This window comes from Myodes glareolus, chromosome 25, assembly GCF_982192425.1.
Source record: "Myodes glareolus chromosome 25, mMyoGla1.1, whole genome shotgun sequence".
NCBI classification, from domain to species: domain Eukaryota; kingdom Metazoa; phylum Chordata; class Mammalia; order Rodentia; family Cricetidae; genus Myodes; species Myodes glareolus.
The window spans coordinates 46495741-46567829 of NC_142050.1; the positions used below are offsets into that span (position 1 = coordinate 46495741).

General features: G+C 40.3%; 1 protein-coding gene and 1 long non-coding RNA gene across 2 annotated transcripts; both read left to right on the forward strand.

The window, feature by feature from the left end:
* Window positions 1–2006: 2006 nt before the first annotated feature.
* LOC148117920 (uncharacterized) lies at window positions 2007–11289 on the forward strand. The gene is made up of 5 exons (XR_015736643.1): window positions 2007–2349; window positions 6956–6989; window positions 7083–7135; window positions 8928–9172; window positions 9593–11289. It is a non-coding gene; the product is annotated as an uncharacterized LOC148117920 (long non-coding RNA).
* A 3155-nt stretch (window positions 11290–14444) lies between these two features.
* On the forward strand, window positions 14445–35985 carry LOC148117921 (uncharacterized). The gene is made up of 4 exons (XM_087901688.1): window positions 14445–14541; window positions 30712–30838; window positions 31035–31095; window positions 32202–35985. The coding sequence occupies exons 1-4, from the start codon at window positions 14539–14541 to the stop codon at window positions 33841–33843; spliced, it is 1833 nt and encodes a 610-aa protein (XP_087757814.1). The 5' UTR covers window positions 14445–14538; the 3' UTR covers window positions 33844–35985.
* The last annotated feature ends 36104 nt before the right edge of the window (window positions 35986–72089 follow it).

The following is a 72089-nucleotide window of genomic DNA, read 5'->3' on the forward strand; positions in this document are numbered from 1 at the left end:
TAATACAGATGAAGGAAATCACCTTGAGTCAAATCAGAAGGTAAAATGCGGTGTGAATGTCAGAATGCTCATGGTTTGATCATGTGTCAGGCTGTGAACACGTCATTTGTGCCCTTTCTCTAAATGTCTGCCATCGACTTTTCTCTTTTTGCTTCAAGACATAAGAGGATTTTCTTCAGCTGATGATGAACACTCAGGACTTCAAAGGCAAAGAATTCCTGAAAGGTAACCCAGGGTGCTTCATGGTGTATGGATCAAGAAGCCCAGAGAACCACCACAACAGGTGGTTGAACAGTGGCCGTCCTCCCTGGACTCCATACATCTCCTGACAGGGCTGCAGCAGCATGTGGGAAGAGTTCAGCTGTGAAACCAGACAAGGACATTAAGAAAGAAAAGAAAGGCCTGCTGAAGCTCATCTCTGGTGCCTCCACCAAATGTGTGCCCCCCTGCCAGCCTCACCTAGTCTGGACTTGAAGCTGGGTGCAGGTCAGGTGTCCTGCAGGGAGCACTGAGTCCTGAGTTGCTGCTAGTGTGCAATCACGGCTGGGCAGGCTCCTGCCCCACAGATGGAGATGGCCCCGTGGTCTCAGGCCCAGTGGTCTCAGTGGCCTCAGCCCAAGATACTTTCATAGCAAGGCAAGTTCCCTGGACTCTTCAGTGCCCACTGCTCCAGGACCTCAGCAGGACTGCTCCTCCCTGGCTCCTGTCATGAATTAGGCCAGACCTGTTATCTGTGAAAGGCGCAGAGTGGTGTTTTCCTACCCTCCTCAGAGTGAGGCAGAGCTTGAACTTGAAGAAGATACTGAGTTCTTTCATAAAAATGAGAGTATAGTGGTTCAAAGGCACATTACAAAGAATTGGAAAGATTGGCCTTTTGGGGGGAGCATTGTAAAAATATATGAGAAGATTCCATGTCAAGAAATGGTAACATCACATCACAGAGTAAGGTCATAGAAAGAGTACAGATGTGGAATTCCAGCTCTCCAGGAGCTGAGCAGAGGTGGGCACCTGACTCCAGAACCCGAGCCTGGCTACCCCTGTGGGCAGAGTGAAGGAGGTACCTTGTGTGGTTTCTGTCCCTCTGGATTCTGATTTGTGAAGAATGCCTTGTACTGTCTAATGAATAATACAGAGAAATGCCTATATTTTGAAGATGTTTAACTAAAGCAGACAATTGTTTACAAGGCTTAACTGATTTATTTGCCTTTTTTAAAACTTAAACTTCCTTATAATAGCAAATTCTTTGAATTACGATTTTTAAAAATTACTAATTTATGAAATAATTGCTAAGAAGAAGTTAGATTTTCTTCTGTTGAGGTGAAGAGATTCTTTTGGGAATCAACTGCTCCTTCTCCTCTTCTCGCTGCCCTCCTCCTCTGGTTTAATTTGCTTCTTTTAGGCAAAAATTCAAGTTTCCCAAACAGACAACTGAATCGGTACCAACAAGGATCTAGGGCAGGGAGACAGTGGCTCCTGGAGAGAGGGGTCAGTGGCCCCACCATTCTGTTTTTATCAGAAATCCACCCAAAGACTCAATCTTCAATTTCATATTGTGGATTTTTCATTTTCCTAAAATGAAGTGGGTAAAGTAAGAAGAAAAATTAAGCACAACCGTTGACTAAAAATATGTCTTTGCTAACATAAGCATCTCAGTGCGTTGGTAGGGAAGGAAGAGAAATTGAAGTTGTAGCTGCTGTGTGTGAATGACTTTTAAACGCAATTCCCATTTTACCCTCAAGTGATCTGCATGCTCACAACACAGTAAAAATTGGAGAGACAATGGGGGTAAGAATTGCAGTTGTGTTGAAGTCAAAGGCTGTAAGGAACAAGGGGAAGTTCCCATTCATCCACTCTAAGACCCCTGCTATCTTGCATGTGTTACTAGATTTACACAGTGATGTGTCTTGTGCACAGTGTATACATCCCATTGCCATTATTACTCAGAATTGATCGATACTTGAGGTTTAAAAACAAATATTCTCTTCTCTACTCCAGCACCATTACTGACCAAGATATCCTGAGTGTGCTTGCTCTGTCTCTGAAGTTGAACATTAGCCAGCACACCAGTGGTTAGTTAAAAGGCAGACTGATGTGCTGGGTGAGTTTATCCAGGAGACCACTGGCTCCTGTGACTGTGGTGAAGCTCTGCAGGCCTTGCTGGGAGTGGCTGTACCCACACCTTGCAATTGCTGGAGGGTCTAACCAAGTCCATCTCTTTGTAGAAATCCTGTGACATCTGGTGGTGTTTTCTTCAGGTTTCATCTCAGCCAAGGGTCTGGGTAGTCCTAAGAACAGCTGGAGGAAAGACAGACTGGGAGTGAATGAGACTGTTCCAAGGTTCGCCTGTGGGTAAGTTAAGTAAGGAAATCAACATACCTTTTCCTTTTCTGGAAAATAGTCCCATGAATTAAAGAATCAAGTAAAGGCCAGAGATTCTATTGTCTTAAATGGATCTGTAATGTGATTGGAAGAGGAATCATTCCTACTAACCATTTTAATATAAAATCACCATTAAATTACAACATTACAACAGAAAGTTACATTACTTTCTGTTGAATTGAAAGATACTTTAGTAGGATTTCCAGATAACATAATAAGGTTTGGAGACATGGACTTTAGTTAGAAAAACAGCTGACATCAGCTTTCATCTGTGTGAGTTGACACCAACATGTCATTATATTCTTTACTTTTACAAATTGGTGCATTTTATAGAAATTTTAAAAGAGGAAAAAGACTACTACCAGCTAATTTTTTTTTTACCTGTCCTTTCTCCATATTTTTAGCTATGTGATTGACATATCCCTGGTAACAGTTTTCTGGTATAAATTTGCCTAAAATTTCATCTGCTGGTAGTTAATTAGATGACAAAACATCTATTGGATATTTTGGAGACAATAGATGGGTGTTGTAAAAAGGGCTTTTTACACAGTGGTGGTAATAATGAAGCTAGAATTTATCATTTCTTTTATGTTAATTTTGAGGACTGATTGAAAGGTTTCATTATTAAAAATCAATTTTCAACCATAAAAGAGTCCAGAAGAAGGGATTGTCAGGAGATATGTATGGGGTAGGTTTATAGGATGGAAGCACTTCTGCCAAATTCCAGAAAGATGTGCACATGGATATATCTTTGGTGTCCACTGGAGCTTTCTAGATGTCCACTGGTGTAAATGGATCAGAGCTTCTAGAACAGTCACAGAGACAATTTCATGCTCAGAGTCTTCAGTGGTGTTAGATCATCTGTCTGATTCTCAGTCCCTTCCAATCCCACTGATTCTGTGTTTCTACCTGGGAATTTGCATTTGGGCTTCAAACAGGAAAAGCACTCTCCAGCAGTGGGGGTGATCTCTGGGAGTGAGTGGTTGAACTGTGATTAACAGTTTAGTCTGCAATTTATTCTGCTCTGTGTAAACAGCATCTGGGAAACTATATGCCCTGCTCTTCTTTATTCTTCAGGCCCCTGGTTTTATAAAATCATCCGTTCTAGGTCTGTGACACATTATTATTAGTATTATAACTACAGAAGGATTTTAAAATTCTCATATTTATTCCATATTTCTAGTTATTATCTAGTATGGGAAAGTTTTTCAAGCCTTACTTATTTGCTTCTTTAATAAAGTGACATTTTAAAACAGTCATTTAAAAATATATTCATTCATTTTTAGTGGTGTGGGTCTCCCCACATCAGGTAATATAATCCCACATGGTAATGTCCAGTCTTGACTGCTAGGCCATCCTAGATCCTGTCAAGTTGTCAGTCAGTATTTACCACTGCATTTCTTTATGTTTATAAGTATGTATGAGGCAGGGTGTGGTGGGCAGAGCTACACATTTGTGATGGTTGAGTCTGATCTAACAGGACAGATGGGCCACAGGTGGGCACCAGAGTGGAATTCAGTCCCAGTGACTCTGGATCTCCTTCCTCTCTTCTTCCCTAGACAGCTGAGAGTACCATTTGAATTTCTTCTCATCTCCACTGGGATGTTCTGCTTTGAACTTCATTATCTAAAATGTTCTTTTCTTTTGATCTCAATCTGATATTGAGACCACAGCCCAATCAGTTTTTTGTATTTTCCCTGGCTGTAAGCCCACCGGAATGTCTATTTCCTTTATTATGTTACGCTGGCAACCCACCACGATGTGCAGAAGAAACTTCACGATGAGATTGACAGAGCTCTGCCCAGTATTGTCAGTGGATGGCACCCAGAGAAGGCACTCATAGGAAAAGAAATAGCAAGAACATGACTCATCAGTCTCAATAAGAATTTTACAGCAGGCCATGCATTGGTTCTTCCACCCAACAAGAGTCTAAGAGAAACAGGGGAGGGACATAGGAGATGAACGCAACCCATAGAAACACACAATCTTTAATACAGTCCTGGCTCTGATGTATCTTTTTCTGTTATTACAATAATACTAAGCAAGAGACACACAGAAAACCTGGGTGACCCTTGAAAATAAGCAGCTGAACCCCAGGAGTCTGGATAGTTATCTCTGCTGATGTCCTCAGGGTGCTGTCCCCACTATATGGTGGTTCGCTGCCTGTCACTTGTCTTGGCAGGCTGGCCTGACACTCCTCTCAATGGCTCCTCTGTGCAGTCCATTTTGCATGGCATTTGTGTATGTGGGTTTGTGAGTCAACTAGGAATTCTTTTCTTCCTGTGGTTTTGATGGTGTATTAGACTCCTTCCTGTCTAACTAGCATGACTTTCTGAAGTTCTTTGAGTGTCAGTGCCCTCTGCTGACCATAGCATGCATTACAGTCAGTGAGCTGGACAGATTCTCTCAGGAAGTATCCAGGTAAACCCTGTGAGGTGGCTAATGTTCCAGCTTCAGCTGTTTTGGAAAGCACCTAGATATGCACTAGAGGGGTGCCTGCCTTTGTGCTTTCATGAATTCCTAAGTATTGGTCACCTGCTGGTGGGATGCAGCCGTGGGTCCAGTTGTGCTGTGGGGAGCATCTCATGGCTGAAGTGCAGGGAAAGGAGAGCTCGGCAAGTTCCCACATCCTTGTCATCCTGTCTAGGGAGGGGATTGTTTGGTGGTGAATAGAACTTTAGAAAAAGAGAAGGCCAAACAGTTGGGGTACTTTAAGAGCTCACTGAGCTCTGGCCAACAACCTAAAGAAGAAGATGGGAGTAGAAGACAGCTGTGCCTTACATAGTCAACACTCAGAAAGGCAGCACACCCAGCAGAACCTCATGGTGACAGGCTGGCTTGTAGGGATTATACTGGGTAAGGATAGAGGTGTGGAGGTGGCTAGTGGCCTCCTGAAAGAGAAAAGTGCATGATCAGCAGGTGAACCTGCATTTCTACAGGCAATCTCCTAGCTGACCCCCTGACCTGCCACCCTGGAGCAATCCTTAAGGGCAGAAATAGGGAAGTCTCCACCCAGATGGAGAGTCCTTGCTTAACCTTGAAGTTGTCTTTAAAATTTCTTTATTATTTCATATGTGTGGGTTTGTGGAGGCTAATCTTGATTGTCATTTCCACTACATCTCTAATGTATGCATTCAGGCACTGGTGAGGGATTTTATTGATTGTGTAACTTGAGGTGTCAAGACTCACCCTAAATCTTGCACACACCTTCTGGAGTCAGCCCACAGAAAAGAACATGGAAGAGGGAAGCTTCTGTATTTTTGTCTATTTGTCCTCACTCTCTTCAAATCCATCTCTCCTGAGGCATTCCTTCACTGGTGTTAGACCCTGCTTTGGGATTTCAATGCACACTGAATTCCAGCAGCTCTCTGGGACTCACTTGGGAGTCCTGCAACTGACAAGGACTGCTGAGACATTCAGGTTCCTAGGCTGAAGATCTGCCATGTGCTTGTCCTTTCCATCTGGAGACCACATGTGTAGGACTAGTTGAACCTCTGCTTGTGAACGACTAATATAAACAGCCCTAAGTATATATGTTTCTGCATTTGTGGATGTAGGCTATGTATATGCATGCATGTTGTGTTTGTGTCTGTATGTGTGTCTGTGTCTGTATGCATGCGTATTATTTCCAGTAGCTCTGTCCTTGGTGAGCACTGACTAAAATTGGCTGTTTTGTCTGCTCTTAGTTTTCAATGAACCACATTCTGTTACTGAACAGCTCACCAATTGGGAAAACTGTCTGACCAGTGAACTCTCGTGCCCTGCTGTCTTGTCAGGTGTCTTTGCCTGCATTCTACTTGCTGTGATAGAATACTGACTTCAGAAAAGCAGACATTTCTTTTCAATTGCAGATAAATGTCTACCATAAAGGGAAGCCAGGACAGAAACTCAGAAAGAAACCTGGAGGCAGGAACAGAAACAGAGGTCATGGAGGAACACTGCATACTGGATTGCTCCTCATGGCTTTCCCAGCTTACTTACATATATCACCCAAAATGACCATTACAGGTCGGCACCACCCACAGAGGGCTGTCCTTTCCAAACCAAGCACTGATCAAGAAAACACGCCACATATTTCCCTTCAGGCCACTCTGATGGAGACATTTTCTCAACTATGGTTTCCTCTTCCCAACTGATCTTTGTATTGAGCTGAAGACAATGAAAGAAAGAGAGAAAGAAAAAAAGAATGAAAAGAATAGAGGGAGGAAGAAAGAAAGATAGAAACTTCTAGCATATAGGGTAACAGATGCATTCAACTGTGCCATTTTTTAAAAATATGAATGCGGGGTTTCCATTTTAGGTCCCCATGCTTTCTCAGCAGGCAGCACATGGACGGCCATCTCCCGATCTTTGATCTGTACTCTTTTCAGGGTCCATCAAACCTTCATAGGGACAGTGACATGAGCATTCCCACTGCTGCCCATAGCAATAAAATGGATGTGATGATTGAGTCCTGTGTGGACAATTTCAAAAGTCTGGTCCTTTATCCACAAACCTGCCATTTCTACATCAACTCACTTTCCTTGTCATTTTAGCTACATGTTATGATTTCTGCTATCTGTCTTACCTATTGCAGATGTTTCCTTAAAATTCTCTGGAGAAAAGATAAGGTACACTGTGGAGAGCAGGGACAAGGCATGTAACAGAATGATGACTGTTTGAATGGCTGTATCTGCATATTTTCCTGTTGATGTGCTTTTTAGTTTATGCTCTCATCTGGATTCCTCCCTGTGCATGGCTGGTGTGCAGCTGTATGGTGAGTTCCTTCTATGTGACCTGTGTTGGCCTGTTTTGTGATTTTGTTGAATTACCAGCTCTAAAAACATTCTGCCAATTTCTCAAAATTCTTCCAGACATATTAATTGGTCATTATGGTGGTTTGATAGAAATTGACACCCACAGGGTGTGGCACTATTAGGATGTGCCAAAAAACCCAGCATATCTAAGCAGACCAGTCAAGTTGTAGCCTCACCCTTTAATGGTTCCAGCAAGAGTTCAAGACAGCATCAAGTGGTGGTGACCTTGAATCTTACTAGTCTGAGTCTAACTCCTACTGGGTGCCCTCAGGGGACAGGTTTGGAGCTTAGGGCCCAGGGAACAGATGATCTAAAAACTCAAAACAGCAAACAATCAAACACAAACCAAGTAGGAAGAAATGTCTTTGATAGTTACCCCATTTAAGAATTAGGAAAAAATCTAGCCTGGATCCTATAGTCCTAGAACTTTGGAGGCTGAGGCAAGCAGATCTCTGTGAGTTTGAGGCCAGCCTGGTCTACAAGAGCTAGTTCTGCCTGGTGCTGGTGGCACACACCTTTAATCCTAGCACTTGGGAGGCAGAGACAGGTGGATCTTTGTGAGTTCAAGACCAGCCTGGACTACAAGGTCTATTTCCAGGATAGGCTCCAAAGCTAGAGAGAAACCATGTCTTGAAAAACCAAAAAAAGAGCTAGTTCCCGGACAGGTTTTAAAGCTACAGAGAAACCCTGTCTCTAAAAACAAGAAAACAAAATACCACCACCAACAACTGAAGAGTCCAGGAATAAGAAAATAAAAATGTAGATTCCAAAAATAAGAATGTAGAAATAAAGAAATATAAAGTTATAAGTCTAGGAGAATGAGAACAGACTGTCAGCAGCTTTCTCAGCAGATCAAGGATCATTCATTCACAGTGAGCTATTTTCTCAGATGTTTGGGGAGCTTAGGTCAATTTACAACTGGCTGTTTTATTTACAAGGCCAGAGTGTCTCTCTCTATAAATTGAGAGTAGTGTCCTGGCCATCCCTGATAAATGACAGATATGAACTGAGTTAACCTTTAGGAGACAGAGATATGTGACCTCTGGGTTAGACACTGTCTCCATTATGGAAAACTGGCACCACCAGAGGAGAGACATAAGACTCCATAAGACATAAGACATATGACATAAGATTTTACACCCAGAGGTACGAGGAGACAGTGGACAAATACAATGGTTTAATTAATGAGCTTTGATAATGGAGGTTATAAAATATGGCAGTCAGTATGTGAATTTTACCTTGAGATAATGTGAAAAGCTTTCTGCTATCTCCTAAGTTCTCAGTCTAAGAACCAGTTAATCCTAATTTATTAACCTTCTAGTATTACAAGCAGCCCCTTTTCTGACTAATTGCTAAAGATATCTGTTTTCTCACAATTAGTGGCTTTGGTTGTAATCTCCTCTAAAACATATTTCATGATGCCTGCCTAAATTACCCATTGACATTAGCACTCACTCCCCTCTTTAGGGTCTCTGCTGACCAACCCAAGGGTCAGGGCAAGGTTGTAAAAATTCTTTTTGTTGGGTCCAGTAGGGTCGCGCAAAAATGAGAATGTTATTCCTTTGTGGTCACTTTAAGAGCTAGCCATGCCCACCCCACAGCCACTTCTGACCTTGTCGCCATCTTGGCTTCCCCCTTTTCTGTCTGTCCCTTGCCATGTGCACACATGTTTTCTGTCTCTCTCTATGTTTGTCTATGTTTAGCTTTATGTATAACCTTATGTCCATTTACTCTGCTGACCACCGCATGCAGCCGCCTGACTCTGCCGCTCGCCCGGGGACCCTGCACTGTTCTGGCGGCAGCCTCTGCCTGGCTGCGAGCTGCCCGGGGCATCCCATCATCATAATTTTTTTAAAGAACAATATTTAATGCCGCGGACTCAAGAGATTCACCCGCTCCAATTTCCGGGATTGTATCAGAACCGAGGACTTCTCAACACTGACCCATGTGTTCCAACTGCCTGGACTCATTCCTACAAACAACACCGGCTTCTAATTGTAAGTTTCCTCACTCCAGCCAGCTTATCTGAGCCTTTTTAACCTGGGATTGACCGGTCCTCCTGGTGTTTCTGGGCTCGGGGGGTACTTCTCCGCCCCGTTGCTGGCATTCATTACGGCTTGCATCCTGTTAAGCCCGTGCATTCCCACACCTGGGGACCTGGGGCCCCCAGTTCTCTTCCTCTCTTATTTCACTCTTTTCTTCTTTCTTATCTTTCTCACGGACGGAAGGGCTGATCCCGTTCAGCCTTTAGCATCCCACATGGGCACCTCGGATGCCTGGACACGTTTTGGATGTTTGCTTGCATCTCAAACGGGGAGCCGTTCCCCATAGGCTCGAGATGCAGGATTTTCATGGTCTTGACCTGGGAAAGCAAGTCGTACCAGCCTAAATATGTCTTAAATTGTCTGTTTATGCAGGTTTTTCATGATTCAGACTCTGGATAACAAACAGGCGGCCCCTGGCTTTTAAAATTCCCACGGTTTTTCCATTCAGGCCACAACACGTGGCCGCCGCCATGTTCATTGGGGTCAGGTAACTTTATCGCTAGATTCACTGAGAGCCAGATCACGCAATCAAGCTCTCCCACTGTTATGTATGTCCTGCCTTTCTTCTTCCCCTCCTCGGTGTTCATTGAAATCCTCGTTAACTCTGATTACAGGTGTTTTACATAGTGACATGCTTTCTGATAGGGCCCATCAGAGGCACGCAGTCTGCCTAATTCCTGTTTAATCTTTCTATGTATAATGATTGTTCATTTCATCTCGTTTCAGACTACAAAATCATATGTCTCATATTTTAAACTGGTATGAACTTTTAAGCTGTTTTCTACCATTGTCAGTTCTGCCACTAATCTTCATGTTACAAACAGTTTTTTTCTTTCTGTCTGCCTTTTTACAAATATGGATCTTACCTGTTAAGAGTCAATACAGTCAAACTCAAACCCAACCTTCCAGACAGATTCTTTCCTGCAGCTATACCTAATAATCAGCCCTCAACTGCTCAGAGATCTGGGGAATGCTATATTTAATTATTTAAAAACCTTTTCATAACAAAAAGGGACAGATTGGCTCCTAGAAAGCACTCTGTTTCCTCCGAGAAGACAGAAGACCACCATCCATCTGCAGTTTGCTTCTACTGCCAAGCACTGACCATTGGGCAAAAAATTGCCTTTCACCTAAACTGGAGACCTCCAAATGTGGACAAAATCACTGGAATCGACAGCCTAGATGCCCAGGGTCAAGGTAGGCTGGTCTTCCTACAGATTTCTTAGCCCACAGGGTCTTCTAAAGCCTGACAGGCTCTGCGCTAAACAACAAGGTCAAATGCAACCTTCAGTGACCAGGGAGGACCCAAAAGAGTGGCTCTGGATGCCAACCAAGTAAGTTCTCTGTCATTTTTTAATCAGTAACTCAAGTAACATCTTATCCTTCTCAAAGATCTCTGACAGTCTGATAGCTAAGAGGTTTTGTCAGGTTGTCTCACCAAATAAAAATACTTTTCATTATAATTTCTGTTTTTACAAACCCAAGGAGTTCTTAATGCTATATATATATATATATGACTTCTATTTTTCTTATAAGTTCCAGGGACCAAATTAAAGAACCCATCATAAACAGGTCAGATATATACCCCTCAATTCCCTGGTCCAAAATTTTTTTCTCAATTTAACTTTGTCCTCTGTTCTGCCAACACCCTAACCAGGTACAAGGGAGACCAGATATTTCCATGCCACAGACACCTGTCCTGTTGGGAGCAAAGACCAACTATGCCAGGATGTGTCCAGCACCCAGCTTCTCTCGGATCTCCCTCACCGCCCCCCCAAAGATGATGCCCACAAATCAGCTGGAAGCAGTCTTGAGAATTCATCGCCCCAATTCCTTCAAACTGTAATGTCTATCCTTCTACTTTTTATTATAAAAAGGATCCAGTAATGTTATTCCTTTGCGGTCACTTTAAGAGCTAGCCACGCTCACCCCCCCAGCCACTTCTGACCTCGTTGCCATCTTGGCTTCCCCCTTTTCTGTCCATCTCTTGCTGTGTGCACATGTGTTTTCTGTCTCTCTCTCTGTTTGTCTATGTCTCCCTTTCTTTAAGTAATAAATGTTTAGCTTTATGTATAGCCTTATGTCCATTTACTCTGCTGTTCACCGCATCCAGCCGCCTGACTCTGCCGCAGGGGACCCTGCACTGCTCTGACGGTAGCCTCTGCCTGGCTGCAAGCTGCCTGGGGCATCCCATCATCATAATCTTTTTAAAGAACAATAAAGAACACCACCAAGTCTAGTAAACCAGAAGAAAACTTTATTCCAGAAACCAGATCCCAGGAAAACCAGGAGCAAGCTCAAAAATAAAAAGTAAAAAATAAAACACCGTGGGGTGCAGAAACTTATCAGCTAGCTGAGACCACAGGCAGAGTTCAGGCTTCTGACACTGTGGCATTGACTAGTTTCTGACCCCACCTTTTATAGTTAGGACACCAAGCATTAGGTCTGGGTAAAGGAATTTTTACAACCTTGCCCTGACCCTTGGGTTGATCAGCTGAGACCCTAGGGAGGGGAGTGAGTGCTAATGTCAAGGGGGAATTAGGATTAACTGGTTCCTGGGCTGAGAATTTAGAAGAAAAACCTTTCACACTGTTTCCAGGTAAATCTTCAGATACTGACTTCCATACTTTACAACCTCCATTATCAGAACTCATTAATTAAACCTTTGAATTTATCCACTGTCTCCTGGTACCTGCAGGTATAAATTGGGGTCTTATGCCTCTCCTCTGGTGTCGCCAGTTTCCCATAACAGAGACAGTGTCTGATCCAGAGGTCACATATCTCTGTTTCCTAAAGGTTAAATCAGTTCACATCTGCCGTTTATCAAGGATGGTCAGGACACTGCTCTCAATTTGTAGAGAGACATTCTGGCCTTGTAAATAAAATAGCCAGTTGTAAAATGACCTATGCTTCCCAAGCATCTGAGAAAATAACTCACTGTGAATGAATGATCCTTGATCTGCTGAGAAAGCTGCTGATAGTCTGTTCTCATTCTCCTAGACTTATAACTTTATATTTCTTTATTTCTACATTCTTACTTTTGGAATCTACATTTTTATTTTCTTATGCCTGGACTCTTCATTAGTTTACTTAGGTTCAGAGCTTTATGTGTCCTTCTTCCTATATCCTAAACTTCTACATTCTAATCTTTAGTGTCTATATTTCTATTTCTATATTTTTGTTCTTGTTTTCAGACCCTTCATTTTTGTTCAGAGATAATGCCTGGTGCCCTTACTATAAAAAGTGTGTTCAAAAATCAGCCTTTTGCCACAGCCTAACAAACACCATCTCTGGCTGTGGTCGGTCTCAGCTAGCTGATAAGCTTCTGTGCCACGTGGTGTTTTATTTTTATTTTTTATTTTTAAGTTTGCTTCTAGTTTTCCTAGTATCTGGTTTCTGGAATAAAGTTTGCTTCTGGTTTATTAGACTTGATGGTGTTCTCATCTTTGCATGACCGCCCTGGACCCAACACAACAACAAAAGAGAATAAGGAAAAGCCAAGCAGTGGTGACATAATACTTGTAATCCTAGCACTTGGGATGCTGAGGCAGGAGGATATCAGTGAGTTCAAGGCCTACCTCATTTACCAAGCAAGTTCCAGGAATGGTAAATAGAGAAACCCTGCCTCAAAAAACAAAACAAAACAAGACACAAAAACAAAAGAGTTAGAAAAGTGCTCATGAAACACCATGAACCAACTAGATTGCACTTAATAGCAATCGAAGGTGAAATAAAAAAGGCAAAAAATGTCTTTGATGAAATCCAACCTGCTTCCATTGTCAAAGCTGTACAGCCAGAAGAACTAGAAGGAACATGTGCCCATCTATCAAATTAAAAAAAGCTAGACTCTCATATGATCATAAAAGATGAAAATCTTATGAGGAAAAACTTGAAAATGCAGCAGGAATTCGTGCTATTCTCCATGACTTTCAGAGTTCACAGAGTTCACTCTGCCTTCTAAGTGATGGGATGATGATAGTAAAGGAGTTTTCTTCCTTTTCTTGTATATTTAGTTTAATTTTAAATTTATTCATGTGTTTCTGTGTGTGTGTGTGAGAAAGAGTGAGAGAGAGAGAGAGAGAGAGAGAGAGAGAGAGATGGTGAGAGAGAGAGAGAAACAGAGAGAGAGACAGAGAGACAGAGGGGGGTTAGTATAAAGTTATAATCCAGACACTTTCTAGGTCATATGTCAAAAGTTTTTATTATGAAAACAAAAGTCAATAAGCATCTGTGAACTTTTTATTTGTTTTTTATTGGTTTGTTTGTCTGCTCATTCATTCATCTGTTCACATATTTGCTCTATTTATTTACAGTGGAAGAGTTCAGTAAGGGTTAGGAATCAGTACAGAACAATCCGTCAGAATGCTAGGTAGGAAGTTATCCTGGAGAAAGGGTAAGACATCATGACCTTCCCCATAGAGAGGGAGCATTCTGAGGGGAACAGGTCAGGAAGGCAAGAGTAAGATAAGAAACCTTAATTTCAAGTGCTGCCTGCTTCCCACAAAGTCCTTTCCCCAAAGTCAGGCATTTAGATAAGAAAGGGTCTCCATTCACTCCCTCTTGAGGAATTTCAGGCCTTGGCATTAACATTTGACTGGGGCCTATTGGCAAGGTCAATGCTAGCTACATTCCTCCTCCAGGGACCTGAAGCCACACCCAGGTTCACTTCTGCTGGCAGCCATTGGAATTCATTCTCAGATACTGCAGCCCCTTCAGGACACAGACCATTTCTTTTAGAAATCACTTTCCCACCAGCCATATATGTCAGATACATAAATACTCACGAGCAGAGGCTTGAAAGCAGCTTCTAAAAATTTTTTTGATTGTTTTTTTTTTCTCGAGACAGTGTTTCTTTGTGTAGCATTCCTAGCTGTCTGGCCATGAACACACAGAGACCTGCCAGCCTTCTTTGTGGAGTTTTGAGGTTATATCCCTGTGCCTCCAACAACCAGTTCATTTATTTTTTTTAATGCCAGGTTATTTAGTTTAATTTTAGTTAAAATTTTGAAATTGTATGCTTCCTTTGAAAACCGAACCCATTGATTTACATTAGCAAGAGACTTGCTGTTGATTTTGGCATAAATTTCCAGCCAATCTAGGACAGGTCTGTCTTTAAATTAGAAGCCAGTTTTGGACCAGGGTGTTGAATCCCTTCTGCTCACCCAGCCCCGTCACTCAGACCGCACCAGCCAATCAGAACCTCCAGCAGACCTGCCAGTCAGATGGGAGGGTCCTAACGGTAGCCATACTTCCTATCCATTGCTGCGGCTTGGGTTCTCTTGTGGGGGCAGATAGCCTGTCAGCTTGGCAGCTTCACCATGGTGAGTGAGGGGTTGCTCTACACGGATGGGAAGAGTGGCTGGGCTTGGCGAGCGAGGGGCTGTTGTCCCCAACGTATGTGGAGCGGGGCTGAGACTCGCGGCCGGTGTGGTGGCCGGGTGGGAGCCAGCGGACAGACACAGAGTTTAGCGTTTTCTGCTTCAGTAGTCCTAAACTTGCAGCTCTCTGTTGGTAGCCTCTGAATCCCTTCACTGCCTGGGCTGTGTATGCATAGAGCAGAGCGTTGGGAGCCGCAGATGGAGGTGTCTGTCGTGCATATATCGTCGCATGTGGAGAGATATCAGCACATTTGCCAAACGCGAAGACTCCTGGTCTCTCCTGGGTCTTCAGAAGTTCTGCACTTTTAACATTTAGGTTTGGGATCCGTCTGTAGTTAAATTCATGTGGCTTGTATATGGTTTGTCCTGTGTAGAGTAGTTCTCTGCTACTAAACTGTGATATAGACGAGTATAGTTGATAATAGAATTAATGGTATCAGGATTTACCAGTACTTAGGAGACATTAAGTCACACAAAGCAGAATTAAAGTGAGGGAGGGCTGTATCCCAAATATCCAAAGATGAGTAGCTTGCACACCATGCCTGTGAGAAATTAGTATGATGAGATGCAAATGTTTGTTTAGCAGGATTAATTAGCAATTAAGGTACATTCCTATAACAAATGAGGCAACCATGATTTAGAAGCAGCCAGAAGACCCACTTCCCCAAAAGGCCTCTGACCTGCTGCTCAGGGCCCGTTAAGGTGTCACAACCTTGTGTGCCAGGAAAGTATAATAATTCTAGAGCAGCTGTTTTTTTCAGCTCTTGGGAAAGGAGATGTGACTCGGTGTCCGCTGTGCTGATTGAGGTGGACTTTAATCCTGTCTGCAGCCCCACAGGGCATTGCCCTTGCTATTCTCCTGGCTGACCACCATAAATTCTTGGATTACATGTATGCTTCACCATGGTGCACTAAAAGTACCAGTTTGAGTCATACAGTGGGACTGTCCATTTCAGTAACAATAAAAGGATTTGCATGTGGAACATGGCTTCTCCCTTCAGAACAGAATAGTAGGAACCGTGTACTGTGTATATTGGAGGGAGTAAACACACTGGAGAATCGCTAGATCTTAGTCTGACGTTTAAAGTCATGGGCTGCAGGGGCCTCCATTACAAAGAAGGACCTAATGGGGTACAGTAATTGACTTTCTGTGTAATTTGCCATCATACATTAATTCCTTCCTTATGAATGAAGACAGACATTGGTGGATGTACAGTTTAGGGAGGAGAGCTTGAACTCCTAAGTATTTAGTTTCCAATTAGTGAACTCTCTCATGCAGATATGTTCAATGCTGGTTGACACAGTGAAGTCAGCTCAGACATTTGAGACATAGGCCATTGACTGTAACTCCAGGTGTCAGCTTACAGCACTCAGCAGCTAACATTTTACATAGGACAAATTATTAATGGTATTCTCCCTACCAGTGAAGTGCCTACTCTGTTTCAAGTCAGTATAATTGAGTGTTCTCTTATTTTTTATAATTTTAAGAAGTCAATTATTGGTTATCGTTTTTTAGATTTCATTTTCTCCAATGGCATAAGTGCTATAATCTCTTTGTTTCTAATTTCCAATGTTTCCCAGTTTTTGCATTTCATTCCATTTTTAAGTGCTGTTTATTTGTCTATTTATTTATATCAGTATAGAGCAATAATTCTCAACCTTGTGGGCCATGACTCCTTTTGGGGGATTAACTGAACCTATCAGACCTTTGGCTTAAGACCATCAGAAAGTAGAGATATTTATATTCTAATTTATAACAGTAGCAAAAACATAGTTATGAAGTAGTAGTATAAATAATTTTATAGGTGGAGGTGTCACTACATCATGAGTAACTGTATTAAAGGGTCATAGCACCAGGAAAACTGAGAACAACTGGTTTAGATTAATGTCTCCTGTAGCTCAGGCTTGCATCATACTATGTAACTGAGAATTACTGTGAACACCTAATCCTGCCTCTGGTACCTAGTGCTGGAAAGACAGTCCTGCAAATCCTACCAGGCTAGACCTTGACTGGTCTGTGTCATGGAGAAAGATCAGTGAGTGAGCATCTTCCAATATCTGTAGATTTTATTGTGAATATAAGAGTGAAGTGGGACCTGTGTAAGAAACTAGTTCACTAACCAACTCTAAAGCCAGTGTAGTCACAACAAAGGATGGGCAAGAAGGAATGTAAAATCTTTCCTGCTGTGACTGTAGTTGACATTAGCTGTGAGTAGTGAGGTGATCAATTTTAGATGTTCCATTAATGTCCCATCTGGCAATTTCATGGGTCCACAGACCACACCCAGGACCTGGTGTATTGGAGGAGGAACAGGAAGTGCTCTGGGAGTATGGGAGATTTTATTAAACTATAAATTTCCCAGATTAGGGTTTTGTCTGACTATAGCGTGTAAGGACAAAACTGGAGGATGTTTGCTTTCTGAGACATTTGATCACTGCTCACCCAGTAGGGTAACTGCTGATGTCTTGAAGCCCAGCTTTGTGGTCCTAGAGGGACTCTGGTTGGCAATTAGGAGCACCAGAGATAGTTTACAGGTTCTTTCCAGGATTCATTTACTCTGCTGTACAGAGCTGTAAGGAGGACCACAAGCCATGCCTTGGTGAATGTAGAAGCAACTGTCCTCAGACCAGGAAGAACAGGTTGGCTGAGCTGTCAGAGCTGCATGGAGAGGGATGAACCATGAGCCAAACAGGTTCTATTGTTCTTTGTGGTCACCTGGGTAGTGGGCCTTGGCCTCTGATCTTTGTTGAGTGTGGGGGAGGCTCTGCCTTCCTGGCATGGGAGACTATGAGCTTGTAATATTGTTGCCTCACACTATGCAATGGAGAATTGCTTTAAAAACCTAATCCTGCCTCTGCTGCCCAGTGCTGGGTAGATAGTCCTTCAATTTCTTCAGGACTGGGCCTTGACTGGTCAGTGGGAAGGAAAAATTAACCAGCTAAGGAGTGACCTCCAGTCTCTCTGACTTTCAGTGTATGATTATAGATGAAAAGGGTGAGTACATAGGTCAAGCTTGAAGCTGGTAGATTCACAGTGCAGGAAGGGAGAGACAGGAAAGTGACTGAGAACTTTCCTACTTCAACTGTAGCTGAGATTAGCAATGTGAAAGTAGGTAATCAATTTTAGGTGCTCCATAAATGTCCTGATGGTCATTTCTTATTCTCCACAGACCAGGAAATCAAGAATCTGGATAAAGAACCAAACTTATCATGAAACCAAATTTTTGTAGTTACAGTATTCAACCAAAATAAATCTGAGTAAAATGTGGCCCTGCCTAACAGGACTGTTATTTTACTGGTTTTAAATATACACCCTGAGATAGAAGGTCTGAGAAATCTGATGTGATCTAATATAAATCCCATGTTTCTGAAGTACATGGCCATAAATCTTGTTTCTACTTTTCAAAATAATTTATATTTTGAATATAAATTTCAAATATAATATATTTGAAATTTAAATAAATATATTCAAATTATATTTTGAATATAAATATATATAAATATTTAAAATATTTATAACTATATTGTATCCACATTCCCTTTCCTGTCCCCAAGCCTTACCATGACCCTTTATTTTCTTCCAATTCATGGTCCATTTTTCTTTAACAACAATTGTGAATGTGACCTGTGTTTTTCTGCAGGATTTTCCAGGTATGAGGTGATGGGTTGGCTGCACTGGATATTGAGAGTGTAATGGAATGTGCATACAAAGGACCCTGTTCTTTGGATGAGGAACAGGGTATGCTCTAGGAAATCAGATGAATGTCTACTAAAATACATACTTTTGGACTATGGCTCTGTCCACTGGACTGGAAGGGCTGAGCAGAAAGTTCTGTGATATCTGAGTAATTTGATCTCTGATCACACCCAGTAGGGGAGCTGATAATATTCTGAGGCCCAGCTGGGTGGCATTAGCCACTGAGGGACTCTGGGAAGACTTAGCAAGCAGGAATAATAGTGGGAGGTAGGTTACAGGAGGCTCTTTCTAGGATTCTTCTTTACTCCTGTTGTAATGAGCTGTAAGGAAGACCACAAGCTATGCCAGAGTGAGTGTAGGCTGTTCAGATAAGGTCTGCTGAGCTGTCATTTCTGCTGGGATTTGGATGGACCATGAATCAGGCTGTGGTTCTATTTCTCTATGTAATGACCTGGGCAGTGGTCCTTGTCCTCTGAGTCTCCCTGTGTATGGATTTCCTGTGGAGAGGGAGACTCTGCAGCCCTGGCATGGTAACATATTATGCTTGAAATATCACTGTCCAGTGTAGAAACAAAGTCATGCTTTTGGTATGCAGTGGGAAGACAGGTTTGAGAACTGATAATCTGGTTTCTAGAAGTTCTGAATATTGCAGCCTACTTTCAAGTTTGTCTTATAAATTTTACAAATAGTTTAAAAGATGGTAGAACTTCAGTGATGTTGATTTAGCAATGCAAGATTAAAATGTTTCTTACTTTCTGATACCACCAGCTGAAATAGTGTGATTTAGTGATGTTGAGTTTCAGGAGACAAAGGGAGTTTCAGAGTTGCAGAGGTTTCTTAGGTGTGTATGGTATTGGGCAGGTAGATAGAGCAGAATCTATATCTTGTACTATAATCCATTTGACAGGAAGCAGAAATTATTCTATATTGTTTTGTGCTTGGGCATCAGTATGGCTGGGTTTACCTGAAAACAGAAGGAGGTATAAGGACTTGCAGGACCATAGCAGTAGATCATCTCTTTTTGCAGAAAAGGCTCTAGAGCATGGGGCCTCTCAGGAAGAAATACCAGTACCTGGAGCATCAGTAACAACAGTTTAAGGGTCTCTTTGAGTTAATTTTGTGAAAATTGTGAAGTCTTTATTCAATTTCTATACACATAAAATCATAGGTATCTGGATAACATTGGTCAAGATCACACGTTTTCTGACTAAGTTTCCTTTGGTCTTTTGATTAATAGCTAACTATATTTTTCTACCTTTGTTCTTGGGTTTTTCTCTCCATTCTCTTTATTCTTTCCCAAATATTATACACATTCTTGATTGATCATCTTTGTGGTAATTTTTTCCCCCGAGACAGGGTTTCTCTGTGGCTTTGGTGCCTATTCTGGAACTCTCTCTGTAAATCAGGCTGGCTTCAGACTCACAGAGTTCTTCCTGTCTCTGCCTCCTGAGTGTTGGGATTAAAGGTGTGTGCCACCACCACCCAGAAAGAAGTCATAGTATGTCAGTCTGTGTACTATTTTTCATAATCCCATTGAGTACTCTTTGTGCTTCCAATATGAATGTAGCTTTGTAACCAGCTTTCCTGTTATAAATTGTTGGGAATTATCATTTTACTGTAGTCATTTATGGTGCAAATTTAACATACACATCATCTTAATTTTGATGCATCCTCTTTCCAAGGATTATTTATTTACTTCTCTATTTATTTAGGTTTTGTTGCTCTTGTTAATCTGTGAGAGACTTTTGGTTTGTTGGATAAAGTGTATTATGAATGTTGGCAGGTAGCTCAGCACATATTAGTTTTGGAGGTGACCTAAGTTCAGATACCTACCATCAAGTTGTAAGGCTCATAACTCTACCATTTCAGATTGAGGGCATCTGAATCCCTCTTCTCTCTGTTACTTGTATACATGTGAAAGAAATTCTCACTCTTACCAAACATACGCAAAAAATGGCAATAAACTTATTTTCAAAAGTGCTTGTGACTTATAAAGCAGCAGAGTAAAACAAGTTGCTTTAGGTGTGCACTGATTCTTTAAAAATCTGTTATTTTGCATTTTGTTTTAAAATGTTTTCTTTTCCTCACTCTGATTGCAGACTTACAGGCAATCATCAGTCAGGGGGAGCAAAATGGTGTCTAAGTGATCCTAACAGACATACTTTTCTTTACTATAAGATAATGAAATTTTTTTAAGTAGTCAAAAGTATTTTTTATAAAGTTAAGGCACAAGGTTTCAAGTCAATCTCCCCTTTTCTGGTAGAACAGCCTTCCGCACCCCAGCCATTTTCTATTATTGGTAAAGGATAAAGAACTGAAGTGTATAGGATGAGTGCTGGTTAGTAATTTCTTAGCGTTTTATTTTCGTTAGAATCTTGTTTTTATTTAAAGGAGCATAATGTGTCTTTGTCAGTGCTACCCATCTATATTGTTGATTTTATTCATTATTATCTAAGTATATTGTTTATTGTTTGGAAAATAATGGTCTCACCAATTTTGTATTCAGAAGATTTGTCATGTTATGAGTTCCTTGAGTTTTTGTTGGTTTCGGAAGTTTCTGTGGAGAGACAGTTTTAGTTTTCTCTTCTTTGCCTCTTTCCATTTCCTGGCATATCTATCTTTGTTTGTGTTTTTGCTGCTTAAGTGATTGATATGATTCATACATTGCCTTTGAATCTTTAAAACCTTCTTGTATATTATTGTCTCTTTCTAGATAGCCTCAGCTATCAGCATGACATAGCTTAGACTGATCTGAGAAAATACCAATTGAGAGTATGCCTAGATCAGAATACCTGATTAAGGTATCTGAGAGAGATTCATTAATTTTGATAGATTTAGGAAGGTTCTTCCACTGAGTTGGCAATATCTCTCAGCAAGCAGCCCCGGAATAGATAGGAGAGTTAGTTGACCAAAAGGCAGTGACAAAGGAAGAGGGAAAGCCAGAAAACACTGGTTCCACATGTTTTGCCTTTAGTTATTAGCTTGAATATCTATCTAACATTGTCATAGGGAGGAACTGTGAAATAGGGTTAGCAACCAAATAAACATGTTCATTACCTGAGTGCTTTTGATTGCATAATTTAATAACAGCAACACAGAAGAAAGTTGGAACAAAATAGGGACTCAAAGAGGATTTTGTTGCTGCAAAGGACCTGGGAATGTTGACTCTTAGAAGAATGCTTAAGAAATTAGAAAACTGGACAGAGAGCTTAATCATCTGTTTTTGTAGGACCCAGAAGATGGAAATGTTGTGAGTAATGGCAGAGAGTGGAGTTCAAGGCCATTGGATTTTACTGGGCAGTAGTCTCTTCAGGGAATCATGGAGCTGGCCCAGCCTAACTCCCTTGAGAAACCAGGTTAAAGTCCATGTATTTGGGTCACTATATACCTCCCAGTTCCTGACAGACTGTTGCATTCCTTCAGGCAGTGAAGCATTCAGGCTGATTTGTACTTCTTTGTATGATTCCTTAGTAGTCATGGAATCATGAATGCTTAACAGGACAATCAAACTTAGATATTAATCATGTGTGTGCTGTATAGCTTGCACACTTCATTATATCCTTGTATAGACATAGATGCTTGGTCATTTCCCCACTGCCCAGACTCATAATAAGTATACAGAATTTTTACTAATTATAAGACTGCATACCCAAAAGCTTAGGCTTCTTATTAAGTAACTTTTACATCATAAATTAACCCAGTTTCTAAATTTGTGTATCACCACATGGCTGTGACCTACTGGTAAGGTTCCATCCAGCATCTGTCTCCTTCAGTGGCTACATGACATCTCCCTGATTCTGCCTTCTTGTCTCCTCTATCTCCATTTGGCATTCTCATCTTGTTCTATTCTGTGCTGCCATAGGCCTAAAGCAGTTTCCTTATTAACCAAGGGGAATAAAACATATTCACAGCATACAGAGGGTAACTCTTACATATTAATTTAATCAATTTCTAGTAATCTGTGTATTGCCATGTGTCTCTGTCTTACCAGATAAATTTCTCAGTGTCTGTCTCTGGTGGGGCTACCTGACTGCTCTTGGGACTGGAGAGGGAGGAGGAGAGGGAGTGGGGGGAGTTGGAGGGTATTGGGAAGAGGGGAGGAACTTGGACTTCCCATGGGGCAGGAAGCCCTGACTGCTCTTGGGACTAGAAAGGGAGGGGGAGAGGGAGTGGGGGGAATGGGAGGGTATTGGGAGGAGTGGAGGAAGTTAAAATTTTTTTATAAATTAATGAATAAATAAAAAAAAGATGGAGAAAAGGAATCCCTCTGAGAACATGACCTGAGGTCTTAATATCTGTTTTTAGTTCTCCCACTGTCCCCTTGTTTGGGCCTTTTATAAACACTATCAAATTTTATAGAATTCTGCTGGGTACTCCATGGGTGTTATCTGCTCAGTTGATGACATGTTGACACATATCATTTTAATAAATGTTCATTGTTTTATGTGCCCATTGAGTTCAATCCTGGTTGACACAGAAGTCAGTTCAGATGTTTGCAACACAGGCCATTGGCTGTAAATTCATGTGTCAGTATACAGCACTTAGCAGCTAACATTTTATATGGGTCAAAGTCATGTATTCTCTTATTAATGGCATTCTACCTACCAGGGAAGTGCTTACTCTGTTTCAAAATCAGTATAACTAAGTGTTCAATTATTTCTAAAATTTTAAGAAGTCAATTATTGATTATCAATTTTTAGATTTCATTTTCTTCAATGACATTACCGCTAAAATCTCTTTATTTCTAGTTTCCAATGTCTCCCAGTTGTTGAATTTTATTCTATTTTTTAGTGCTGTTTATTTATTCATCTAGTTATATCATTTTATAGCAGTGATTTTCAACCTGGTGGGGCATGACCCTTTTGGGAGATCAAATGAACCTATCGCCGGACTGGCCTAAGACCACCAGAAAGTACAGATGTTTATATTATCATTCATAACAGTAGCAACAATATAGTTGTGAGGTAGCATTAAAAAAATTTTAATGGTGGGGAGATCACTACATCATGAGTAACTGTTTTAAAGAGTCACAGCACAGAGAAGATTGAGAACATTAACTTCTTTAGATTAATATCTCCGATAGCTCAGGCTTGCATCATACTATGTAACTGAGAATTGCTGTGAACACCTAATCCTGCCTCTGCTACCTAGAGCTGGAAAGACAGTCCTGCAACTCCTACCAGGCTGGACCTTGACTGGTCTGTGTGAAGGAGAAATAGATCAGTGAATGAGCATCCTCCAATTTCAGTAGATTTTATTGTGAATTTACAAGTGAAGTGTGACCCATTGAAGATTTGAGTTCACTGACTAACTGTAAAACCAGTGTAGTCACAACAGACAAAGGATGGCCAGAAAGGAGGGTAAAATCTTTCCTCCTGTGACTGTAGTTGACATTAGCTGTGAGTAGTGAGGTGATCTATTTTAGATGTTCCATAAATGTCCTGTTTGGACATTTCATGGGACCACAGACCACACATAGGACCCAATGCCTTGGAGGAGGAAGAAGAAGTACTCTGGGAGAATTGAAGATTTTATTAAACTACAAATTTCCCAGATTATGGTCTTGTCTGACTAGAGTGTGGAAGGACAAACCTGGAGGATGTTTGCTTTTTGAGACATTCAATATCTTCTCACTCAGTAGGGTAACTGCTAATGTGTTGAAGCCCAACTGGTTGGTCCTAGTGGGACAATTAGGAACATCAGAGGTAGTTTACAGGTTCTTTTCAGGATTCTCTTGTTCTGCTCTTGGGAGCTGTAAGGAGGAGCACAAGCCATGCCATGGGGAATGTAGGAGTGACTGTCCCCAGACCAGGAAGAGCAGGTTGGCTGAGCTGTCAGAGCTGCTTGGACAGGGATGAACCATGAGCCTGACAGGTTCTGTTCTTCTTCGTGGTGACCGGGGTAGTGGCCTCTGAGCTTTGTTGAGAGTGGGGGAGACTATGAGCTTGTAATACTGTTGCCTCACACTATGTAATTGAGAAAGGCTTTGAAAACCTACTCTTGTCTCTGCTGCCTAGTGCTGGGTAGATAGTCCTTCACCTTCTTCAGGCCTGGGCTTTGACTGGTCAGGGAGAAGGAAAAATAAACCAGGTGATGAGTGACCTCCAGTCTCTCTGACTTTCAGTATATGATTATAGATGAAGAGGGTGAGTGCATAGGTCAAGCTTGAAGCTGCTAGATTCACAGTGCAGCAAGGGAGAGAAAGGACAGTGGTTGAGAACTTTTCTACATCAACAGTAGCTGAGATTAGCTTTGTGGAACCAGGTAATCAATTTTAGGTGCTCCACAAATGTCCTAATGATCATTTTTTGATGTCCACAGACCGGGCAATAAACAATCTGCATAGAGAACCGAACTTATCGTGAAATCAAATTGCTATAGTTACAGTAGTTCAACCAAAATAAATCTGAGTAAAATGTGGCTCTGCCTAACAGGACTGTTACTTTACTGGTTTTAAATATACACCCTGAGATAAAAGGTTTGAGAAATCTTTGATGTGCTCTAATATAAATCTATGGTTTCTGAAGCACATGGCCATAAATCCTGTTTCAACTTTTCAAAATAATTTTTTGAGATTATAAGTGTATCATATCCACATTCTCTTTCATGTCCCAAGCCTTACCATGACCCCTTAATATCTTGAAATTCGTGCTCTGTTTTTTTTTTTAACAACAGTTGTAATTATGACTTGTGTTTGGCTGCAGGATTTCCCAGGTATGAGGCTATGGGTTTGCTGCACTGCACATTGAGTGTATAATGGAATGTGCATGCAAAGGACCATGTGCTTTGAATGAGGAACAGGGTATGCTCTAGGAAATTGGATGAATGTATTCTAAAATACAAACTTTCTGGACTAAGGACCTGTCTAATGGACTATGAGAGCAGAGCAGGAAGTACTGTGCTGTCTGAGTCATTTGATCTCTGATCACCCATTAGGGGAACTGATAATATTCTGAGGCCCAGCAGGGTGGCCTTAGCCAGTAAGGGATTCTGGAAAGTCTTAGCAAGCAGGAAAAATAGAGGCAGGTAACTGGCAGGTTCTTTCCAGGATTCTTCTCTACTTTTGTTGGAATGAGTTGTAAGGAAGACCAGAAGCTATGCCATAGTGAGTGTAGGGTGTGCAGAGAAGTTCTGTTGATCTATCATTTCTGCTTGGATCTGGATGGACCATGTGACAGGCTGTGGTCCTGTTTCTTTATGTAGTGATCTGGATGGTGCTCCTTGTCCTCTGAGCATCCCTGTGTATTGATTTCCTGTGGAGAGGGAGACTCTACAACCCTGGCATGGTAACATATTATGCTTGTAATCTCACTGTCTAGTGTATACATGGTTTTGGTGTGCAGTGGGAAGACAGATTTGAAAACTGATTATCTGCTTTCTAGAAGTTCTGAATATTGCAGCCTACTTTCAAGTTTGTCTTATAAATGTTTCAAGTAGTTTATAAGCTGGTAGACCTTCAGTGATGTTGATTTAGCAATGTATGATTTAAATGTTTCTAAGTTTCTGCTACCACCAGCTGCAATGGTGTGATTCATTGATGTTTAGTACCAGGGAACAAAGGGAGTTTCAGAGCTGCAGAGGTTTCTTAGGTGTGTATGGTGTTGGGCAGGTAGATAGAGCAGAATCTATATCTTGTGCTATTATCCATGTGACCGGAAGCAGAAATTATTCTACATTGTTTTGGGATTGGGCATCAGTATGGCTGGGTTTACCGAAAACAGAAGGAGGTATAAGGACTTGCAGGACCATAGCAGTAGATCATCTCTTTTTGCAGAAAAGGCTCTAGAGCATGGGGCCTCTCAGGAAGAAATACCAGTAGCTGGAGCATCAGTATCAACAGTTTAAGGGTCACTTGGAGTTAATTTTGTGAAAATTGTGAAGTCTTTATTTAATTTCTATATACATAGAATCATAGGTATCTGGATAACATTGGTCAAGATCACACGTTTCCTGACTAAGTTTCCTTTGGTCTTTTGATTAATAGCTGACTATATTTTTCTACCTTTGTTCTTAGGTTTTTCTCTCCATTTTCTTTATTCTTTCCCAAATATCATACACATTCTTGATTGATCAGCTTTATGGTACTTTTTTTTCCCCCGAGATAGGGTTTTTCTGTGGCTTTGGAGCCTATTCTGAAACTCTCTCTGTAGATCAGGCTGGCTTCAAACTCACAGAGATCCTCCTGTCTCTGCCTCCTGAGTGTTGGGATTAAAGGTGTGTGCCACCACCACCCAGAAAGAAGTCATAGTATGTCAGTCTGTGTACTATTTTTCATAATCCCATTGAGTACTCTTTGTGCTTCCAATATGAATGTAGCTTTGTAACCAGCTTTCCTGTTATAAATTGTTGGGAATTATCATTTTACTGTAGTCATTTATGTTGAAAATTTAACATACACATCATCTTAATTTTGATGCATCCTTTGTTTCAAAGGATTATTTATTTACTTCTTTATTTATTTAGGTTTTGTTGTTCTTGTTAATCTCTGAGAGACTTTTGGTTTATTGCATAAAAGGCATTATGAATGTTGGCAGGTAGCTCAGCACATATTAGTTTTGGAGGTGACCTAAGTTCAGATACCTACCATCAAGTTGTGAGGCTCATAACTCTACCATTTCAGATTGAGGGCATCTGAATCCCTCTTTTCTTTGTTACTTGTATACACGTGGAAAAAATTTTCACTCTTGCACAAACATATGCAAAAATGGCAATAAACTTGTTTTCAAAAGTGCTTGTGACTTACAAAGCAGCAGAGTAAAACAAGTTGCTTTAGGTTTGCACTCATTCTTTAAAAATCTGTTATCTTGCATTTTGTTTTAAAATGTTTTCTTTTCCTCACTCTGATTGCAGACATACAGACAATCATCAATCAGGGGGAGCAAAATGGTGTCTAAGTGGTCCTAACAGACATACTTTTCTTTACTATAAGATAATGAAATTTTTTTAAGTAGTCAGAACTATTTTCTATGAAGTTAAGGCACAAGAAGGTTTCAAGTGAATCTTTCCAATTCTGGTAGAACAGGTTTTTGCACCCAAGCCATTTTCTATTATTGGTAAAGGATAAAGAACTGAAGTGTATAGGATGAGTGCTTGTTAGTAATTTCTTAGCGTTTTATTTTGGTTAGAATCTTGTTTTTATTTAAAAGAGCATAATATGTCTTTGTCAGTGCTACCCATCTATGTTGTTGATTTTATTCATTATTATCTAAGTATATTGTTTATTGTTTGGAAAATAATGGTCTCACCAATTTTGTATTCAGAAGATTTCTCATGTTACGAGTTCCTTGAGTTTTTGTTGGTTTCGGAAGTTTCTGTGGAGAGACAGTTTTAGTTTTCTCTTCTTTGTCTTAGATGTTTGCCTCTTTCCATTTCCTGGCATATCTATCTTTGTTTGTGTTTTTGCTGCTTAAGTGATTGATATGATTCATGCATTACCTTTGGATCTTTAAAACCTTCTTTTATACTATTGCCTCTTTCTAGATAGCCTCAGCTATCAACATGACATAGCTTAGACTGATCTGAGAAAATACCAATTGAGAGTATGCCTAGATCAGAATACCTGATTAAGGTATCTGAGAGAGATTTGTTGATTTTGATGGATATAGGAAGGCTCTTCCACTGAGTTGGCAATATCTCTCAGCAAGCAGCCCTGGGATAGATAGGAGAGCTAGTTGAGCACAAGGCAGTGACAAAGCAAGAGGGAAAGCCAGAAAACACTGGTTCCACATGTTTTGCTTTTAGTTATTAGCTTGAGTATCTATCCGACACTGTCATAAGGAGGTATTGTTAAATAGGGTTAACAACCAAATAGAAATGTTCATTACCTGAGTTGCTTTTGATTGCATAATTTAATAACAGCAACAGAGAAGAAAGTTGGAACAAAAATGGGACTCAAAGAGGATTTTGTTGCTGCAAAGGACCTAGGTATGTTGACTCTTATAAGAATACTTAAGAAGTTAGAAAACTGGACAGAGAGCTTAATCATCTGTTTTTGTAGGACCTAGAAGATGGGAATGTTGCGAGTAATGGCAGAGAGTGGAGGTCAAGGCCATTGGATTTTACTGGGCAGTAGGCTCTTGAAGGAATCATGGAGCTGGCCCAGCCTAACTCCCTTTAGAGACCAGGTTACAGTCCATGGTTCCTGGGTCACTATATACCTCCCAGTTCCTGACAGACTGTTGCATTCCCTCAGGCAGTGAAGTATTCAAGCTGATTTGTGCTTCTTTGTATGATCCCTTAGTAGTCAAGGAATCGTGAATGCTTAACAGGACAATCAAACTTAGATATTAATCTTGTGTGTGCTGTATAGCTTGCAAAGTTCATTATATCCTTTTATAGACATAGATGCTTTGTCATTTCCCCACTGCCCATACTCATAATACAGAATTTTATTAATTATAAGACTGCATACCCAATAGCTTAGGCTTCTTATTAAGTAACTTTTACATCTTAAATTAACCCATTTTATATTTATCTGTGTAACACCACATGGCTGTGATCTACTGGTAAGGTTCCATCCAGCATCTGTCTCCTTCAGTGGCTACATGGCATCTCCCTGATTCTGCCTTTTTTTCTCCTCTATCTCCATTTGGCATCCCCACCTTGTTCTATTCTGTGCTGCCGTAGGCCCAAAGCAGTTTCCTTATTATCCAATGAGAATAAAACATATTCACAGCATACAGCGGGTAACTCTTACTTATTATTTTAATCAATTTCTATTAATCTGTGTATTGCCATGTGGCTGTGGCATACAAGGTAAATTTCTCAGCATCTGTCTCTGGTGGGGCTATATGACTTCTCTCTGACTCAGCTTTCTTCCATCTAGCATTCAGTATAGTTTTCCCCAGCTACCTAAGTTCTGTCCTATAGCTCTGTTATAGACCCATAGCAGTTTCTTTATTAACGAATTATAATCATAGCATACAGAAAGGAATTCCACAGTATGAGTTTCTATAGCCTCAACCCATGTCCTGTTCTTTGTGCCTGCTGTGTGGTGGTTGAAACTACTCAGTCAGCTTTATTCTTTTGGTGTCATAACTTTCCACCATCATAAACGCTATCACTAAATCACACAGGATTCAGTAGAATTAACTGCTATTTAGTGCTAAGGTGGTTTGGTAGCCTACTGTTTTCATTTTTGTTTGTTATATTTTGAAGACAAGGTTTGCCTGTGTAGCCCTAGCTGTCCTGACAGTAGCTCTATATATCAGGCTGGCTTCAAACTCAGAGAACTTCTGACTCTGACTCCCAAGTGCTGGGGTTAAAGGTGGGCTTTTTTATTTTTATATTGTTGTATGGTGGTTTTGTTCCTATCAAACATATGGTTTTGTACTGAGCTTCACACATATCTTGAATTTGAAAATTTTACAGAGGGTATCATTATGTTTCCCAGAATGGCATGTACTCATGACATTAATACTGCCTATGCCAACTGTGTTATTGGATTGTAGGTGCATAACCTTCTTCCTGCCTCTTTTGTTTGTTTTGAATTTTTATTTTAAAAAAAGTATTATACCTGAATGCATGGATATGTACCATGTGAGTACCTGGTCCTTACATTGATCGAAATATGGTATTAAAAACCTTGAGCTTAGAATAATGGATACTTATGATTCCCCCTTGTAAGCCCTTGAGCCCACCTGTATGCAAGACTAGGAGGACTCTTTAATGTTGAGCCATCTTTACTGCTCTCTGCTGATTATTTGTAATCAGCATATTAATTTCTATTGTTTTCATTTGTCCATTTGTAATTTTTTAAACACACAGTGCCTTTTAGTAAAATCTCTTTTTTTGTTGCCGTTTAAATTGGGGAACTTCAGATTTCTAGTAGATGAATAAAGAGTTGGAGTGAATGTGTAACTCTTTGTAGAAACTTTAGCAAAATCCTATGAGTTGTTTCTAGCTTTTATGTTTGTTTTATTGATTTTTTTCCATGTGAAACAGGTATTTAACATGTATTTCTGGCTGCACTAGGAGTGATTGCATAGACTAGGCTGGTATTCAGCTCAGAGGCAGATAGATATACATGCCTCTGCCTTCTGAGTGCAACGATTAGAGGCATGATTCAATGCATCCAACTTTTTCATTTTATTTTCTTTTCGTAGTTAGGAATTAATTATTCATGCATTTTTCTTATCTGTACTCTATACTGGTAACCTGTTTATGTATCTTTCATTGTTGGTTAGTAGGCATTTCTCTTGCAAGGTGATATCCCATTCAAAGGGTTCAGAAATGACAGAGGTGAACCTAATATTCAGTTTGCTTCTGAAGTGACTTGGTGATTTAATTATGATGTCTTTGTCATGGAATAAGTATGGAGAGCCCCAGAATTATATGACTATACTGTCAAAGAAGTATACATTTACAGTCTTGTCAAAATCATACTTACTGTTTTACACCTGTATGGGATATTTTAGAATTCAGTGACCTATGATGACGTGCATGTCGACTTCACTTGGGAAGAATGGACTTTGCTGAATCCTTCCCAGAAAAATCTCTACAAAGATGTGATGGTAGAGACCTACAGAAACCTCACTGCTATAGGTAAGACTGTATTATCTTTTGTGTTTCATATAAGGGAACAACTATTCATTGATTAATGATGCTCTTTTTTAATATGATTGAGAAAGAAGATTGTGGTAAATAAATCAGGCATGGTTATAAGGTTTGCTTCATATGGTAACTAAATTTTTTTACAAGTTTTAATATAAAACATACAATTTCTGGCATTATATTGTAGGATACCGTTGGGAAGACCATAATATTGAAGAACATTGTCAAAATTCTAGAAGACATGAAAGGTAATTTTCATGTATAAGCTGATACAAATGTGCCTCTGAAGAATTTGTAATTAATCCTATATGTTTTAAACAAAAGCAACAGTGAAAGTAATAAAGTAAATTGATGTTTATTAAATTCTCACAAAATCATATACCTTAATTTCAGATAAGTGATCTACATTTGCAAGTCATTCTTTTAAGAAAGAAAATAATGTTTAACCCATATTACCATTTGAATAATAATACAATGAGAGCTATACTGTAAGGTTCTCAATTCATTTATCTCATATTATTCATATTATAAAAGATATATATGTTGAAAGTTGATAAGTAGATCTCTGAAACTATCTATTACACTAATAATGCATAGAAAAGGTAGTTTAATCCATATTCTTGTGCCTGTGTTATGTTTAGTGAGGGGGCATTTAGGGTGATGAATCAAGGGGCAGTTGTTTTGGAGTGGCCCTAATCCATGAACCACAAGTCTATGAGGACAGAAAGTCAAAATGGGTGAACTCAATGTGGAAACCTTATATTTGTTAGTCTTCCTTTCCTAGGTACATCATATATTACTCTGCATATAAACCACATGAGCATAGGGATGTGAAAAGATATAAGAAACCTCTCTCTCAGAACAAATAGAAAATATGTAGCAGTCCCCATGTTGAGTATACTTGTTGAATTTGATATACATGTATACAAATAATTGGTTTTCTAGTCTCATTGTTAATATATCAACAAACTCACATTTCAGAAAAGCACCATGAGTACTAGGACTGTGTAAATACTTCTGTTTGTCCTAGTTCACTTAGCAATTGTAGCATCACTCACAGTATAGGAAACATTAGGAATACAATAACAGTGGTAAAGCTCTGATTTTTTCAGTTCTCTTCAAATACATGAAAATTCTCATACAAAAAAAAAAGATTCTGTAAATGTGAACCATGTATTAAAGGCTGTTATCAGTTATCTTCAATGATGAAAAACAAGCCTTAATGAAGGGGAAAGGCAAGATTGTAAACATGGTGATAAAACTTTAACATATAATTCCTCTTTAAAATAGGACTAAATTTTAAAATTATGAATTAAATGTAGTAATGCTTTCACATGTACCAATATCATTGTAGGCATGAAAAGAGTCAAACTAAAAAGAAAAGTTCTGCGTATACTCAATGTGTTAAAACCTTTGCACGTGACAGTCAACTTTACAGTCATGAAAAAACACATACTACATTAAAACCCTACGAAGAAAATGAGTTTGGTAATGCCTTTTCAAATCATATTCATCTTCAAATGCATAAACAAACATGCAGTGGAGAGAAATCCTCTGAATGTAATCAAGGTGGTAAAACCTTTGCACATTACAGTGATCTTAAAAGGCATGAAAAAATCCATACTGGAGAGAAACCCTATGAATGTAATCAGTGTGGTAAAGCCTTTGCATGTCACAGTAGTCTTCAAAAACATGAAAGAACCCATACTGGAGAGAAACCCTATGAATGTAGTCAGTGTGGTAAAGCCTTTGTATCCAACAGTCATCTTCGACGTCATGAAAGAACCCATACTGGAGAGAAACCCTATGAATGTAATCAGTGTGGTAAAGCCTTTGAACATCACAGTCATCTACAAAGGCATGAAAGAATCCATACTGGAGAGAAACCCTATGAATGTAATCAGTGCGGTAAAGCCTTTGCATGTCACAGTAGTCTTCAACAACATAAAAGAACCCATACTAGAGAGAAACCCTATGAATGTAATCAGTGCGGTAATGCCTTTGCATGTCACAGTAGTCTTCAACAACATAAAAGAACCCATACTAGAGAGAAACCCTATGAATGTAATCAGTGTGGTAAAGCCTTTGCACGTCACAGTCATCTACAAATCCATGAAAGAACCCATACTGGAGAGAAACCCTATAAATGTAATCAGTGTGGTAAAGCCTTTGCATATCACAGTCATCTTCAAGGTCATGAAAGAACCCATACTGGAGAGAAACCCTATGAATGTAATCACTGTTGTAAAGCCTTTCCATGTAACAGTCATCTTCAAAGTCTTGAAAGAAACCATACTGGAGAGAAACCCTATGAATGTAATCAGTGTGGTAAAGCCTTTCCATGTAACAGTCATCTTCAAAGTCATGAAAGAACCCATACTGGAGAGAAACCCTATCAATGTAATCAGTGTGGTAAAGCCTTTGCATGTCACAGTAATCTTCGACAACATAAAAGAATCCATACTGGAGAAAAACCCTATGAATGTAATCAGTGTGGTAAAGCCTTTACATTTCACAGTACTCTTCAACAACATAAAAGAATCCATACTGGAGAGAAACCCTATGAATGTAATCAGTGTGGTAAAGCCTTTACATGTCACAGTCATCTTCGAAAACATGAAAGAACCCATACTGGAGAGAAACCCTATGAATGTAGTCAGTGTGGTAAATCCTTCGCACAGCACAGTCATCTTCAAAATCACGAAAGAACCCATACTGGAGAGAAACCCTATGAATGTAATCAGTGTGGTAAAGCCTTTGCACGTCAGAGTCATCTACAAATCCATGAAAGAACCCATACTGGAGAGAAACCCTATGAATGTAATCAATGTGGTAAAGCCTTTGCATGTCACAGTAGTCTTCGAATACATAAAAGAATCCATACTGGAGAGAAACCCTATGAATATAATCAGTGTGGTATAGCCTTTGCATGGCAGAGTCATCTTCACAGGCTTGAAAATTCACATATTGGAGAGAAACATTATGTATGTAATTAGTGTAGTAAAGACTTTGTTTGTCATTAGCTTCTTCAAAGACAAAACTAACACATGCTGAAGAGGAGCCCTATGAATGTAATGAGTGCGGTAAAGGCTTTGTACTTCACAGTACTCTTCAAATGCATAAAAAAATCACACACTGGAGATAAATTCTATGACTGTAATCAGTGGGGTAAAGTATTTGCATTTATGAATAGTCTAAATCATGAGAAAGAATCATACTGCAGAGAAACGCTACAAATTTATTCAGTGTGATAAAGTTTTGTACTTTATATAGGAGTAAAACTATTGTGTGCAATAATGTCTTAAAATCTTTGCATATTACAGTAGACATTGACTACATGAAAAAGAAACTGAGGACTTCTTTTTATAAAGTATTTGGTAAGATCTTTAGCCAAAACACTTATAATCAGCTCCACAACGATTTGGGATTCTCCTCTGTATGCTGTGAATGTATTTTCTTACCATTGTCTAGTAAAGAAGCTGCTTTGGGCCTATGGCAGGGCAGCATAGAGGAAGGCAGGAATTCCAAGCAGAGATAGTGGAGAAAAGAAAGTGGAGTCAGACTCCATGTATCTGCTGAAGGAGACAGATGCCCTTACTGGTAAATCCCAAATTTTGTGGTAAAACACAAAATAATCAGAATGGATTAATTTAAGATGTCAGAGTTAGTTAATAAGAATCCTGAGATAATTCTAGGCCAAGCAGTGTTTTAATTAATTAATATAGTTTCTTTGTGATTATTTCTGGTCTGGGCAGCTAGGAATGAACAAGAATCCTCTGCCTACAACCCAAGACTATTTCTTCTGTAGAAATAAATTTGACAGTGTAAACCATCTTTTCAAGCATCTTGATGTTCTTTTTATACTGTTTGTACTTACAAACTCATGGTAAAATGAATTTGTGAATCTATGAAGCCCTATGTGTAAGGTAAATGGGCTAGTCAAAAACACACATCCGGACCCTGCAACCAGAGCCAGTGAATTACATGATTTTGACTGTGAAACTGGAGCCAGAGAAATACATTCTGACTCTAAAACTGAGACAAAGAAACACATTTTGTTCCTGAATCCAGAGTCAATGAGAGAAACACCTGACTCTGAAACCAGACTCATTTCATAAGTCCTCCCAAATGATTTATTACATCAACCTAGAAGGGTTGATTTCTCAGACTTCAAGCTGACCTGAGTGCTTCATGAGAAAGAAAAACTCTGTAAGCCATTGGGTACCTTAACACCTGTATTATAGGAATGAATTCTTACAAGAGAAAAGCATTCATGCGTGAAAATATGTCTAATGAGTTGTTTTAATTGTGATTATGTAATATCAGTGTGTTTTTCTGTGGGTTTGTGAATGTGCATACTGGTTTCTGATAATGTTAGACCCTAGGATTTTCTAGCAGAAGTTACAGGAAGTTGTCAAAAACTAGACCTTGATCCTGGGATTGTACATTTCTTAACTGCCCAGCCATGTTTCTAGTGCTCTAAATATTTTAAAGCCTAAGTGTTTCAATTCAAAGTCAGGAACTAGGGATAAACTCACACAGAAGGAAACTCTATATCTAAAAATGATTTTTTAAAGACTTTAGACATCATAGTTGTCTTTAGCTTCAAGAAAAAATATTTCATTTATTTATTTTTATCATAGCCCCATGAAAATGTCATTAATTGAAGTAAGGTGTGATTGGTTGTTCTAAGTTCATCTTTACCTCAGCCTTGATGATTCAGAAGATTGATAGCAGCAGAAACTAACTTAGACTTGGTGTTTAAAGAATTTTCCAAGCCAAAATCTCCACAAAATGAGGGAAAAGTACAGCAAATGATCAGGAGAGAACTGACAATAAAAGTCTTTTAATGATGGTTGACTATTTAACTATAGGCACAAGAATGAGTTTATCTCCAGTACAGTACTGATATATTTTTATTTCAATTCTAATGCATAAGCTAAAAGATAGTTTTGATCTGTAAATCTCCATCTGCCTAAGTAGCTAGACTTGCATCCTCCTGTCCCTATTTTAACTGTTCAATGTATAACCTCAGACCTGAACCTAAAAAAAAAGACTTAAGGATGACAGCATATATGGAATGCAAAATCTGGGTCAGGTTGTCTCCTCTTTTAGCATTAACCACCATTGAATGCATACTGGTATTAAAGGAATTCATGGCTATTAAACTTTAAGTGTGTGAATGATTTATTCCTGAGAAGGCATATTAATTCTAGAATAGCAGAACCTCCAGCAATGTAGAAAAATGTTTCTGAGACAAACTTTTGTATGTTGGATAAGGTAGCCTTGATCCCATGCCATTGCTCCCCAGGGCAATGACCTTGTTTCCCTTGTGATTAAACTAAATTATTAGATTAAAGAACTCAACCACCACTGAGATCTAAAATTAAAAATTTGAGTCATGTAGTCAACTGTCCATTTTATTAATAGGAAAAGGATTTGTATGTGGAGCATGGCTTCCACCTTCAGACCAGAAGAGGAGGAATAGTTTACTACATACACTGTCAGTAAGGAAACAGCTGCTGGTGTCACCATTATGAAATAGCATCTAAATGTGACAAGATCAGTGATTTTGTAATTTCCCAGCGTGTGTTGATCTATGTCATGTGAAAGAAGGCAGGATAGATTTTGGATGTTCAATTTGGGAAGGTTAGCTTGAGTCAATAAATATTGAATTTCTAACATGGGAACTCTCCTATGCTCATGTGTTCAATCCTGCCTGTCATTATATCCATTAGCTGTAGCTGTGTGTTTCAGGTAACAGGTCTCAGCAGCTGACATTGCACATAGGGGCATGGTGAAATAATATCTTTTTAATGTCAATCTCTTTACCAGGGAATGTTTTTCTCTTTTTCAAAGGCAGTATAACTATGTTTTTAAAAATTATTTTTATCTTTTTAAAAAAAATAGTTCCTGCTTTTAGTTTTTAAATTTACTTTATATGCATCACTGTTCTAATCTGTTTCTATTCCCTATTGTTTCTAGTTATTAAGAATTTCTTTCCATTTTTTCTCAAATGCTGTTGATCATTTCTGTCTTCAGTAGCTTAGGCTTATCCCACACTATAGAGTTGAAAATTGCTTTGAACACCTAATCCTGCTTCTGTTGCCCAGAAAGCAAGTCCTGAAACTGCTTCAAGACTGGGCCTTACCTGTTCAGTGAGAAGGAAACTAGATGAGTAAATGAGTGTCCTCCGACTGACAAACTGTAAAGCAGGTGTAGTCCCAGCACAGAAAGGGATGGCCAAGAAGTTGCACGCAAGTTCCCCCCCTAAGACCATAGCTAACATTAGACATAAGTAGTGAGGTAATCAATTTTAGATGATTATTAAATGTTCTGACTGACCATTTCTTGAATTGAGGGAGCAAGGAATCAAGAATCTGGATAAAGAACATAACTTATGATGAAATCAATTTACAATAGTAACACTACTTTGACCAAAATAGAATGGAATAAAATGGTGTGATCCTGCCTAAAAGAACTGTTATTTTACATATTTAAGATGCACAGCCTGAGATAAAATGTGTGACTAATATTTTGTGCTCTCTAATACAAATCCCATCTCTATAGCACGTGATCATAAAGCCTTTTTATGAATAATTTTTCTAGAATAATTTTGTGGATTATAGTTACATCATTTCCATCATCTCTTCCTTGCCTCTAAGCCCTTCCATAGACATTTCATTGTTTTCTAATTCATGACCTCATTTTGATTTAATAAGAGTTACTGTTTTAATGTGACCTTTGTTTGGCTTCAGGACTTCTTAACTCTGAGGGAATGGTTTGGTTACATTGGTCAGTGACTCTGTAATGGAATACATACACAAGGGACTCTGTATCTTGGAAGATGAACAGGAAGTATTCTGAGAGACTGGAAGACTTTCTACTAAAGTACAAATGTACCCAGATTGGGGAAATGACTGATCTGGTTTTCTTACCTGAATTTGTGTTATCAGGTGGCAGTATTGTGATACCCTTACAGAGGGATTATTATAAAGACCAAATTCTCAGATGTAGACAGGAAAGGAATTCCTTTACTGTTTTCTGGAAAGAACTAAAATATTAAAAGTCCATAACGCATTCTTTATTAGCTCACAACAGTCCCCATCTATTAGTTGTTTCCCCTTAACCTCTACAGTTGGTCTCCAGACTGATGAACCCACAACAAATGTTCCCACCATTTTATAGCTGTTTTATCAGGCAAAAGTCAGCATGATGCCCTTCCCATGTAGCTTCTGAATAGAGACAGAAAAGGTATTTAGCCTCATTGAATTTGAATGTTAAAACAATAAATGGCTTGTCCTTCTTTGCTGTGGGAAGGTGTTCCAAGGTCTGTTGTCTCACATCTGTACAGAATTTTTATCAAGAAGAAGATATTAGTGAAATTTGTTATCTAAATAACATCTCATGTAGACTTACATCTAATGCCTATAGAGTGTGAACCCTTGTGTTGTTACCAATCCTCTTATCCTTTGATTAAAATTTCTTCTTGAGTACTGAACAATGTAGGTTGCCAGAATTAATCTTTCTTTTTGTGTTGTCAAGGCCAGTTGAGTATCTAGTCTTTAGAGGTCACGTATACTTGGAAGGACTCTCAGATTCTTCAAGTCTCTCTATTATCAGTTGTCCATCAACATGAGGATAAGTCAAAAGCTTTGCTTGAAGACTTGAAGAAATCTTTCCCACAGTGAGCCTCCTTTTGTAGACTTGATAATGATTCTAATTCATTGATTGGGTTATCCATGGCCTCCCAATGAACAGCACAAGAAATGATCAATAAATAGTCTTTGTTCCTAGGGACCTCACTGACCTTGTATAGAAATGAGAGAAATGTTCTGCCTTTTGGTCCCTCTAATGACATTAGAATAGCCTCTAAGAATGATTATTAAACACCTAGAAGATCAGTTTTTTACTAGTTTTGTACTTTTTTACTTTATAATACTTTAATAGTCAGATACAACTCAGTAAACTTTGTTTGACATACCTTTTAGCCAGTCCTTGAAATAGTTGGAATCTGACCTTGCAAATTTTAATAAATATATAATCCCTAAATATCATCCTTATATATTTTAAACATCTTACTCAGACCTTCATAGCTTGTAAAACCTTTCCAGTCTTCTTTATCCTGGAGCAATCCAGTCATAATCATGTTCATATATCTAAGTTCTTTTTTACTATGGTCATTTACACATTTATAGTTTTCTAACATGTTCTTTTTATGTACTGCTTCCTTTTTCTAATACCATGAGAAGGATCATTAATAAATATGTTTATGATCTGTTGTAAGAATTTTCTTTCTTGTGAAGGGGGGGAGGAAGCAGTTTCTATCGTATAACCATAAGTCCCACTGAAGATACAAAGTACAGTTTCACCAAAGTCCATTCTGAGGAACCAGTGAGTTTATTGAGCTTACTTATTGAGCATGGTTGAAAAGGTATTTACAAGGGTTTTGATTCTGTGGTTGTTTGAATCAAAATGGCCCCCAAAGTCCCATGGAGAGTGACATTATTAGGAGGTGTGGCCTTGTTGAAGTGTGTCATAGTCACTTTCTGCTGCCTGCTGATCTGGATGTAGAACTCTCAGCTCTTTCTCCAGCACCATTTTTGCTTGCATCCATCATGCTTTCTGCCATGATGATAATGGACTAAATCCTCTGAAAGTGTAAGTCAGCCTCAATCAAATGTTTTCCTGTATAAGTGTTGCTGTGGTCATGATGTCTCTTCACAGCAAAAGAAGCTGTAACTAAGATACCCAAAATCAGACACACAGGCATGTCTCCATCCAGTATGTACAATGGCTATCCCATAGCTGTGTATGTGGAGCTTACCTTCTCTCTACACTTCCCCTGCCCATATACTCTCCATTACAATACATTTCTCAGTGAACGTAGGAAGTAAGCCTGATAGCACTCAAGGTAAATTCCCACTTTTAAAGATGGCTTTCTCATAGGTGCATACACAGAATGTGCATCCTCCCAAGTCTTTCCCTGGCTATGTACTGTAGCTCATTCCTAAAACCACAAGGTCACATATCATGAGGAATGAATTGCATATAGTTGCCTGGAAAAGGGGCTGTGTACTCAGATGGAGGGGATACTTTCTTTCATGATGGAATACTAACAGTCAGCAAACCTGGTGATGGTCATCCTTTGTAAGCAGGAACAGTTGATCATAGGAAGTTACCAATTGTTTGTCCTAAGATAGTGCTGAGCAACAACAAATAAAAGAAAGCAGAATAGAAACTGTATATGATAATGTAATAAATTAGTATTTTTTAGGTACAAACTGTTCAACTAAACCTTAGATAAAAAACAAGACATTATTCATATGATTCATGGCATCACTACTATAACCATGGTTTTGTATGTTAATGTGAGTATATAGTTGATACCAAGAAATAGCAAATACATAACAAAATATCAAGGAATTGATGTTTCCAGCATTCAGTCCAACACAACTCAGAAATCCCTCTTAAAACTATGATGCTCCAGCTTACTCTAGAGAGTTACATTGGCAGACTCTCTGTCCTTTCTATGGGTGAGCATCTCATTCCCTCTTTTCACTACAGACATGTATACATGAAAGTTAAATAAACGTTTACATTTTAGCATCCCAATTTCTAATAGTCCTGATTAACAATGTAATTGTCTTTGGGGGTATTTCAGAGGCATCCCTCCCTCAGCTAAATTCTATTTCGTATGGCTTCCTCTCTTCTAAGCATTGGTCAATCCTTTATATCACCAATTCTACTTTTCTACATTGCAACTTTGTAGCGTATTTATTACAAAATACATGAGACCCCATTTTCAACTTTTACAAATTAACTCCAAATTGACCTTGCACCTAAATGTCAAATGCTAAGTGCAGAACTTTTAGAAAATACTTGAAACTAGGCCTCTCTGACTTTGGCAACCTGCCTAGGCTTTGGGAGGTTTCTCTAAGGCCCTGATCTATAAAGCAACAACATAACTCTGTCTTTAATCTCAGGAATATACTTGGGAGAGCTGGTAAAGATGTGGGGCCAGGGACTTTGGAAAAGGGTTGTTTCAGATTTTCAGAACCCAAGACTTTTCACAGAAGGGTGAAAACTCTGGTTACCAGTTCCAACACCACTGTGGACTTTGTTTATAATGTTCTTGATTTACCCAATGTTCCTCTTGTGCAACATTGTCTGATTAACCTCTTCCTGAATTTGTATACTTCCTTTTAAAACTGAACCCATTGATTTACATTAGCAAGAGACTTGCTGTTGAATTTGACTTATATCTCCAGCCAATCTGGGATATGTCTGTCTTTAGATTAGCAGCCCAGGAATGCTGTGCTGTATCCCTTCTGCTCACCTGGTTGTGACACTCAGACTTCACTAATCAATCAGAGCCTCCACCACTTAAATGGGAGGGTTTTTCCCGGAGCAAGGATTCTGGTTTAGCATTTCCTAAAGAAATCACAGTCTCTCTCATGCACTGCACCTTGGGCTCCCTTGTGGGGAGAGTTTTTCAGCTATGAAGCTGCACATGCTTATTGAGTGGTTGCTCTCCACAGATTGGAGGATCAGTGGGCCAAGGTAAGTAAGGGGTCAATGTCTCCAGGAGTGGCTGGCCTTGGTGCATGGGGCTGCTCTCCCCATGTACAGAGGAATAGCTGGGCTTCGCGAGCGTGGGGCCACTGTTTTCAAACTAGGTGGAGCATCCTGCTGTAGCTCTTGGCTGGTGTGGTGCATCCTCTCCTGGGTGGGTGGAAGCCAGTGGACAAACACAGAGTTAAGTGTGTTCCTGCCTTTTCCTAAGTAGTTCTAAGTGATCCTTTCAACACCCCGCTGGCAGTCTCTGAATAACTTCACTGCCTGGGCTGTGTCTGCACAGACCAGAATTTTGGGAGCCACAAATGGTGGTGTCATTATTGCTTATATTGTCGCATGTGGAGAGATAACACCAAATTTGCCAAACTCGGAGACTGCTGGTCCCTTCAGTATCTTCAGAAGTTCTGCTCTTTTAACATTTTGGTTTAGGATCCATCTGTAGTTAAGTGTGGAGCTCGTAAATTATTTTTCCTTTGTAGAATAGCACTTCACTGCTTAACTGAAGTAGAGCATAATTGATAATAGAATTAATGGTATACGAATTTACCAGTTCTTAGGAGACATTAAGTCACACAAAGTAGAATCTAAGTGAGAGAGGGCTGCATCTCAAATATTAATCAAAGGTTAAAATTTGGTTTTAGGAATAGAAACAGACTGGTTAGGTTGTATGTTGTTTGTAGTGATTCCTAATATGTAAGATTAGTTGGGTTTGTAGGTTCGATCCCCAGCACAACAGCAACTACAACAACAACAAGCAATCAGTCTAGCAGTCAATTCCTATAATTCTAACACTAGCAAGGTGTAAATAAAACTATCAGATGTGCGAGTTCTTACTAGCCCAGGTTTCCTGTGACATGGTCTCTTACTGGTAGTTGTAAATGTATACCTACCTGATGGTAGATTTGCTTAGGACGAACATTTCAGCTATGAATTGTGTAAATACGGTTATTCTGTTATTATATCTGTGGCAGATCATCATGATTGTTAGTTGAGATGGTAAGGAGAGTATGGGTGGCACCATTTCATTAGACACAGGGTTCCACACTGTGTAAGAAGAGTCCCTGCGATCAATACCAGAGCTTCAGCCATACTAAGGACCTGCTCTATTCCAAGGTGATAGCTGTGTCACATACACAGACATTAACATTTATCATCCTTGCTTTGTTTTTTGGGTCATTTTTGGGCAGGATTTGTCCTTCAGTTTTATCCCTTGTTCTATGGTCTCCAGAGTTTAGCAAAGATCCCCACCAGTAAATGAAGAAGGGCAAAGCCAAGTGGGATTGTCATTCTGGACAAAGGAAGGCAATTATCAATGTATTTTATATTTTCTATCATTTGCTTTGCTGGCTTCCTCTGGAAACTTTGAAAATCTAGGTAAAATATTTTTACATTTACTCAGGAAGTAACATCACAGAAGGTCCACAAAGCTGCAACCCTTCCTGCTTCTCCCAGTCATTTGCTTTCTCTTATTTTACCTGCACACTAAAAGGTCTCATCTGTGCCAAGCCTGAGTTTAACATTGTGAGCTCTCTAGTCTCATCATAAATAGGCTTCAGTCAGACTTAGTTTGAGATTGAAAACAGTGATTACCCTCTGCAGAAAAAGCTAAAGGTCCTTATTGTTAATCATAAAAGACACAGACAGAAGCTAGTTGAACAGACAGTAACACTTCCTGGTTGAAAACATACATTTGAGTGGACTAGTGTGTAAGAGTCTGCACTTCCCAATGGATACCTGCACCCGGTTCAGGCTGCGCGCTTTCCCGAACTCGAGCCCACGAGAATGGACGATTGTCCTGAGGGTTGAAAAAAGAGACACACACACAAAAGAGACCTTTGCTCATTCACCAGAATAAATGGCCACTTTATTAAACTTAAGTCGGGTATTTATACCAGTGGGCTACCGGGATCAAAAGGGCAAAGCCTCCTCCCATCCAGAAGCAGGAGGAGGGGATCACAGGCCCCAGTAAAGGAAAACTCCTCCCATCCAGAGGGGGCTGGGGAAACTGGCCTCTGTGTGAGTTTTCCCCCCAGGCAGGTGGTTGAGGATACAAGGCAATAACAGACAGGTTAGATGGGCCTTGGCACCTGAGTTTCTTTGAGGCAGGTTGAGAAATTACCATTTTAAAGTAAAATAGATCCCTCAGGCTAATGTACCAGGCTGTAGCAGAACCAAGGACAGAACTAGCAGGAAGCTTAGCTGGTTAGCGTAAACATTATTTGCATCCAGTATTTTGGCCTCAAGGATCATGGAGGACAGGTTCCCACACTAGTGGGAGGAAGGCAATGTGCTGTGCAGATGTCCTGTCCTGAGGTTAGCATGTGTGACAGGCTGCATTTGGAAATATCATACAAGTTTGTATTTCTTCATATGTGGCTCCTCAAATGCGCATCAAACGAGGAGTGTAATCAAGTGTCAATTGAAGTCATTCTAGTTAAATGTGAGCACAAGTGATATTCCTATAGGTTTGAGGGACCAGCCACTCCTTATCAGGAGTGTTTTGGTTGTCTTGACATTGTTCAGTTTCCAGTGACCAAACCTTTGGTGGGATTAATATCAGACTGCACATGGGTAGACAATTTACACAAGCCAAATGACAAAACTCATCTCACCCCAACAGGTGATTAATTTGCATCCCAATCTTCATCTAATGTGCATCAATGTTCCCTTCCATAAAAACTGAACAAAATCATCACCATAGAAAAATGAAAAAGAAGGTAGACTCCTATGCCTAAGTAGGTGTTTGCAAATCCTATGCATTACTGCATCTGTTACTAGATGTGAGATCATATATTTATTCTTTGCCACTGATAGCTGTAGCAAAATCCATAAAGGTGTAAGATGGCATGCCAGTAGATTGTCTCTGCCCCCACTCTGAAAAACTTATGTAAGGGGCAGAGCCTCTATTCTGGTAGTTCTCAACCTTCCTAATACTGCAGCACGTTATGTCGCATGTGGTGGTCCCATCAACCATAAAATTATTTTTATTACTGCTTCATAATTGTAATTTCACTACTTTTATAAAATCATAATATAAATATCTGCAATTAGTCTGCTGTGAAAGTTCTGTTCAACCAGTAGACAAGTCGTGAACGACAGGCTGAGAAACACTGTTCTGTACCCTGACATCCTCCTCTTTCTTAGTGATCTTACTCAGTTGTCCAGTGGCTTTTACAGCACAATCAGGACTGCAAGCACTTCCTCCAGAGGGGCTAATTATAGAGAGCAGATGTCCATGAGAAGGTTGAAGGACAGAGCTTAGCAACATACTGTGTCACTGAGGTTGAGTTCTGAGTGAAAGAGGAAAATGTCAGACCTCAGAGATTGTTCTTCTCTAGTCCTGTGCAATATATGAGAGCTGTGCCCTGAAATTGGAGTTGAACAGAGTTCTGCCTTGGTTGCATGTTGGGGACCCTTAGTCTCCTCCCTGAGAAATGTCCCTGGCATTTCTCATAAGAGAAATATTCATAAGAAATGCCAATTACTTGGTCTCTAGGGTATTGTGGGCAGCATGGTGGGCACTGTTATTCGCAAGCATAGGGATGGTCCTACCTCAGCTTGGTGATGTAACAGGTCTATCAAGGGACTAATCATGAATATCTCCTGTTGTTTCATAAAATGTACCTTAGGAATTTTAAACCCAAGCTGCATATTAGAACATTGTGGAAACATTTAATATTTCAGATGCTGAAACCCATACCGATCAAATAAAGAGACATGGATCTTAGATTTATCTGTTTCCCCCATTATTCCAAAGAGAAAAGAGAAAACAGGTTGAGAATCACCAAGCCCCTACCCCAACTTAATTGATAACTAAGGCCTATAGAGGGAAATTAAGAGTCCAAGGCCCCATGGTTTCTGAGTAACAAAGCTCACATTGATGAAACATTTCCTACAATTAAGGAGTTTCTCTAAATGTGTTATATGACATCACTCCTTCATCATAGGAAGCCTATATAGTATGTTTGCAGGGAGAGTCTGTCAAGTGAGTCCCCAGGTGGAGGGTTGACTTCACTCCTTCAGTATAGCAGCTCTATATACTGTGCTAGCAGGGAGAGTCTGTGAAGTAAGTCCCCCTCTATGGAGGGTTTCCCTGGGCACACATGAGAGAGGAGAGTAATGGGATGCCTATTGGGATGCCTATGCAGACACTGTCTCAGTCCTCTCCCCTGCAGATCACTGCACTATAGCTGCCTTGGAATGTCACTTATATCACCATCTAGAATGAGTCCATACCCTTGACCAGGGAACATGGCTGTTATCATCACAGGAAGTGATGACATTACCTCCTGATGTTAGTTTCTCAGTAATTCTCGGGGTTGTCATAGCACTCTGGAAAAGTGGGTTCAGGTATCCAAGTTCTACAGAAGGGGAAACTGTCATTCAAATCCAGCAAATTATCAAAGTTGCACAATGATGATGTCATGTTGTTTCTTGGGTGCTGCTTTGCCATGTGATATGCAGAGGGCCGAGCATCTCCCTCTAAGGGATCTGTGATCATCACCATGCCACACTGAGGACACTGAGGCTGGAACAGGGACTCTGTCCCTCTTCCCTGCTGTGTCTCAGAGGTCATTTCCTGTGCCTCACTTTCATTTACCACAACAAAGTAACTGTCCTCATTTCTGTAATTCTGCCTCTGCCTCTTCTTCTCTAAGAATCAAACTTGAGGAATTCTAGCCCAAATTCCCATTCCAGGTAACTCCAGAAAGGAGGCTCTTTTCCAAGGGGCTCCTGCAGAACCTGATTTTCTCCTTATTCCATGGATAGCCCACATTTTCAAGACTGGACCAAAGAGGCAGCTATGTCCATCAGAGAGAATAAGCTATGTAGGAGGAATGCCATGTATACTGTGTTACTCTATGAGGCAGGGTGACTTAGTCAAACTTATATAAAATTATGCAAAATTATATAAGTAATTTTCTCAAGGTTCCATTATTTGTTGAACTGGAAATCCTAAATTCCAAGATCAAATTTTTTTAAGAAAAAATTTAAGGGCTGGAGAGATGGCTCAGAGGTTAAGAGTATTGCCTGTTCTTTCAAAGATCCTGAGTTCAATACCCAGCAACCACATGGTGGCTCACAACCATCTGTAATGGGGTCTGGTACCCTCTTCTGGCCTGCGGGTATACACACAGACAGAATATTGTATACATAATAAATAATTTTTTTAAAAAAAAGAAACAAAAAATTTAGGAAAATCATAAAGATTAAAAAGACCTAATTAGTTTTTTTTTATTAAAATGAGGTTAGTTCCAGAATTTGAAAAAATGTAGCAACTCTCAAAATTTCATGAACTGATTTAATGTTATATTTAAAAGCAACATTGTAACTTCCAATTTTATTGATCAATGGGACCTATAATGTAGAGACAGAGATGAAACAGAAAGTATAAAAACAGTATGTATGACTTGTTTTTCCAATAGACTTGCTTAAACATGACATATGAGAAGTAGCCATTCCTCTGTAACATTTCTTATTAGCAATGATGCTCTAACATATTTAATAGAAACTAAAATGAAATAATATCTTTGTCACTTAAAAAGTGGTTTGATTCTATAAAGGTAAAATGGTAAATAAGGGGAGATTTAAAAGTCAATGTTATGTGCGTGGGCCCCACCATATCTTTCACAAAGAACTAAAGCCTTAGAAAGAGCTGCACCTTGAGGCAGCCAACTATGAGAGACAGAGAAGGAAGTCATCAAGTGAGTGCTAGAACCTTGTGTTTTGGGGAGGAGAGAACAGAAAACTGAACTGATTATCCTGACATCTGTGAAATCTGCTTTGAAGAGTGGCTTTGAGACTCTCATCAAATTTTGTTTGCATGGATGAAGATGATCACAGCTACTAGAAGCGTCTGGTCCTTCACGGCTTTAGCTGATTTAGGGAGAACTGGGGTCTGCACAGGAGCTTTCTTCTCTGTCCCATCTCTAGAGTCCAGGCTGCTGTAACTGTGTACTATCTAAGCAAGGGAAGAGTTTCTGTGTCACCCAGGTAGGGTCGTGGAAGGTAGCCAGTCCTTTACACCCTGACCCGCGATTCCACAAAAATCATACAACACTACCACAGAGTTTGCAACCTCAATATTCCATATATCCAGGAGAACAACCACAGCCACACTCAAGCCTGTCAAGTGCCACAGGATGCAGGAGAAAATCGCTTCAGCCAAGAAGAGAAAAGAGCACTTTACATAAGAGCAAGAGTAAAGGATAGTGGATCCCTTTTGTCAATAGTCTCTACTTCATAGTCAGGACTCAACAAATTCTCCCATATGTGTGATTTGCTCAGTGAACATCTTCCCATGTGACTCAAACCCATTTGAAATTGCTAATTTCTGTAGAAATAGAACCCTTGTTTCCCATGTGAATGACATTTCCCGAAGGAAAGCTGTTTTCATGTAAGGAAGCTGAAGAGCAGAGGAGCAGAGACCCATAGACCCTGTCCTCATTTCACCAGCTAAAGCTCATGGGAGAGAACAAAGTCTCTGGGAGGAGTGATTGCTAATCCTATGACCTCAGTCCATCAGCCTGTATACAAACCACAGCTCTAGACGTTGCCGTCAGGGTTGTTTGTGCTCCTGCTTCTTCTTCTGTGTCTGTGACAGTGTGACAAGGGCATTAACCTGACATGCAGGTCCGTATGAGGTAGAACAGTGGAACACATCGTACAGTAGTTGGGACATGGTGAGTGCTCATGCTCACGACATTGAAAAGTAATTCCTCAGCTGATTTTCTGGGTCGGGGATCATTCACTGACACTGGGTATCTGCATAGTGTCATGGAACTTGGTCCAGATTATGGAGCTCCATCTAGCTATAGGTATAGATGTAGATCTGGTTATAATTATAACTTGCTAAATTATCTTTCTATTGATTTGAAAAGTATGGGAGAGTGCAAAGAAATAATATTACATCTGTCTCCATGTTTCAGAGAGTTCAGGGGTCATAGTGCTGACTGACTCCATTGCTGTGGTCTCGGGGGTGGCAGAACTTCCTCATGCAGACAGAGTATAATGGGACAATATTGTTCATGTCCACCTTACCTTCAAACACCCAGTCATCTCTCACAGTAGTTCCATCAGCTGGGAACAAAGGCTTTAATACACAAATTTTTGGGTATATTTCATACTCCAAGTATGACATTTGTACTAGACAACTTCACAATACTTAAGGAAATGTCTAAGATAAATTAGCCAATAAAAGACAAAGTTGTACTAAATAACACCATTTAGAAATTTCAATCTGCTGGCTATTCTGTTGTACTGGAGACTGTAGGAAAACAGATGATCATGGTAGGGAGACAGGAGTAATGCAAGCAAGGCTGAATGAAATGTGAATAGAAAGACAGCACAAGGACACACAATGTCTCTCAGTGAAAAATATTCTCCTGTAATGCTATCATGTGAATTGGTGTTGTTCTTTTTCCAGTAACAGTATATGGACTGAGCAAATTCCTTTTATATATTTAGAAAGATGTGTGTTTGTGTGTGTTTGAAAGAGAGACAAAAACAGAGATACAGAGGAAATATGCATATAAAGAAAGTGAGGGAAAAAGAGAAAAGTTAAAGAAACAGAGTCAATAAATTAGAGAATGGGACTAGGGAAAAGAGATGTAATTATATATTAATTTTAGAAAATAAAAAATGTTTCAGAAAGTGCTCAAATCACTAGAAAGACACATCATTTATTGCTAGTATCAGTTACTATGAGAGTACAGTAAGGACAGATTAAAAGTTTGACTTCTATTATTAGATGACACAATAGATCCCCTAACCAAAGCGGGAACCTGAGGGCTGATAAGCCCTGACCTGAAGTCCTCAAGTTTTTCTAAGGAACAAAGAAGGAACTGAGGTCAAATTATCTTTGAGAATGATGAGCAGTGACCACTCAGAGTGTCATTCATCCTTATATGAGATGAAGGGAAACAAAGCTCCCTGGAGAATATCAACAAGATCAGGGATGTATGTGTACTTTGTATAGATGAATTGCTTACACTCTACATATCAAAGCCATAGTCCAGTATCTCATAATGTGACTGACTATATTTGAAACAGGGTCTTTGAAAAAGTAAAAGTCAATTAAGGTGGATCTTAACCCAATGTGACTGGTTTCATTTCAAGAAACAATTGATCCACAGAGACATTCTGAAGTGAGATCTTGTGTGGAGAGAAGGAGAAGGTACGATTCACAATAGCAGAGGCATCACGGAAGAAAATACCTTAGTGGGCATCTTGACCCTGGGTTTCCAGCCTCCAGAACTATGATGAAATGAGTGTCTAATGTATTGATTACCAGTCTGTGGTACAATGCTGTGGGAACCCTACCAATAAAACACAAGCACTAGTAAGACAGCAGCACTCACTGAGAAGTTTGTGGTCACATGAGGAAGGAACTGGAGGACAAAATGAGGAAACGTAGTGAGAAGGATGATGGCTGAGCACTGCCAGAGACACTTCCCTCTAGCCATGTCACTGCCCTTAACTCAGGAAGTGAGCAGAGAGTGCCATGTGTGGTGACAGACAGGCCATCAACTGCCTTGGAACCGACATGCTGTCTCTGATGGGACTGAGGGTTACATGGATTTAAGTGGGGTTCTACTAAAATAAGTTTGTCAGCTATAATATTAGAAAAAATTTCATTTTATTTTTTAATGATTTTCAGACAGAATGTTTCTGGTCACCTGTGGGAACCCATGGACTCACATAGCAGTACTCCAGACAAGGCCTCTAGAAAATGAACAATGTTCTGAGCTTCTCTCCTGTGACAGTTCTTTTGCTTACCGGGAACCCTTCAGTTCTGTTCACAGTGAAGGGGACACTAGCCCACTGGAGCATGTGGCTCTAACAAACATTGACTTTCTCTCCAGTTTTTCTGCCTTGCTAAAAACCATCAGATTACATTCCTGACGCTAGTCCCCTAAGGTCTGTTCCAGTATTTGGACAATCTCTTTTCCCTAGGCTGATTGCCAAGGTTCTGCTATCAATGTATTAAAATACAGCAATCAAAAGCCTTCTTGGGCTCACCTAATTAACATGCCCAATTCAACTTAAGCACCTCTTTCTAACACAGGGTTTCCTATTTTTCCTTTATAAAATGACATTTTCCTATGTGTCACATCTGTCTCCTCTCTATCCAGAGGCAGTACTTTGTCCCTCCAGGACAAATATCCCAGCTCCCTGTCCCTGGTTCCCTTCCCCTCTTTCTCTGTTTCCTGTCATTATCTCTTATCCCTACCCTCTGTCCCTCTAGGGCAAATAAACCTTTGTATTGAGAACTTGGTCTAAGAACTTGAACTTGGGGGTCCTGAGTCAATACTTTCCCTTTCACACAGGAGATACTGTTGTACTCCTGGGCATGCTCACCTGAGAGTCCCAGCAGTAGGGCCAGCAGCAGGATACTGTGAGGAGTATGAGGCCAGGAGTCCAGCATGTTGAGAGCGAAGGATCTTGCTCAATGCAGTGTCTGTGCTGGTGAGATTCCGGGTGCTAATCTGCAGATACTAGGTTCTAATCTGGTATATCTTATTTTGCATAAGGGGTGTGACTGTATTGTGCTGAAACAGGAACCATACTGACTATTTTGAAAGAGACATACAGTCTTGCAGACCAATGGAATAGAGGAGTTATTTATCATGCATTGTAGAGGGACTGAGATATGCCTAGGAAAAGTAATCTTCTCTCCTTCTATAGAAATCATAGAATAATAAATACAAGTCACAGAGTTAGTGTAGCACACCTTCTCATAGTTACTTTCTATGTATAGGTGTGTGATAGAGAAGACCAAATCTATTAGCACATCTCTGCTGTGGTACAGTGTTGTGTGAGTGGGAATCCCTGTGAAAAGTCTATGTCTACAGAGGATGTTGAATAAAACTCAATGACCTTGGAGGGTTTGGAATGTTGCAGGTCCAGAGTCTAATTAAAATTTTATCTAATTTGTCATTAGTTCACCCACTTTGTAGTGTGGCAGGTAATATCCTAATGAACAGATTAAAAACAGAAACTTTGGACTGTACTAACAAAACCAACCAGAGGTCCAATGAATGCTATCAGATAGCATCTTCGACGTGTAACTGAGATCCCTCCCTGTCTGTACCCATCTCTCTGGAGAGCCTAGCCTTCAATGACTCAGCCATCTCTCCAGCCCCATCAATGCATTTTTTCAAATGCCTTGATTTGTGACTTTCATTGTTTTGTAACTATAGAGACCTCACAAAACAGCCTCCACATTGGAACACAGAATTTGTGATAACCTAAATTTGTGTTTCTGGGCCATGATGACTCAGATTTTCCTCCAGAATAAACTGACTCTCATTCATGAAAGCTGTTGCTTGATCTTCCATGGACAGTTTTTAGCTATAAGTCGTCATCCTATGCCTTAGAGATTTAGGCTTACTCATCCACTTAGCTGCACCTTTATGCCTTTTGACCAAGACCATCCCCCTGGTAGTTATGTATTTGAGTTCTTTAGATTTTACATATGAGATCACATAAAAGATATTTTTCTAGCTTATTGCACTTAAGACAATGTCCTCCAGGTTCATCCAGAACAACAACAAAGAAAAGCAAGCAAAGCAGCATTTGGATGAATAGGCAGACTGGTCTCAAACTTGTAAGTCTCCTGTCTCAGTCTTTCAAGTTATGAGATTACAAGACCTGCTTTCTCATTTTTGTTTTATGAGTAAATGAAATTGTCATGATGACAGTGTCTTTACTCACTTGACACTTAGGTTGCTTCCATGTTTTGACTCTTGGATGAACATGGAATACAGACTTTATTAAGGTCTTGATTTTACTTTCTTTGACTATACACATACATAGTGGGATTGCTAGATCATCTGGTAGTTCTCATTAATTCTAAAGGTTTGCTTACATATTTTTAAAATTATGTGTGCATAAGTGTTTCTATGCATATAAGTGCAGGTTACAGTCCAAAGAGGGTTTGTCAGTTACTCTGTAGCTAGAGTTGCAGTTGTTTGTGAGTCACCCAATGAGGTTGCTGGGTGTTGAAGTTGGTTAGAACACTGTGCACTCTTAGCCACTGAATCATCTCTTCTGTTCTCTTATATTTAATTCTTGAGAAAGCTCTGTGCTGTTTTCCATAATATCTATACTAATTTATATTCTCACCAACCAATACGAGATCAACAACAGCAACCAAAAAAAAAAAAAAAACAGTCACTGTAGGACCCAGCCATGACAAGCTCCAAAGAGCCCTAAGTTTCACTTTACCCTAAGGCAATACCTGATTCCGAGAAAGACCACTCAGGCACCACCCAGGAATTGACCATCGAAGAGAACATACCTAACATGCCACAGCTCCCATACACACATTCTCCTTTCACCAGGACATCCCCATGAGTGAAATAATTAATTAAAGCCTGCTGCAGAAGACAGAAATAAAAAAAAAAAGCTTTGAGAAAAAAAATTGAAAACTGTAAATTGACAAGGTAGGAAAACAATTAGTAGTCACATGGACAGGACCCTGCTTCTGTTAAGGAGCTAGAGTGGCAGCTCCCACTCTGGAATGAATGAAACCTGGGAGAACCTGAATCAGATCTATAAGGAGGAAGGGAGAAGTGAGGACCAAAAGCAAAACAAGAACCCAAACTCCAGGAGGAAACTACCCCAATGGAGCACTTTGTCTGAATTTCCTATGACTTACACCAAGGCAATGTGAGCACACAGTCTTTGAGCCATCCTAGCCTCTGGAGACAAAACATGAGTCCTCCCATTTTCCTAGTCAGGCCAGTACACATGGTACCAGCAAATGCCTCTGATTCCTGTGTGTACCCCTGCAATAGGGCTCAGTTCAGGCTATTCTATCCAGATGAACCTCAACCTGAGTCTAAGGCTGTAATGATATGTGGCACCAGGTAGAACCGTGGATCCCATGGGGATGGAGGGGAGATGGAGCGGGGGACAATGACAGACAAACAGATCATTAGGCAGAACTTAAATGGGAAGAAAGTTTATTGGGAGGAGGGAAGGGGGACAGAAGACAGTGACCTGTCACCTCAGAGAAATGGCAGAAAGACAGAGAGAGAGAGAGAGAGAGAGAGAGAGAGAGAGAGAGAGAGAGAGAAAGGTGGAGCTTATCTCTTAAAGGGGCCTTCGCACCTGCATACAAAGTTCACAGTGCGTTAACAGTTAGAGGTCCCCAGGCTGGCCAGGGTACTGTCTGAGTGCATGCAGGGGGTGCCACTCTGCCTCTGCCAGGTCCCCAAGAGATGGGCCAAGTGAGTGTTTGCCTGGTGATAACAGCTATGCAAGGCCCACACTAAGGGGGTGGGTGTACAGGTGAGCCTTTATGTGGACTTGGTGCAGTGCTCACTTGGCCCTCCTCATACCCTATACAGCAGTTCCCTCTGCGACAGAACCAGGCTCAGGAAGTCTGCAGAAGTTTATCAGAGAACCTTGATCCAGCTACAAAAGAATGAGACTATGGAACCTGCAGAGACCAGGGAGCTGCTGCCACCTACATCGAGGGCAAACAGTAACAAACAGAAGAGATTCCCACAGATGAAGGAAGTCAGGGAGGAAGCTACCCCTAGCCCTCTGTACAGGAAACGTAAGCTGGCATGTGGAAAACCCGTCATAGTCCTCTTGGGAAGCTCAGCTTCCAGCTAGACAGCACCTTCTCTCTCCCCAAACCCTTTTCCCATTCTTCCTCCTTCCATTTCCAGAGCAGTAAGTGCTAACTGGCTCATTTCTACCTTTCGGTGAGGACAGTAGAGTTCTAGAAGCATGTACTTTCTCTACACGGTCTGGATGTTTTTCAAGTTTTGATACGAGAGGGTGTGGAATCTAGCTTAAAAGTCTTGTCACTACTGCCAGTCATGAGGGACAGTGAGCTTCAAGTGTGTGAAAGGTGAACCTAGGCTTTTATGTTGGGAGATGTTGGTGTCAAGGGAAATGGACTGGAAATGTTATCCTTGAGCAAGGCCCAAAGCTAAATTAATGGAACTGCATAAAGAAAAAAAAGGCAAACAGATGGCAGAGGACAATTGGAGAATGAGGAAAAGACAGCTAATTACTGAGTATTTCAAAGCTTATTAATTGAAACTCTAATTCTCAATCTATCTAAACAGTAATTGTAACATGAGGGGCCGGCTTGTTGGGATTTCCGTCCCGCCCGGTACCCCAACAGCCGGCAAATCCCAAAGAGAAATTACACACAGGACTCCATAAGGTTATAAACTGATTGACTCATTAGGTCAGGCTTCTTGTTAACTCTTATAACTTATATTAACCCATTATTCTCATCTATGTTAGCCATAATGGCTCAGTACCTTTTCCAGCGGGGGCAGCTTACATGTTGCTTCTTCAGTGATCTGCGCAGGAGTGAAGGAATGGCTTCCTGCTTTCCAGGATACTCCTGTTTTCATTGCATCACCTCTACTTCCTGTCTGGTTTTCCCACCTACACTGCCTGCCTGGCCAATCAGCGTTTTATTAAAATATGATTGACAGAATACAGACAATTCCCCCTCATCAAGTAATGACATATTGTATACTATCATATCATCTGCAAATAACAAAAGTTTAACTTTATCCTTTCCAATTTGAATCCCCTTGATCCCCTTATGTTGTCTTATTTCTATTGTAATAACTTCAAGCACTATATTGAAGAGGTATGGAGAGAGTGAACAGCCTTGTCGTGTTCCTGATTTTAGTGGAATGGCTTTGAGTTTCTCTCTATTCAATTTGATGTTAGCTGTCGGCTTGCTGTATGTTCCTTTTATTTTATTTAGGTATGATCTTTGTATCCCCAATCTCTCCAACACCTTTATCATAAAGGGGTGCTGAATTTTGTCAAATGCTTTTTCAGCATCCAATGAAATGATCATGTGGTTTTTTTCTTTCAGTTTATTTATATGATGGATTACATTGATAGATTTGCGTATGTTGAACCAGCCCTGCATCTCTGGAATAAAACCTACTTGATCATAATGGATAATTTTTATAATGTGTTCTTGGAATCGGTTTGCCAGGATTTTGTTGAGAATTTTGGCGTCAATGTTCATGAGTGAGATTGGCCTGTAATTCTCTTTCTTGGTTGTGTCTTTATGTGGTTTTGTTATCAGGGTAACTGTAGCTTCATAAAAAGAGTTTAGCAATGACTCTTCTGTTTCTATATTGTGAAATACCTTAAGGAGTATAGCTATCAGCTCTTCTTGGAAGTTCTTGTAGAATTCTGCATTGAAACCATCTGGCCCTGGGCTTTTATTGGTCAGGAGGTTTTTGATAACAGTGTCTAATTCTTCGTGACTAACAGGTCTATTTAGATTGTTCACCTGGTCTTGATTTAACTTTGGTAAATGGTATTTATCTAAAAACCAATCCATTTCTTGTACATTTTCCAACTTTGTGGCATAGAAACTTTTGTAGTAAGATCTAATGATTCTCTGAATTTCTTCTGTGTCTGTGGTTATGTCCTCCTTTTCATTTCTGATCTTATTAATTTGAGTGTTCTCTCTCTGCCTTTTGATTAGTTTGGCTAGGGGTTTGTCAATCTTGTTGATTTTCTCCAAGAACCAACTTTTTGTTTCATTGATTTTTTGGATTGATTTCTGTGTTTCTATTTTGTTATTTTCAGCCCTCAGTTTGATTATTTCCAGTCTTCTACTCCTCCTGAGAGAGTCTGCTTCTTTTTTTTCCAGAGCTTTCAGGTGTGTTGTTAAGTCTCCAATATGTACTTTCTCCGTTTTCTTTAATTGGGCACTTAGTGCTATGAACTTTCCTCTTAGCACTGCTTTCATTGTGTCCCATAGGTTTGAGTATGTTTTGTCTTTATTTTCATTAAATTCAAGGAAGACTTTTATTTCTTCTTTGACCCATGGTGCGGGAGAATTATCTGTATTCTGTCAATCATATTTTAATAAAACGCTGATTAACCAGGCAGGCAGTATAGGCGGGAAAGCCAGACAGGAAGTAGGGGTGGAGCAAAGAGACTGGGAGTATTCTGGAAGCAGAAGCTCTCTCTCAGCCATTCCTGTACAGACCACCGAAGAGGCAACATGTAAGCTGTCACACCGAGAAAGGTACCGAGCCCATGTGGCTAACATAGATCAGAATAATGGGTTAAGATAAGTTATAAAAACTAATAAGTAGCCTGACCTAATGGGCCATTCAGTTTATAACCTGATGAAACTCTGTGTGATTTTCCTTGGGACTTGCTGGCTTGTTGGGGTACTGGGCGGGACAGAAACCCCAACAAGCCGGCCCCACGTGTTACATATGGCGCCCAGACGTGGATAAATGAATCCACAGAAAGCCTGAGAAAGCTTGGGAAAGAATAAAGCATGTTTTGTTGGTAGCAGCAATTTCTCAGGTCTGCTCTGCTTGCTAGAGGCAAGCAAATGCTCTCATCTAAGAGAGGCTTCCTGACTCAGCTTTAGCTGCAAAACCTTACAGCTCTTTTAAGAGGTCCTGCCGCGAAGCACTTAAACGGTGTTGATGTAAAGCTGAATGCATGCTTTTCGGTTTTCAGCCATAGCAGGAGAAAAGCTGAGCTGTTTTAAAATACAGGCTTTCTGGGCTGTCCTGCCAGAGCAAACTCTGACTCTTTCAGGCAGGCAGTCCGACTGAGTGTGGTCTGTGAGCAGAATGCTGCAGCTTGCTTGCTGGCAAGGACTTTGAAACGCCATAGAGTTGTGGCAGTGAACACAGCTCTGGCTGGTACCTCAGCCTTGAGGCTGAAATGCTAAGGAATGAGCTGGATCTAGCTGTCAAAGCCACGGCTCTCCATATTGCTTAGTAAATTAATGGCTCATGTGGTCAGAAAAAGAAAAATATACAGTAAAGAGAGATTCAAAGAGGAAGAAAACCTCTAAATGGTTTACAGTGTGTATATGCAGGCTAAAAGTTAAAGTTCTTAAAGTTAAAAGGAAAGAAAGAGAGTAGTTGGGTGTGGTGGTACACACCTTTAATCCCAATGCCTGGGAGGCAGAGGCATATTGACCTCTGTGACTTCAAGGGGTAGAGGTAGATTGACCTCTGTGACCTCAAGGTGTGGTAGTACACGCCTTTAATCCCAATGCCTGGGAGGCAGAGACAGATCTCTGTGAGTTCAAGGTGTGGTAGCATACACCTTTAATCCCAGCACTGGGGAGGCAGAGACAGGAGGATCTCTGAGTTCAAAGACAGCCTGGTCTACAGTGTTATTCCAGGACAAAGATATATACAGAGAACCTGTCTCAAAAGCAAAAAGTAAAAGTAAAAATAAAAGAAATAGAGGTTAAAATAAAGCCACATAAAGATGGAAAATGCACAGAGAATCTTCATACTGTATGCTATTATGCTCTCTTTAAATTGTTTGATTGCTGAGGAAGGAGCAACAACTGCTAAAAGACTTTTGTTTATAAATGCTGCTGAACTAACCCAAGATAGGAATTTTGAAAATACCTTGGCTTCAAAACTGAAGTCAAAATGTATGTTACTTTGGAGAAGAGATTTTGCTTTTGTTTCCACAGAAAACGAGAGACTCTGGATTTATTCAGAGTTAAGAATAATCACCTTTGACCAAGGGAGGCCACCTGAAAAATCTCCGATAGGAACAGATGGCCCAGATGACAGAGGTCTACATCCAGAACTGATCCAAGACTGCTGCCTGAGATGATCGAGACTCACAGGATACTCCAGTCATGACTTGATTATAACTCTAAATTTTCTTTAGGTCCCCTTAAGACTATCAGCGCCCCCAACCAGCAGGAAGTAGCCTGAAATACTACGCCCACATTCCCAACAAATGGATTATGGGTATTTTCCTTTGTTTAAAAAAAAAAAGAGAGAGGGAAATGGTGCGGGAGAATTATCTGTATTCTGTCAATCATATTTTAATAAAACGCTGATTGGCCAGGCAGGCAGTATAGGCGGGAAAGCCAGACAGGAAGTAGGGGTGGAGCAAAGAGACTGGGAGTATTCTGGAAGCAGAAGCTCTCTCTCAGCCATTCCTGTACAGACCACCGAAGAGGCAACATGTAAGCTGTCACACCGAGAAAGGTACCGAGCCCATGTGGCTAACATAGATCAGAATAATGGGTTAAGATAAGTTATAAAAACTAATAAGTAGCCTGACCTAATGGGCCATTCAGTTTATAACCTGATGAAACTCCGTGTGATTTTCCTTGGACTTGCTGGCTTGTTGGGGTACTGGGCAGGACAGAAACCCCAACAAGCCGGCCCCACGTGTTACAGACCCAGGCATGATTCAGTAGTTGATTGTTCAACTTCCATGCGTTTGTAGGCTTTCTGGTGTTCAAATTGTTATTGAATTCTAACTTTATTCCGTGGTGATCTGACAAGACACAGGTGGTTATCTATGGAAGTTTGCTTTATTACCGAGTATGTGGTCAATTTTCGAGAAGGTTCCATGAGCTGCAGAGAAGAAAGTATATTCTTTCCTATTTGGGTGGAATGTTCTATAGATATTTGTTAAGTCCATTTGATTCATTACCTCTATTAATTCTGTTATTTCTCTGTTGAGTTTCTGTTTGATTGACCTGTCCATTGTTGAAAGAGGTGTGTTGAAGTCTCCTACTATTAGTGTGTGTGGTTTGATGACTGCCTTGAGTTCTAAAAGTGTTTCTTTTACATAAGTGGGTGCTTTTATATTAGGGACATAGATATTCAGGATTGAGACTTCCTCCTAATGAACTGTTCCTGTTATGAGTATGAAATGTCCATCTCCATCTCTTCTGATTGATTTTAGTTTGAAGTCAATTTTGTTAGAAAGTAGAATGGCCACACCCGCTTGTTTCTTAGGTCCGTTTGCTTGGATAACCTTTTCCCAGCCCTTTAGTCTGAGTAGATGTCTATTTTGTGGTTGAGGTGTGTTTCTTGTAAACAGCAGAATGTTGGATCCTGTTTTCGTATCCAATCTCTTAGTCTGTGCCTTTTTACAGGTGAGTTGAGTCCATTAACATTAAGTGATATTAATGACCAGTGGTTGTTGATTCCAGTTATTATTTTCTTTTGCGTGTGTATAGTAGAGTTTGTGTGTTTCTCTTCTTTGAGTTGTGGTTGTGAAGGGTCGCTAGATGTCTGGATTATTGTAGGCAGTGATGGCAATGATGGATTCCTTGGGTTGCTATTTTCCTTCTATTGCTTTCTGTAAGTCTGGATTTGTGGATACAAATTGTTTAAATTTATTTTTATCCTGGAATATTTTGTTTTCTCCGTTGATAGTGAATGATAGCTTGGCTGGGTATAGTAGTCTGGGTTTGCATCCATGGTCTCTTAGTTTCTGCAATACCTCTATCCAGGGTCTTCTGGCTTTCATGGTTTCCATAGAGAAGTGCAATATAAGCCTGATAGGTTTACCTTTATAAGTTACTTGACCTTTTTCCTTTGCAGCTCTTAATATTCTTTCTTTAATCTGTATGTTTTGTGTTTTGATTATTATATGGTGAGGGGATGTTTTTTTTTTATCCAGTCTATTTGGTGTTCTGTATGCTTCTTGAACCTTCACAGGAATATCATTCTTTAGATTGGGAAAGTTTTCTTCTATAATTTTGTTGAATATATTTTCTGGGCCTTTGATCTGCAGTTCTTCTCCTTCTTCAATCCCTATTATTCTTAGATTTGGTTTTTTTTACTGTGTCCCAGATTTCTTGAATGTTTTGTGAAGAGACTTTGTTGGATTTGCCATTTTCTTTGAACAGAGTGTTTATTTTCTCTATGGTATCTTCAGAATCTAAGATTCGTTCTTCTATCTCTTGTATTCTATTGGTTATGCTTGATTCTGTAGTCTCCGTTCGTTTACCTAGGTTTTCCATATCCAGCCAGTTCTCGGTTTGTGTTTTCTTCATTGCCTCTGTTTCCGTTTTCAATTCTTGAACTGTTTCCTTTATCTGTTTGATTGTTTTTTCTTCGTTTCTCAGGGTATCATTCACGGATTTACTTATCTTTTCAAACTTTTTGTTATACTTCTCATCCAATTCTTTAATGGAGTTATTCATATCCTGTTTAAGGGACTCTATTGCTTTCATAATGGCACTTTTTTCCACTTCTTCTGGATTAAGGTATTCAAGTCTTTCTATTGTAGGGTCATTGGGATCCGGTGTTTTCATGTTGTTTTTCAGATTGTTGGACAAGGTCTTGCCTTGGCGTCTGCCCATCTCTTCCTTCAAATGCTCTCTATTGGAGCTTCTGGTACTGGGTCAGGTTACCTTGTTGGGCAGGGACTTCACTGACAGAATGACAACCTTTCCTCAGGCAGGCTATTGCAGCACAGGCACCCCCTCCTTCTGGGATGTGCCTACAGCCCAGGCCCAGCAAGCAAGGCAGGTGAGCTTGGCAAATTTTATGGCCCCAGGGGGAAGGGAGAAATATAGGAATTTGTACCTGGATGGAAGCGGGGATGGCAGGCAGGAGAGTTTAGCAGGGTGGAGCCAGCACTGCAGAGTGACATGGGAGTCTATGGGGTCGGGGAAAGTCTGAGCTCCTCCTCACTGGGCCACTGCTGTGGGCCAGAAGCAAACTTGCCCCTCCGATGGCCCTCTGCTAGAAGTCAGGGCCCCTTGGTGGTCAGGAATATTGCTGAGCTGACACCGGGCCCACCTGTCCCCAGGCAGGCTTTTAAGACACAGGAACTGCCTCCTGCCAGGAAGTGCCTACAGCCCAGGCCCAGCAAGCAAGGCAGCTGAGCTTGGGAAATTTTATGGCCCCAGGGGGAAGGGAGAATTATAGGAATTTGTACCTGGATAAAAGCTGGGATGTCAGGCGGAAGAGCTTAGCAGGGTAGAGCCAGCACTGCAGAGTGACCTAGGAGTCTATGGGGTCGGGGAAAGTCAGAGCTCCGCCTCGCTGGGCCCCTGCCGTGGGCCAGAAGCAAACTCCCCAAAGATAAATTAGTGGAACTTCATAAAGAAAAGAAAGACAAACAGATGGCAGAGGACAATTGGAGAATGAGGAAAAGAAAGCTAATTACTGAGTATTTAATAGCTCATTAATTGAAACTCTAATTCTCAATCTATCTAAACAGTAATGAGATATTGGTTTAATTCACGGTGACAGCATGTATAAAACTATCGTTATATATTTTGTGTTCGAGCTCTTTTACCAATGAGAGTGATCAATTTTTAAAGAAGGCAAATTCTCTAAGGAATTCTAGATTTTATAACTGAAAACAATGACAAAAATCCTAGACCAGAATTCATTATATTTCCTACAATAAAATTGTCATCATTTTGTTCAGAAGATAATCTTTAAGAAGAGAAATCACATAGTGATTTGATTATTTTTGTTTTCTTTTGATAGAGCAAGCAATACTAACTCTATTATGTATATGGCCTTTACTAAAATAATCCACTTGCTCATCATATTCAGAGACAAAGTCATGTTTCTGCCCATGATCATAAAGGCCATTGCCTCCCAGGTCTCTGCACAAGTTATGTAAGCATTCCTCAGGCAGAGACAGAGCTCATGGCACAGGGCTTTCTCCAGCCAGTGATTGCCATTGCCTCATCCTTGAGATGTGACAACTGTGAGTGTTATAATATGTTTAGACAAACTCTGTGAACATTGACTTATTTTAAACTCCTATTGATATAATGGTGGCTATGATTTTTCTAGTTCCTTTTACAATTTTTTGTGAAGTTTTTATCCATCTGTGTTCTGTGGTGTAGTGTGTGCATGCTCGTGCTATGCTGTGGAGGTCAGAGGATAACTTGCAGAAGTCAATTCCCCTCTTCTATCTCATGAGTCACAGCCATTGAACTCAGATTGTCAGTCTTGGCAGAAGGTACCTTTAGCTGCTGAGCCAAGTCATGGGCCTCTGGTAGGTTGTTTTTCTCCCATCTTAGAAGTTCCCCCATTGTCCTTAGGCATTGCTTGTTCTGACTGTCCCTTGAGAATACTGGCAATGTGCTTGGCCTCCAGGGCTCCCTGCTGAGGAGGAACAGGACTACTGATCCATCCTTGTCTTAAACCAAATAGCATTCCTAAAGGACACCATCAGTTAACAAACAGTTTCTGTGGCTGTGAGGTCCTTGAGGAGAATCTGAAGAGTTACCCTCTCCAGCCATTTCCAGAGCTTGTGGTAAGCATACCGGAGCCCTGAGGAACATAGATCATGCAGCATGGGTGATAGGTAGTCCACATTAGCAGTGCTGTGATATGGTATATTGGGGCCTTTAGAACTTCTGTGTTATGTGATTTTTATTTCATTTTTAAAAAGCATGTCTATGTGTGGGTATGTGCTTAGGAGATCAGTGCCCATGGAGGCCAGAAGAGGGCATCAGGTTCCCCTGGAACTATGGTTTCAGGAGGTTCTTAGCTGTCCATCATGGATGCTGGGCACAGCACCTGCATTCCCTGTAAACAACACCTGCTGTTAACCACTGAGCCGTTTCTCCAGTCCCCTTCTCGTGACTAGAAACTACATAAAAGTAACTGCATTTATGTTGCAGTGGTGGTTTGGTCTGTTTGGAAATGAAGGAACTTCAAGGCCTAGTAGTCTCTGAAGGTGTTTAATTTCAAGTCATTAAAGGACTGATGTTGGACTTTTACTAAGTTCCTCCCCAGGCAGCATACACTTTGCTGACCTCATTGCCGCTCAGATCAAAATGTTGTCATTTTTAGCTTATATCATCAGAATTTATCAGGTAAGTTCCTGGAATGGATTTTCTTCTTTTTTATTGATGTGTATTTGTGTACTTTGAGTAAGTGTGTATTTGTGAGTATGTGATGCACGTATATATATATATATATATATATATGTGTGTGTGTGTGTGTGTGTGTGTGTGTGTGTTTATAAATGCATGCTCATGTGTGTGTGTGTGTGAATGTGTTTTTAGAGAATAGTGGTTGGTGTCGGGAATCTTCCTAGATCACTCTCTGCCTTCTTCTCTTTGAGGCGAGTTCTCTAAAGTCAAACCTAGAGCTCATTGTATGGTTAGTCCTGTCAGTACCCTGCTCACTGTCCTCTCTCTAACTTCCAAGGGTGGAATTACTGCTGTTGTGCTCATCCAGAGTTTATGTAGGCTCTGACAACCTGACCTTATTGCCTTGCATGGCAAGCACTTTAGTCACTGAGTTCTCTCCCCACCCCATTTTTGCTATTACAAATTTTTACATTTTGTAGACCAGGCTTTCTTTGAATTCAGTGAGTTCCACCTGCATTGGGATAATGCTCTTGTACACTTTAATGATTTGTCACTTGTATTGTTTTAATGATATGCTGATTGGCCAATAGCCTGAAAGTATAGGTGGTGTGACTGGACTAGAAGAATTCTGGGAAGAGGAAAGGCAGAGAGTAAGTCACCAGCCAGATGCAGAGGAAACAAGATGAAAATGCCTTAATGACAAAAGGTACTGAGACACATGGCTAAACATGAATAAGAATTATAGGCTAGTTTAAATTGTAAAGAGCTAGTTAATAATAAGCCTGTGCTAATAGGCCAAACAGTTTATGATTAATATAAGCTTCTGTGTGTTTCTTTGGGATTGAAATGCTGCAGAACCAGGCAGGACAAAAATTTACATCTTCTCCCTGCCTCTGGCTCCTGAGTGCTGGGATTAAAGGTGTGCACCACCACCACCCACCAAGCTATGGAATTTTTAAATAAAATTTTTGTGTAGGCAATTAACAATTGTTCTAAAGTATGAAGGAAATGTTAATCTTATCTCTGTAATGGAATTGTGTTTTGTTTGTCAGGCTCTTTGTTTTTGGAGGCAGGGTCTCAGCTGGCTTGGAAGTCTGTAAGAGTTTAGAAATTGTTTTAAAATTAAAACCAATTTAGATTACAGTCTCATTATGTAGCATAGGCTGGCATTCATATCATGGTTCTTAATCTCCAGAAGGCTACGTTGTGGACACTGACCACCATGACCTGACGAATGGAGCTGTTGTCCCTTTGTGTTGAGTCAGGAAGAGATGTTCAGAGCTCCTCAGATTAGCCCCAGCCAGTTTCTTGCCACTCCAATTTACATTAGTGGGATGACTAAGAGGACTGGATGAGCCAGGAGATGGAGGCTCATGCCTTTAATCTGAGCACTTGGGAGGCAGAAGAAGGTGGCTGTAAGTTTGAGGCCAGCCTGATCTACTAAATGAGTTCCAGGACAGCAGACAGAGCTACACAGAGAAACCCTGTTAAAAAGGACTGATTGATTTTTGAGCCACTGTCTTGCTATGTAATGTTGACTGGCCTGGAACTTGTTAGGGAAACCAGGGTAGTCTCACAGAGATCTGCCTACCTCTGCCTCCTGAATGTTAGAATTAAAGGTGAGTGCTTCCATGCCTAGCATTTACTTATTTTAAAAAATATGCCTGTGTGTGCAGGCCTGTGGACAGCAGAAGAGGTCATTGGATCCTCTAGATCTTGAGTTACATGTGTTTGTGTGCCACCTGTCATGGGTGCTATGAGATGAAAGCTGGCCAGCAGGAAAGTAATAAACAGGAAGTGGGAGTGTGACTTGAAGGCCTCACAAAGAATGAAAGAGAAAGAGTAAGTTTAAGAGAGACATAGTCAGATTAAAAGGAGTAAAGAAATAACAATCAATGAAATGATGGAATGTGTGCAGAGAATTTAAATTATGTATGTGTTTTTTCATCCCCAGAGATGCTCTGAGGGACGCCTTCCAGAAGACTGGCCAGTAGGAAAGTAATAAAGAGGAGGCAGGAGGGTAAATTGGGGGCCTCAAAAAGATAGAATGTATACAGATGTATACTATTGTGTTAATTGTGTTGTATTTTGTGTCCTGGACTGGAAAAAGACACTTGATTCTGGGAACTGCTAAGAATGGTATTTTGGCTTTAAAATATGGGCCTAAGGATTTGATGCTTTGGAAAAGAGGTTCTGCTTTTGTCTCCACAGAGGATGAGAACTTGTGGAGTCATTCCAGTTTAATTTGGTTTGATTCACTGAGAACCCCTGAAATGTTGCTTTAAAATACCCCCAAGAATGCATCACCCCCCTCAGCAGGAAGTAGCCAGACAGGTTGACTATGCCCAAATCCCCTAAAGATTGTTTAAGTGGTCTGTCTCACTGGTGTGGCTTGAGCATATATAAGACTCCAAAGCCATCTTCCACAGTGACACACTTTCTCCAACAAGAGCATTCCTATTCTAACAAAGCACACCTCCTAATAGTGCCACTCCCTAGGAGCTTATGGGAGCCATGAGAATTCATCCATGAGCCTCCACAAGAGAAGAAATGGAGCACCAGAGGAAAACTCCAACTGTCATCCTTACAAAACAAGGATGTGTGGGGTAGGCTAAAATAATACTGAGGGACTGTCCTGCCACATGGGACAAAATGAGTTCTGTGTGTCCTTGTTCCCTGTTCCTGTCTTGGGGAGTACCATGTCCTTGAGGGGACATGGTATACATCTGGTCTCCATGCACAAGAGACAAGGGCCTCTTTCTTGGGTTAGGGTAAGGACAGCCCTGTGATTCTGGGGAATGACCTGTGAACAGGGAAGTGGGAAAGTAGCTTTTCTGTCCTTTTCTCTTTGGTGTTCTTGTATGCCACTCATCTGCATGTACATCTCTTTCCCTTGTCTGTGGAAATTTTCTTCTATGCTTTTTACTGAGCATATTTTCCATGAAGGATTCTTCTCATTCTTCTGTTCTCATAATTCGTAGTTGCATATTTTTCATGGTTTCCAAAGAGCTCACATGCTTTCTTCATACTAAAAAATTAAATCATCACAAACCTTTTATTTGAATGATTGAATTTCTCTTATCTTATAGTCCAGTTTTCTGTACAACACATTCTATTTTTTATCTTACTCTGTGTTTAATTAATTTTATGTGTTTTTCATTTCTTTGGTTGTTTATCTAGATTCTAGGATTGTTTAATTCTTTATGTCTGTCTAATAAGTTGTGTTTTCATGTCTTGAATTTCTTTATTTAAGTTTTTGTTTTCTCAATTGTTTCACAAAATTACGTGTATCCCAAAATTATTTTGCCCTGATAAATTCACTGGTGAATTTTCTGAACATATTCAAAATAATTTTTTGAATTTTTTGTGTTGAATTTTATTTATGTCACTCTTACTGTTTGCCATTACTGTGAGATTGACCATGTTGGAGGAACTTTGTTTTCCTGTGTTTTCCATGTAACTTCCATTTTTGTAATGGGGCTGGATCATCTGGATTTAGTTTGCTGGTGAATTGTTTCTGATACCTTTGTATTCATGGAGTTTTGGATTGCTGTTTGGTGTTCCCAGTTGGGTTCTTCTTGGCTCATCTGTGTCTTGCTTTATCTCAGATTGGAGACACATGGCTCTGGCAGGATTGTAGATGGATAGAGGACTGACATGGGATGAGGTAGAGGTGCAATCCTTCTGACCTCACAAATCAGGCTTTGGAAACTGTGATGGAATATTTGGTGTGGCATGGTTCAGTATATCCCACATCCTCCAATCTCATGAGCCAGGTTATACGTATTACACTGGTTGTGTGCTGGTCCTTATGTGGTCACATATATTCTGACCTCATGAACCACTTTACACACAGTGCCATGGGTATATTCACTAAGGGTTTGATCAAGGTGGTGAACCATCCATGACGTTCTCACAGTTCTGCCAGCCTCCTAAACTGATGTTCCTGCAATCACTGTTGCGGCTCACATGTCCCATGTTTAACTATCTTAAGTCATATGACTGCACTCCTGTGTTTGTATCCTCTGATGAGTCTTCAACATTTTAAAAATAAACTCAGATTCCTCCTGTATAGATTGTATACATCTTTGGGCACATTTATTTTGGTGTCGTTGTTTGGTTTGTTGTGTCTACCCTCGTTCAGTATGATTTCTTAAATCCCTCTGCTTGAGATACTTCCTATGATTTCCTTCATTAAAATTAGCCTCATCGCATGGAACTGTGTTTTCTTTGGCTCTGGTTTATTCTCATGCATCTCTCCACTATTAAAACTGCTGTTTGTTCCTATAGTGTTAGAGTGCACACATGTATCCCAGCACTCAGGAGGTAGAGGCAGGAAGACCCTGTCTTTGAGAACAAGTCCTGGGGTACTTTCCTATTATATTAGGTAGCATGACTAATAAAAACACAGAGACAGATATTGGGGTTCAAACTGAAGATCAAAGAAGCAAAGCCGTTATGCCACTAGAGAGGTCTTCACTTGACCAATGGTCAGACAAACAAAGGGGCCATCCTGTAGTACTCTCCACCCACCTCAGACTCCACACTCCACGAGTGAGTTCCTATCTCTTCCCTTTTATTCTCCTCTCTCCTCCCACTCATATCACTTCTGTCTCCACCTCCCTAGTGTGGGAATAAAGGTGTATGATCCCAGCTTCTGGGATCACCTTTATGTGAACTCTCTTTCTCATTTAGACAGATTCAATCTTGCATAACCCATGGTGGCCTTGAACTCACAGAGGTCCTTTTGCTTCTGTCTCCTGAGTCCTGGAACTCAAGGGGTGTTCCACCACTCAGTAGCCTGTATGACTGACTAGGATGACTACTTTGCCCTCTGACCTTCAGCAAACTTTATTTATTAAAACTCAAATAATATACCACTAGAGTACTATCTATTGCTGATAAAAATCATGACAAAACCCACTGCTGTGGAAGGTATTATTTGGCTCTCATGATCCATTCAAAGACTATCTTATGGGAAGTTCACACAGAAACTCTATCAAGAGGAGATAACAGATGTTTACTGGCTTGCTCTTCTTGGCTACCTCAGCTTGCTTTGTTACACATTTCAAGACCAGATTACAGGTGTGGAGACACCCAAAGTAGACATGGATTTCCCATATTAGTCATTACTAAAGAGGGACGGTAGAGAGAGCTGCTGTAACCACCTCCCAGCAGCTGCTGTAGGAAGTCTTACAGCCAGGGGTTTCCTATGCATTGGGGTGTGGCCTCTTATACTATATTATCATGTAGAGCATGTGCCAACCTCTATTCCAGGCTATCTGTTCAGGTTGCAGATTTTGGTTTCTGATCTCTGTTCAAGCAGAGGATTCTGATTTGTGAGTCGACTGTTAAATAAATAATCATCTATTTCTCAATTCTGAGCTAGTGTTGGATTTCTTTTAAGCATCCTTCCACAAGCAGCTGTAAAGTCACCAGCCTAGTTTCAGACACTCAGCACATCAAACCTCTTTGGTTTTGAGTCATCTTTCTGTGTAAATGAATGTTTGTGGAAACACTATCAAGTGACAGAACCCAGATCCAGAAAGACTTATGCTAGGGTTTTATTTTTCATTCTGGTTTTCCTATCTCCCAAACTTCTGAGGCAAGAATAAAACACGGAGAAGCAAAGAGCAGTAGGGGAAGTGGGGATGCCAAGAGGAACTGACATCTATCTTTACATGTGTAGTTTTGCCTGTAGGGGAGATTGTACCTAGCAAGAGTTGAAACCTAACCTTGTATATGTATAAAATTCTTTTGCTGTGGGGTAGGAAATTTCTAGTAGTACCAGACACTTAGCCGTTTGTCTATGAGATAGTTTGGCTAGAGGTTTTGTGTTAACTAGTAGGGCTTACACTTAGACAGTTGTCTGCCTTTGGGTATATGGGACAGAATTCATAAAAGTACCAGGCTCCTTGTGGTTTGGGGGAGGGGACAGACAGAAAGACAGAGAGAGAGAGAGATAGAGAAAGAGAGAAAGAAACTCAATATACCCCTTGTGCCATGACCTGCACCAAAGATCAGATTTTACCTGTGCAAGAGGGATTTACCTTTAAGAAGAGATTTTGTAATGAAGATTTGAAGCCATGCCCTGTGGATAGGTGACACCTAGGTTTATTAAGGTTGTGAGGTGTTTTCAGTAAAAATATATTGAGTATAAGCAAGGCCCTGCCACTGAACATCAGTAGACACTTACAAGTCATGTTTGTGTGATATATTTTCTGTGGCTATGGACATACACATAACTTCTGCAGGGTGAATTGTTGTCAATTTGAACTCTAAACTTTTGGTCCAGATGGACTTATGGAAAAGGCCACTACCATATCTGAGGATGGAGAATGGAAGAGGCTTGGAACACTGCTGTCTCCAACTTTCACCAGTGGAAAACTCCAGGAGGTGATGATGGAGAGGGCATATTCTTATGGGACAAATATGGGGACAGGTAGAAAACAAGCCCATGGTCCTGTAGAAGGCCGCAACCACACTCTCCACCATAGATGGCACTGCACCGCCAGGTGAGCTAGAAAGCTCACACGTGTTGGTATTTTTCCACTACTCCCAAGGTATCACCTGGGACAGGGAGCAGTTAACCAATCCAAGAATGACACGTCCAAAGCAGGGTCTGTTTCCTTTATAAGGGATGGGTTCCATCTTATCGGGGTCTCCGCCATGTGGCTTATGCTCTAGCTCCCAAGAGGATTAAAGCCATTCCTGCAGAAGGATCCTATGTGTCCCGCGTGGTTCTTGCTGGCGAGACGGTAGCGCAGGACATGGTCCCTTTCCAAGGGTCAGTCCTCTGAATCATAGTTCCCCTAAGCTGGTCTTTTGTCTTCATACCCATTGGACCCATTACAAAATTCAACATCCTGCTCATGACTTCATGACTGGGGATAACTTGTCCTTCTGGGACCTGAGTTTCCACATTTAGCTACAGATGCTGTGCTTTGTGCTTAGATGTTCCCCATCATTACACAGTATGGAGATACATTGGTGAAAAATTGAGACGAGGAAAAGAGAAAGAGTAGCACATCACTGTGAAAGGGTAAGTGATGATGCAGTGGATGGGACTGTAAGTACCATCGTGTCCCCTCCACTCTAGGAAAAGGACATCTGTATAGTAACCATAGGTAAACACCGCACGTGTGAGTGAGATAAGAACCTTGACCCCACCGATGGTCCAGCAGGTGGTTCTGACTGTGTGGCTCCCTGCCTGGGTAGATCAGAAATAAGAGTGGCCTTGGATGCAGATGTTGCTTCCCATGTCTCTCTCTGCTCAGCATCCTGGAGCTTATATCATGGATGTGATCACTGGCACATCATCTGGAGTGAATGATGATTTCCTCAACAACCCAGAAGATCCCTTTGTGCAGAAAGTCAAATAAGTCTTAACAAGTTTGGATTTTCTTGGCTCATTTCTTCTCTGTGTATGTAAGTAGTAACTTCCTTTCATTTTCTTCCTCTCTCACATACTTCCATCAAAAAATACATCCGTCATAACTGAGATAGAATTCATATAGAAAAATAATGTAGTCACTTACAATTTGTAAATCAGCTTTTGTTCCTACAAGGCAATATGTATCCATCACCATTATCAAGTCAGGGACAATTTATCCAAGAAAACCTGCACCATTTCATTCCTGTCTTCCATTCCTCCTTGCAATAAAAACACCAGTTCACTGCTCCTGTAGATCTGCCTATTCCTGGTATGCCATAAAAATATGTTATAAATATATCATAGAATGTATAGAATTTAGTGACTAGCTTCTTTCACTTATCAGAATATATTAAACAGAACCATTTGTTGCCACTCCCGTGTTCTGTGGACAAATCAGATTCTGTACCATCTGATTGTCATTCAGCTTATTTTCAGATCTGGAGTGCTGTAAATAAGCTGACATGAAAATGGGCATCTGACATGGTTGAACACATATTTTCATGTTTTCTGGGTATACACTTGGGTGTAATTAGCAAATTACATAGGAATTCCTTCTTTGACTTATTGAGCAACTGAGAAGTTTTTTCTTTGATAGACACAGCATTTTATGTTTAGGTTAGGAGTTCATGAGGACTCCCATTGAACACCTTGGGTTATTGTAGTTTCATGATGGTCATTCCTGCCCCCTAGGGGACATAATGTAGTATAGCACCATGAGTGCTGGGTAGTGTGCAACCTTTGCTCTTGTGTAGCTGAATTGTGAACATGCTTGTCATTGAGCTGTAAGATTGGCGTGTGTATCATGAGTAGCAGACACTTTACAGGCATGTAATTGGTATACTTTCTCTTTTTTTAGATGGCTTTTACTGTTCTTGATGGGATCCTTTGAAGTACACTTTTAAAATTTTTTATTTTAAAAATAAATTTAGCATCTATAAATATTTTAAAGTTTTATAATGTACAATTTTATGAAGCACTGTAACTTAATTTCTAAATCACATGATGAGAACTGAGGTTATGAACATTTAACTTTCCCCAAGTTTTATCTTATTTGGGTGGTCTATTCCTGAAAACTTTTATTTATTTGTTTATTTTAGGGACACAGGACCTATGTTGCTCTGGTTGTTCTAGAAATTGTTCACTGAGATCCATCTGCCTCTATAGCCAGAATGTTGGGATTAAAGACATGTGCTCACCATGCCTGTTTTAGATCTAGAACTTTGATTCCCTTTTAGTTAAATAGTATGCACTGTTATCAAATTTATTCCTATCTTTAGAGGAATGCAGGGAATGTAAATGCTGGAAAGTGAGGTGGAACATCATCTTCTGGACCCAGATGGCTCTCACACCCTCAATCTCACATAAGCTACTCTAGATCAAGCCAATCAATATTCCCACTATAGATGAGAAAGATGCTCTCTGGGTTCCACCGCTCTCTGAGGGACTTAGGGAAGAGAGTCACTGTTCAGTTTCCCATGCAGCAGTGGACAGTCCCACACTCATGCACATGAGGGCAACACTGAAGACATAAGAGGGTTATTAAACAACATGTCATTGTTAAAGGGAAGTCTGAGGGGAATGCTGGAGAAGCTGCAGAGGGAATAGCGGGAATGGGATGATAATCT

What these genes read in the sequence shown, in the direction of transcription:
- LOC148117921 (XM_087901688.1), top strand. An exon ending in CAGAAACCTCACTGCTATAG is followed by an intron (nt 30,839 to 31,034) that starts GTAAGACTGTAT and finishes ATTATATTGTAG; the next exon opens with GATACCGTTGGGAAGACCAT. An exon ending in AATTCTAGAAGACATGAAAG is followed by an intron (nt 31,096 to 32,201) that starts GTAATTTTCATG and finishes ATATCATTGTAG; the next exon opens with GCATGAAAAGAGTCAAACTA.